Raw genomic sequence first — 71,081 nt, forward strand, 5'->3', positions numbered from 1 at the left:
GCTCCGATTCCGGGCTTTTTCGCAATCTCGCCGATCTTTTGGGCAATGCAGGCATAGTATATCAGACTCGGATTTGAAATCATTGATCGTTAGAGAAAAACCCAGAACTTGAGGATCGAATCGGAAATTCTAGGGGCTCGAAAAATTGGGGTCTTTTTTATCTAGAATCTAAGCATTTCGAATTGGGATATTAGGTAAGGAAATTGATGTTAGGAATTTAGGCATCTAATTCAGGGAAAACAAGGGTTGTAAACTGGGGTTGTTGTGTCAATATAATTTGGTTTATGGTAATCGGAGTTTGACTACTGGGAGAACGTGATCGAGTTCATCTTTTCTGGGAAAGAGTTTTCTGGGTTTGGGTTGGGGTTTATCTTTTCTAGCTAAAAACCCTATTCTACCCTTCATTTTATGGATAATGGCATAATCACTGACGGGGTTATTGACATCGTGTATAAAAAATTGGTAGGGTTTATAAGTTCGTGTACTAAAGTTTAGAATTTGTAATTTTATGTATAGAAATTCATAGTGGGCCTAATTTCATGTACTATTTCTAAAATTTTTCCTATTAGTTAATTAGTAGTTATCCCAATTACTTCTCATTTTGCATATACTAGTACTACTTATGCTTTGTATTTTTCTTACTTTTAGTTAGTACTGAGTGACTAATTATCTCGATCAAGACGGTGATGAGTTTTGTGGCGGGGGAAGAGAAAGAGGGCAAGGCGAAAATACCTTGGCAAAATAGAGGAGTTAAGGGTGTTATTTTCGGAGGGTACTAAAAATATGTCAGGGATTAATTTTGAGGTATCAATGTGATAGTTTTAAAATGTTGGGAACCAAAGTGTCGAATGACCCGAATTTTGGAAACTGTTTGTGACATTTGCTCACCACAAAACGGTGTCGGCAAATGATTTGTTTCTCTTCAGTGAAATGTTTTTTTTTTTGGATGAAAAATTGGGTGACAATCCATTAAACGTAAAAGTATGTAACCATACACAATGACTACCCCTAAGATGGCATGACATAATTTTATCATTGTCTACTCACTAATATAAGCTTGTATTTTCAATTGCGGGCAAATAATGTTTTGTGCCTAACTAACTGTCTTTCATTTAATCAAAAAAAAAAAAAAAAAGCACTTTCATTACATCGATCACACATTGGAAAAGTTCTCATGAAAGTAAAGATAAACAAAGATTAATAAAATATTTTTTAGATAGAGAAATAAGTGTGCAATTATTCAATAAACAAAAGAAAGATTTGACCACGTAAAAGTACCTAGCTGACACCTATGAAACTAGATGATCATTTGGATATCGAATTAGACAAAATCAATGATGAACCAAATATGTCATACCTGAACCGTTCATGCTTAGAATTGTAAATTACAGTTATGAACGCCTTAACGATTAGCTATTTGGCTAAAAATTTGTAGAATTGATTTATTCGTGGAGTCCTAAGAACTGAACAGTGGAGATGCCATTATGTGAAAAGTGAGTCCCATAAGAGATCCCTAAAAATGGGAAAAAAATGGATCCCTAAGTGGAAGGGCCATATATATATAGAGAGATTTTAAATACACACCCCTAATCACTTAATACACATCCCTATTATTTTATATTTCAAATTAGATTTTGTAGGTAGGTTAAATGACCAAAACAGACATCTATGCATTAGAAGAAGAAAAAAATAGTCATATTTTCCTTATATTATTCTATTTAAGTATTTATGTATAAATAGTTAGATAAACACAAAAATGGCCTCCCAATTTAATACAAGAATAAAGTTAGAAACTATCTAATTTAATTTTTCCTTAAATAAATTGTAATTAAATGAGGTTAGAAACCATAAAATTTAGAATTTCAAAATCAATGGCATTAAATATTTTAAAAACATATCACTTTACTCCCATTTTTTAGTTAACTTCCTTTTTTGTTCTAAGAGTTATGATTAATCAATTTATTTTCTAATAGAAAATATCACAGGTGAAAAAACTTTGTAATTGTTAATTTGTTTGGTCCCTCTAATGACAACTTTTTTGTTCCACTACTGTGGAGAAACTCAGGGGCGGATCTATTCACAGGCTAGGATGGGCTTGAGCCCGTCCGAGATTTTGAAGCCCAAAAAAAAAAATTAGATGTGAAGCCCTGAAGCCCAGTCACTCTCTCGGTCTCTCCCGAGTCCCGATTCCACGCAGTTGCTCTCTCCCACTTCCTCCTCCTCTCGCCAGTCGCCGCCTGCGGCTCAACCGGCTCTCCCGACTCCATCTCCGACTACACCAGGTAGTACATGACGACGTTTCTGGGCTACGTCAGGTCGAATTGGGTGAATGATTCCGCCATAGTCAACGGGTTACGCGCCAACCCGGACTTCCGACTCCATCTCCGACTACACCAGGTACTCTTTCTTTTTCGCTCGCTATCTGATTCTGAATCTAGTTCCTCTTAATCAAACCGATTCGTTGCTGATTTGATTCAGTAAAATTGGGGATTTTGTTGAAATTAGGGCTCTAATTGACTGATTTATAGAGGATTGCCTGCAGTAGTCAAATCAGGGTTAAGGATTGATGTGAAATTCATGTTCGTAGGTTGTATTGGATTGAAGATTTGGTGGATTGAAAAATGAAGGTTGCGGTCAAATTCTCTTGGTCTGGAAATCTGGTGCATTCTCTCCTTCTCCTTGTTTTGCAAATATGCAATTTAATGTTTAATTGATGTGGGTTTAAATGTTTAATTTGATGTGGGTAAGTGGGTTTGATACTGTGATTAATTGATTGTTTTCTTATCAAGGTCCATCAGTGGCCGGTGGAAGTGAAAGATCAAATCTTTACTAACCCAACATTGAATTATGAACTTTTGTACCAAAACCAAGATGACTCAGTTCAATAAATGTTATGAAAACACAAATCAATCTGCAAACCCAGAAAAATGAGAGAGAGAGATAAGTAACTGTTGGGGTCTTGGGTCCAGGTGAGCTGCATCTGGTATTCGCAAATGCAAAGGTAGCAAAACATATTAGAGTTTAGATAGTAATGTACACATATATCTACTCAAGTATTTATAGTCATAGGAACATTAACACACCAGTCTCTTGTTAACGATAAACAGAAACCTCAATGAATTAAACATAAAAGACTGAGTTATTTTTGCTGTGCAATTGTTGTGGGTTTAAATGTTTAATTGATTATTTGATTCAAGTGTTGTGCTAATCAAGTTTGTACTTCAAACAGGAGGTTTCTTTCTGTTTGTTTTTTTGTTTAATTGTGAATGGCACTATGATTCTATGAATTGGAACTACGAACTGGAACACAAGGGGATTAAGTGAATGGCAAAAGCTTGAGTCTACTGTCTTCCGAGGTGCTTTTTTTCTTTTCCTTTCATTGTGCATCAGTGCATATAAAATTGTGGCTTTTTTTTTTGTTTAAGAAATCCAAGCCCACCCAAGGTTTCAATCCTGGATCCGCCTCTGGAGAAACTACTGATGTAGTTTTGGTTGAATGTTCAACTCATAATTTTATACTTGATTAACATGGTGTTTGGTGGATGTGAGCTCAAATAACACAAAACCTATTTATATGCATCTATTGAAAGGGAACAACAATAAATTTTTATGGATTTCTCAATAACAAACACAAGTAATCAATATGGTCATTTACAAAACATCAATGTAACCCTAATATAGTAAAAAAGTAGGATATTTCATGATTTTTTAGATTAAGGATATTTTAGGTACTTTGGGTTGTGTATTTAGTAAAATATTAGAATAAGAAATTAAATGAGTAGTGTATTAAGTATGGAGTGTGTATTTAGTAATTAGGGGTGTGTATTTAAAACTTCTCATATATATATATATATATATATATATATATATATATATATTGCTTTGTATGGAAGACACCTTTTGATGAATGACTCGTCACCATTAATATATTCTGTTTTTGATTTTTTTTTTTAATGAGAAGGGTGTTAATCCATTAATAATAATAAATAGGTAACAATATATCATGACTCACCATCTGCGAGCTATGTCAATATAGAGCTATGTCAATATAGAACTAGATGAAATTACCCTAGCATTGAGCACTATTAACAAAGACAATGTTATGGTTTAATATCAAACTCCACCATTATTTATGGGTGGTGCTATTCGCACACCCATTTTCTCTAATTTATTCATAAAACCCTAGGACCACCCTATGCAGAAAGGGCTTCCCTAGGGTTATTGCTAGCAGTCAAAACACAAAAAAAAAAAAAAAAAAAAAAAATCCAAATAGCCTCAGGTTCTGAAATTAAAGGTGGTGGAGCCTAAGGGGAGAGGGCAAGGCCAAGTCTTTGCTATCTTGTCTTGAATTGCATTTGTCTCAGAATCTTGATTCATTCAGAAGTTTTTCAGTGTAAGGGAAGGAGCCTAAATCGAACCCCTTCTGTACAAAGAAATTCTTGGATGAGACAGCGGACGTCAGAAATTCTTGTGAATTATGCGGTTGATGGATAACAACAGAAAACTGTTTCAAAAGATGCTTTCGGTGACCTCCTACACCACGATCATAGCAACACACGCCATAATCTTTCTGAGGTGGACAAAAATGCTTTTTTTCCAAGAGTTTGCCTTCTTCTTTCTTAGTAGAATATGTCTTAATTGCCAAAGCTTAATACTAAATCCTAGGTCCAACAAAAGTAACAATATCCCTTATTTGGACCCAAAACGAGCATTTTGGCCAGACAATGCGTGTCTTGGAGAAATTGAGCCAATGTCAGTGGCTCAAGCTATATATTGTCGACAAGTTCGAAATATATTATTTAGAGGCTAAATAAAGCTTACCTGCATAATTATGGAAAGAAAAGGAAATGATGGAAGCATGGAAATGAAAAGTCAACTTTAGCACATTTTCCTACTTCGGCTAGGATAAATCGAGTTAAACAAGGAAGGAGGGGCGGCAGACTAACCAAATGAAATCCAAATAAGCTAAAACTTTCCAGATTAATTCTAGACATCCCAAGGATCATTTCTTATGAAGAGTTCCAGAGCTAATTATGAGTGGAAAGCCTTCAAACAATCAGTCCAATTTTCTGCATAAGCAAAACTAGAAAACTGGACCTGTAAGGAGGCCAGCAGCATTTCCGGCCAAACCACATGGAAGAAATCTCTAAAAATTTTCCACAATGATCTACACTCATTGTGGATCATTTGATATGAAGAAGTTGAAGGCCCATTTTGAGTTCTTAGTGGAGATATAGCTGCAGAAAAATTGGAGCAGTAAGTGCTTAAACCTAACATTCCATTAGTGTTTTAAGTGCTCAAACCTAACCCATCATGATTTGTTTAAGGCCAACCACTATGGCTTGGTAGCCTATATATAGAGGCTACAGCAAATAACAATGGACAACACAATTCAACAACAATCTCTAAGATTATCCAAGCCTCTCTAGAGCAACCCCTCTCTAAGAGCAACTCCTCTCATTCTCTTACCGGTGATCACACTCTAGTCCTAGTCTTCTCAAGAGCCGACTGTCAGTGCCGCCAAACACTCTGTCAAAGTGCTTCGGTCCTAGTCTCCTCAGGAGCCGACTGTAGTACCGCGACCACAACGGTTACGGAACCAGCTAAGCAAGGGTAACGCCCTCACAAACCAGCTAAGCTAAAGTCACGCTTTGGCAAGTTCTCTCTACTTCCCGGTGATTTCGCTCTGCTCGACCTACAACGTTGAGTATCGACTTGGTGACACAAGATAAAGTCCTCACCACGAGGCACAGAAGACCCCCACGACGAGGTTGGTGTTCTCCTCGTCTACAGTCGCTCAAAAGAAGTCAGGTCAAGGGACACCCCCGAGGACCGCACCCGAACGATGCTGGCACGGCTGCGCAGAAAAAAGACTGTTGACCAGCTGCAACAAAACTGGAGCCAAACATCCCTAACAGCAAGTTAGGCCCAATGCCCAATTCTAAAATAAGAGGACACAGACCTGATCCGTCTCCAACATCCTTGAACACCACAGCACCGCCCCTTACAATATTGCTGTCTCCTGCCAAGCTGCCATCCGAACCTTGGACATATCATCACCATGTAGCCTCTTGTACCACCCGACAAAGATCCTCCATAGCATCCTCTCCATCGAGTTAGCACCAAAGTAATGAGATTGGATCAGAGATAGTTACGTTCCGTACCTCGATTTACTAGTCATTTGAATGGTAAACGACAACTATTGTTACTTTTTACTCCTGTTTCGAACTTTTAGTGGACCAAAAAAGTTGACTTTTTATTTCATTTTTTATTTGAGACAATAGTCTTCATACAAGCTATAGAGGAGGTTGAACCGAGTCCGTAGACACGTGACACGTTCAAATCGGAGTTCATATGCTAAAGTTATGGTCAGAAAACTAAAGTTACTGTTTCAAAAAATTTACTATATATAGAATAGAAAATCTCACTTTGGAAAGTTCCTATTTTCGGAAACTTACCCAATTACACGATTCACTTTCTCTCTCTCTGACCCGTGAACTCGACCTGACCAAGTTTCATTTTCCGGCGATTTCCCCTTCGTCCAGCGACGGATTTGGACGCCACTGGTCCCATTCAAATTGCTTCTCCTTCCTCTACAACTCTATGGTGGTCTGATGGCTCGATTTGAGCTGCAGACGGCGTAGCAAGGCAGAGATCTTGGTGGCAGCGCTGTTTTGGGTTCACGGTTGGTTCTCTGTTTTTCGGCCACCTCTGGCTGAGCCATCGGTCGAATTTTGAAGCTTGTGAAACGTACATCAATCCCTCCAAGTGGCTTGAACCAAATCGAAATGTTGGAGTACGAATCGTGGATTTGAATTTTTAGGGTTTTCTTTGACGTTTCGAGGTAAATTCCAGCCAATTGGTTTTTATTCTGACTTTGTTGTAGTTTTAAGAATGGTTGGGGTTGTTGTAATGAAGATTTTGGCATATGTGATGCCACCCAATTTGGGGGGTTAGAGACGGCGACATGTGGGCTGTTGATGGCGCGTGGGGCCGATTCTGGCCTTCTAATTTGTTTGGTTGGGTTCCTTGTAACATGTAGAATTTGTAGGTATGAATTTGGTGAAAATAGGAGGAAGTTTGGTATTGATCAGACACTATGCGAATAATGTCTTCAGACGACACACTTCAGACGACAAAATTCTTGTTTTCTGTCGTCTGAATTTTTTAAACTTCTTTAGACAACATATAAATTAATTCTGTTGTCTAAATAGCATGAGAATCCATACTGTTTTAGTTTTTCTTGCTTTGAAAAATTCAGACGACAGATAACTGTCGTATGAATAAACCGAGAATTCTCACTTTCAATTGAAAAAAGGGAAAATTTCGCAAATAGTACACCAAGTAAAGGCCACTAATAATTCTTATACATAAAGTTCCAAACCAAACATTTCGGTACACGAAATCAGAAACTCGACCCACTATCAGTACACGACGTCAATTTTTGATACCAAAATATCAATTATGCCCTCAGTTCTTTTTTATTTTTTAATAATTTTTTTTTTCTGTTATTTTTTTTTCCTTCGTTTTTATCTCTTTCTTCTTCCTTCTTCCGGGCTCACTCCCTCGCTTCCAACAACGCCGCCCTTGCCCTCCAATTGAACACCCATTCCTCCACCCGAGAACAGGTTCTGCTCTAAATTTAGTAGCTGGGTTTTTGAATTTGATTGTGATTCTTGTGTACAACTCTGAATTGTTGCATATCTTGTTCAAAGTTTGGATCTTTCTTATCTGGGCGTGTTGCTTTTACTTCGAATTAGGAGGTTTCTCTATCTGGGTCTTTGATTTTGAAGCAGGAGTTAGATTTTCCCATTGTTTTTCTCTCTCTCTCTCACTTCTTCTCACTCTAAAAACTCTCTCTCTCTCTCTCTCTCTCTCTCTTTCTACGAGACAAATTGTGGTGCAGCTGTGGCTATTGCAAATTGTGTTAAAGTTCAGGGATTTTTCCTTGTTTTTGGTCCTGGTTGAGTTTCATGGTTGTAGGTGATCAGTGCCTTTTTATGTTTCCTTTGTTGATATAGTTCCTGTTTGTATTTGTGGACAGGCCCAGTTGAGAGAGGTGACATTGCAGGAGGAAAATGTTGCGTATGAAAAGGCTATATCAAATTGTGAAAGTAAAATACAAGAGAAGATTGAGGAAGTGGAGTTACTTAGGAGGAAGTTAGAGGTGAGATTTATGGTCCTACAACTTATATTTGTAACTCAGCCAATATTTAGTCATGTGAAAAGTTCCCATGATGCTTGGAACTGTGTATCTGATTGGTGTGCCTTCTACTAGTGATTGTAATTTGTAATTTAGAAGTTTAGACTTGAAAAGAAATATGTCTTATAATGTTGAGGATATGCGTTGTAGTTAAGTTTTAAGCCAATTTGTTGAAATTGATGAATATTGTTATCAGGAATTGGAGGACACTGAAAAGAATTTGAGAGATGAGCTGGAAAATGCACAAACAGCATTGGATACCGGTCGATCTCGCGGATCAGATGAAGCTGTTGGCAACTCCAAAACATCAGTTGAAACTGGAGATGACATGGAATCATCAAAGAAAGCTATACTAGACAAGTTAGAGGAGAGGAAAAGAGAATTGGTTCGTTGCTCTTTCTTTTGATCTTAAAATTTTCTCACATCTTGTTCTTTTTTCAGAGTGCGTGTGCACCTGTGTTATCTTATTTTGGTGGCTGAGAAGTTAACAGAGGTGGGTGAGCTCGGGCTTCTTCTCAAATGAAAACAGAGGTGGGTTTCGTGGAGCCGGAAGAAGGAAGAAGAAAGAGATAAAAACAAAGGAAACAAAAAAATAACAGGAAAAAAAAATTATTAAAAAAAAAAACTGAGGGCATAATAGACATTTTGGTGTCAAAAATTGACGTCGTGTACTGATAGTGGGTCGAGTTTCAGATTTCGTGTACCGAAATGTTTGGTTTGGAACTTTATGTATAAGAATTATTAGTGGCATTTACTTGGTGTACTGTTTGTGAAATTTTCCCTTGAAAAAATAAGACGACAAATTTATGTTGTCTGAATGAAACGGGGAAATTACTTCACCTTGTGTGTCCAAAACTTGTTTTTTGTTACCATGTAAACTTATCATCAATTTGCCTTGACATGTCCGTGTTTTTCCCACACTTGGTCAAAAAATCAAAAACACCTTCTCGCGCCTAGCTCTCTCTCGACCCAGCAGCAACCCTAGGCAACCCGCAACCAAGAGGAACAACCCAGCAACATCCCATCCATTACCAGCAACCCAACCTAGATTCCCTTGATTCCTCTCCATCAGAAAAGACAGAAGATTCCTTTGCACTCCCCGAACTAGGTTTTCCCAGAACTGGAGTTCTTCGATTTCAAGAGCTGGAGTCCAAAGTATTCAGTATTGTTAATTGCATGGTAAGCTCGTTCTTCCTCTTAGGGTTTTGACTTCGATTCATTTTGGATTTTAGGGTTTTGTTGGGATATTGATTTGGGGGTTTTGCTAATCTTCTTTGAAATTATATTGGGGCATTAAGGATTTTGTTGATTTACAGGTTGGAGGTGACTGAAATGGAATTGAATTTTACTCAGGTTTAGGGATTTGGTACTGGGTTTTTGGATTACCTTATTGGTTTATTCTTTAATTCGATTTGGGTGTTTATTAGCTATAACCTTTGAATAAAATTTGCTTAAACTTTATGGGTATTCTTCAAATCGTTTTGAGCTGGACTCCGATTCGTCGTCGTTGTACTGTCTCCAGCTCTGAAGCCGTCGCTGCTAAATGACGCCAACAATTAGGCTCAGGGTCAGGGTCTGCCGTCGATGGATCCTCAGGATTGCTACGCAGGGGAGAGGGCCGTGAACGAGGTTGAGTGTGGGTTCGTTGGCAGATTTGGGCTGGGATGAGAGGAAGTAGAAGGAGGGGGAGTGGTGTTCTGTGATTGTAATATGGATAGCTTCTCTGTTCAAAATTCTCCATGGTTCATACTCACCTTCCAAGGGCGCTATCTTGGATGATTCTAATAATGGTGGGTGTTCTGCACGAGCGTTTGTATTTTACAGAGTGTTTTTTTTTTTTTTTTTTTTTTTTTTTACTATTGGTTTAGTATAATGTGTTGTTGATATAAAGTGGTAGTGCCAAGAAGAGAACTGCATTGCTGGTTGTTGCCCACCCAGATGATGAGTCCATGTAAGCATAGCTTTACAAATTGCTTTATCATGTTTCAAGTCCAATTGGCATTAGTTGTGGCTGACTTCAGCTGAGTGTCTTTTTAATGTAATTTATGTTGCGGATCTTGAATGATGGGATGGTATGAAGGAGAATTTCTCTTCATCGTATAAACATCAGATTGCCTCTTATGATGCCCTTTGATTTTGATGTCTGCATATATTTTCAAAATTGATTGTTATCCTTGATGATTAACACCACTAGGTCATCTGAATGGAAAACAAGTTCTAACGACAAGTGTATCAATTACAAGCACACAATTCTGACCTATTTATAGAGATAGTTAAGGTCATATGACAAGGGAGTTGATGACAAATATACTGCAGTAAGGTCTTCATTGGTTTAGGACAGCTTTAATAGAACCTAAGTGCTATATGTTGGTTATCTGTAACAACTATGTACTCAAGTGCTGAATGGTTCTACTCAACTATGTAACTACTACCTTTTTGGATACTATCTTGAGTCTATAATAACTTATTCTTAAATGGATTAAATACTTGTTACTCCTCGTACTTTTCCCTGAAAAACAGTTTGGTCCCTCGCCTTTTAAATTAAACTGAATAGTCCTTATTCTATCAAATTCTCATATAACAAGTCCAAAATGATCCGAAATGACTATTATGCCCTTCATTTCCTATTTTTATTATTATTTTAATTTTTTTCTCTATTTTTTTAATTTTTCTCCCCTTTTTTTTATATTTTCTCTCTCCCTCCTTCTCTCTCTCCCCTGACCTCTCGCTCCCTTTCTCTCCCTCGACCTCCCTTCTTCTTCTCTTCCTCTGCAACCACCGGAGAACACCAGCGCCGCCCTCTCCTCGGGCTCCCCCGCCTCTACCACCGAGAAGCTCCAGAACGCCATCCGCCTCCTCGAGTCCCAGCTCCGCTCCGAGGTCCTCTCCCGCCACTCCGACCTCCTCTCCCAGCTCTCCTCCCTCCAGCACGCTCAACCACCGGAGAACACCTGCAACCTGATGGCCACCTCCCCCTGATTCAACCCCTCCATCCCTAGCTCCAACGCCTTCATCTCTCTGACCCAACCGCCTTCACCACTACGTTCGCCGCCGGACAATCTAAGCTCGGCTTCCGCTTTCCAATCGGAGCACTCGCGGCTGTCTCCGGCGGAATCTCGTATATCTATTACCCCTTGGCTGTGATGATATCTTTTGTGGACTAGAGTTTATGATCTGGGCTCTTCTCCCAGGACTTGATTACAACCCCTTGGCTGTCTGAGCACCCTTCATCTCTCTTCTCACTCAATCTAGTTTGAAAGTTCTTGTTTTTAAAACTACCCATCTTTGTTTTTGTGTTTTAGCACTTCAAATTCCAAAGCTTTTGATTGTGTTTTAGCACTTCATGGTGTTTCTGGTTACATGAATCTGAGTGGAGCTTATGATGAAAAGTTTAAATTATCTTAGCGGATTTCAGTGAGGTCTTAGGATCAATGATCTGATTGTTACACACACTGAGGCTCAAGTTTTATGTATTTTTTCTATCTTGTTGTGTTTAGAAGCGACAGCCGCGAGTGCTCCAATTGGAAAGCGAAAGCCGGGCTTAGATTGTCCGGCGGCGAACGCAGCGGTGAAGGCAGTTGGGTCAGAGAGATGAAGGCGTTGGAGCTAGGGATGGAGGGGTTGAATCAGGGGGAGGTGGCCATCAGGTTGCAGGTGTTCTCCGGTGGTTGAGCGTGCTGGAGGGAGGAGGCGGGGGAGCCCGAGGAGAGGGCGGCGCTGGTGTTCTCCGGTGGTTGTAGAGGAAGAGAAGAAGAAGAGAGGTCGAGGGAGAGAGAGGGAGCGAGAGGTCAGGGGAGAGAGAGAAGGAGGGAGAGAGAAAATATAAAAAAAAAAGGAGAAAAATTAAAAAAATAGAGAAAAAAAATTAAAATAATAATAAAAATAGGAAATGAGGGGCATAATAGTCATTTCGGATCATTTTGGACTTGTTATATGAGAATTTGATAGAATAAGGACTATTCAGTTTAATTTAAAAGGCGAGGGACCAAACTGTTTTTCAGGGAAAAGTACGAGGAGTAACAAATATTTAATCCTTCTTAAATCCTTTGGCAGAGATTACTGAAGAGGAAGTCGTAAGTCAGGGCATTGACCTGGTAAGATAATCTTTCTTAGCACTTCACCTTCCACTATCATTTATGGACTCATGCATTTCTAGTTCTCTTCTTTTTCTATGTGCAATGAAAATCTTTTAACGGACTCTCACTTATATGCACGCCTGATCTTGTTTTAATCACATTGTATCTCTAAGGCTATATTTGCTAAAGCCTATTTCATTAGCCTGTTGCATGACTAGAAACATTGTTTCCATTCTATTGTTGGTATTCTAGTTAGGAAATCATTTTTCGCTTGACTGTGTTTTTATGCGTTAGTTTGTTAAGGAGTATTGATGAAAGGAAATAATAGTATTATCTATTGCAGCACTGATAGCAATAGCTCCTGCATTTCATTTCTGTTAACAATCATGTATCATTTTCACGAGGCCTAAGACGCAGCAGTAGTGCAGTCAAGTAGTTGTTAGTTTCTAGATTGCTTCATATCTTCTCTGTTGTATTAGCATCCATTGATGAGCTTTTGGAATTGATAAGCTTTTGGTTGGGAGTTGGGACTTGTAGGTGATTAGGTTTCTTTTAATCTCCTAAGCAGTCATGGATAAGTGCTAACTTCTTTTGGAATACTGCAGAAACTGCCCTGCAGCACAGCTCTCTTTGGTATTTGTTTTACCCTACTTACTGATCTTCAAATATACTGAAATTTTGACGTGTTTCTGTTCTGTTAGTTAAAAAAGGATCTGGAAAGTTTCATCTTATTCCGAAGCAAAGTGAATTGTCGGTGATTCTTTCAAATTTGGTCTGCATTTGGGAAAGTTCCAGCATTTTTTATGTATCCTCTGATTTTCTGTTGAGATTTGAACTCCTATTGAATCATTTAACTTCTGGTTTTTATGTATATTGAATTATGCATTTCAAATGGTTGTTTCAAAACTGATTTCATGTCAATTGGACTTGCAATGAATTTTTGGTGAATTTTCTAAGTTAACCATGCTGCTGAGAATTTTTTATTTTTTTTTATATGACTCCTGCAGTTCAGTCAGATTGTGTTCATCTTTTTCCTTCCTTTCCTAAATCCAAATTTCATGAAAATTCAGTATGTTCTACCTTAACATGTTTACTATGGGTCTGCAAAAGTTCATGTTCATGGCTGTACAAATGAACTTTAATAAATTCCCAAAGCTAAGTTGTTCATGCCTTAACATTCCAGTTCACTTATGTCTCCCTTTTGATGTGTGATGCAGATTGCTTTGACTCTTTCGTGTCGATTTTACTGGGAGAGGAGAGCTTGCAGATCGCCATGTCAATTTCATATATATAGATTTCTTTGGAGTAATATTACTCTATAATTATTTGTTTTTGGGTTAGAAGTAGTCTAGTTTTGCTTGGTGTTCTCTTAAATTATGTTATGAATTGGCTTCAAGCCTTTTGACTTTGATGATATAACAAGCCTTGTGTATTGTTCCAAAATGAATGATGTCCATATGGTTAACAACCAACACAAGATTACAACATCTGTTGTCTCAACATGAAAATGAACAACTAAGTCATACCAAAATCTGTTGTTTCTTGTTATATCAAACAACAGAAGTAACAAGTTATCTATATTTCAAATGTGCTTCAAACAACAGAAGAGTGAGTTTCTGAACTCAATCAAACTACATAACTACATGATTACATATAGTTTTATTTTCTATCAGACAACATAAAAACTTAAAACTGTGGTTGGAATACAAGACAGAAGACATAAAAATAAAGTCTTACAACTATTTAGACGACAGATGAGCATAATTTACCCAATTATAAGTGATTTACAAACAACAATTAAATGTCGTTAAAAATGCATTCAGACAATAGATTGTCAAACAAATCTTTATTTTGGTAACTTCAGACAACATATAGATGTTTTCTTATTTGTTTTCAGATGACAGAGGTTTTATTAAAACTGTAGTTTGTACCTCATTTCAACAACATTAATGTGTCGTTGTATGTGATTAGTAACTACAGAAAGTTCCAAATCTTTCAAAGTTGGGTTGTTCAGATGACAGAGCCTTGCGAAACTTCTATAGTCTGAGTGAGGACAGACGACGGAGGATATTTGTCGTCTGATGCCATAAGAGATGACAGCTGGATACACTACAGATAATCTGCATATCAGACGACAGATATCATCTGTCGTCTGAAGCTATTATTGGCATAGTGAGAATTTCTGAAATTTCGGATTTTCGGGTTGTAATTCGAGGAGATCCTATCGTTGGATCGTCTTCATTTTTCATTGGAATGTGAAAATAATTAAGTTGGCGAAACCTTGGAGTTTGGGTTGATTTCTGATGTGATTTCGGATATCCAACAAATTACTTGTGCGAGGGGTTTTTGGTTTTCGTTTTAGAATTGTATTTAAAATTTGAATCGTCGTTTACGAATTATAATTTTGTACAGGACGAGATACTGACCCATTGCTCGACGAGGATCCTCATACTTAGCTACATAAGCTGTATACTGTGAGTAGACACTTTATTTTAAAATAATATGCATGCAAGAATCTTTTTAAATATCTTATTATTTATATGAGCATATGATTTGGTTTCAGATTATGAATTGAGTTTAGATTATTGACTTAATTTCCATTATGACTTTCGGAATTATTTTTACTTATTGGTTTTAAATGACATGGAGCTTTCTGATGAATTTTCAAAATATGTTTAGTGATTGAATTATGAATTTTCTTTAGTCTCGCATTTTACTATTTAACGATTTGAAAAATCGTGTTTTGTTTATTAATGGCATTATCCTTTTCTTTGTTCATGAGAATAGTCCTAGTTGGGATTCTTTGAGTACGGTTGGGAACCACATTCGTGGTTTGATTTACTATTGTCGTTAATGCGAGATTTGGGAGAAGCTTTTATGATTTTCAATTTTCATATGACTTGTCGTGATCATATTACCATGCTAGCATGTTGTTGCGCCTTTCGAGGCGATGTGACTAGTACCTCTGCGGCGGAGTCACGAAAGCCCAGTACCCTATCCACCTCTGTGGCGTAAGGTACAGGAATATGGGAGTACTTTTGGCCTGAGAGGCCCTTACTCGAGCCTGGGAGGCTCACTTGTATGGCTGATACATTTTTCCCCTCGTTTTAGTTTTTACTTGACTAGCGGGAATAGTTCGATTTTACTTGATTAGCGGAGTTGGTCCCTTTTTACGAGTTATCAGAGTTTTCAGTTTCCTTACTTCGTGGATTGTGACTAGTAGGGCTACTCGGTTTTCTTGAGCTAACCCTATTCGAATTATTCTTCTTAAAACTTGCATGCATTGGTTTTAAAAGTATTTTACGGGAAAGTGATAAGTTCTAGAATTTTCCCTTTTATTTTGATATTTATTTTCATCCACTACTCATACTAACGTTTTTCATTTACTTTCCCTTGGGCGCTTCGTTTTCAAATGCGCAGTTCGAAGAGTCATTGTTCGACATTAGTAGGAGTTGAGGCATATTATCCACATCTGCTGTCGTCATCTTGCTATAGGTTACCTATTTAACCTACTAGTTATCACAATTGTTCTTGTCTTAGTATGCTCTGATTACATTGGGATGTTGTTTTAAATTGAAAGTATTTTTTTTTAGGGTCTATGACCTGACTATGAGTGATTGTGGCAATTTTTGTAAAACAAATTGTGGACTTTGCATGTTTGATATCTTTTGTTTTGGGAATAGCTATTGAGATGTTTTACTTGGTTGTGGAGTTATTGTTATTTGGGAAGCAGGGTGGCTCCAGAAGAAGAAGGTTGGTTTGTTAGAAGTGTAAACGTGTTTTCTACAGGTTTTGGGTAGTATATTTTTAGGGGTAACTCTGCTGAATTTTTGGCAGAGTTCTTCCTAAGGTGAGCCTCGCAGGGCCTGCTCGGGTTTCAAGGTGAAATTTGGGGTAGGTCTTGTCAAAGATGGCATACTAGATTGTTGCCCAGTGATGGAAAACAACAACTTGCTTACCACCATGGTCAGAGGCCGACAACACCTGCCCCCTAAAGGAACCAAAGCATGTTGAACCTGGGAAACGAAACAATACCCCTCACCATGAAAGGCAAGACAAACTGGAAGCCACCTCGTGTTAGATGACAACCAGAGACGCATCTCAGGGATGTATCAAAGTCGATTCGACCATTGATCAAGCCAACGTCAAGGTTTCTACTCTAACGACATGAGGGAGAATACGAGAGCATTTTTTCTAATGTTGTTAGTATAAAGTTTAAAACTTAACTCTTTTTTTTTATGTTATCTTATTTATTACGTGATTTAATTTGGTGCCAAAATGCAACTTACACACAATAAGAGTACAATCATCAAAGAATTGGGAAATATTTAAGCTCAGAATTATCGTACCACGGGGATTGAAAAGATAACTTTAATCCTTGGTTGTACCGATTACAAGTCACTAAGAATTTTAAGACCTAAAAAATAGCACCAAGCTAGTTACATGCCCGACTCGGAACAACCACGCTTAAAATGGGTTAAGAGAACCACAAGTAAATGCAGAAGCTCACAACCAAGTGATATGGACAATGAAAGTGATTTTGTGAAAGTTTATTTTGATTTTGAAAATTAAATTGGCAATTGAAAACTAAAGTTGCAACTAAAAATTAAGATAAAAAAAACTAATCAACAAATGAAATTTAGGTCACTACGATATCTTCTTATCGAAATTTAATGCACAAATATGTTCTGACAATGGTCATTCAATTCATAATAGCATCAAGAACTGTACCCAAGACTTTTCAAGGCTCATGGGTCATTAGATTCCATAAATGATATTCCTACTCCGTATCAAGGGCCGTAGAAACTCAATTTGGATAATCTAGAGCCTTGTTGCTCTAATCGCACTAAAAGGCGAAGAGTTTTAGAATAAAGGTTCTCAAGCTAGCCAATGTAGCAATCGAAATTGGTATTGTAGCTAACCATTTTCTAAACTAGTGTCTTAGCTTTAATTAGAGAGGTGCTTAGACTCCCTAATTTGTTCTGAATATGCTCAACTACACATTTAAGAGTTAATCAAGCTCATAATCATGCATCTAAGTTAAATATTATAGATTAGAACACATGCCATATATAAAATTGATAACCATTACATTAAAACATATTTATTATATAAATTCATGTTATGGCTCAAACCCTCGTTTCCTAAATAGCTACTCACTACTCATCAACAAATCAACAACAATATACATCAAATTAAAGAGGGAAAAATGGAATCAAGTAAGAAGTCACAAGAATAAATTACAATTGCTATGGAGCAAATATGATAAGCCTTGATTTATAGCTTCTCACTTTTATCCAAACTCAAATTTTGATTGTAATGAAGCCTTTTAATGCTCTTTGAAATCTCTTGAAAAATTGATGAGGATTTGATGGTGGAAAAATGAGGAAAGAAAAATGGAAATAGAAATGGGACTGGTGACTGTTGTCGAGAGGAGAGAATGAATGATGGGATGTAGGCTCGTCTCAAGCTTGAGAGATAGAAAAAGGGTATTAATGATTGTGATTGGGACGGCGGGTGAGGGAAGGGAAGGAGGAGGGGAAGGGAATTGAATGGATAAGGGGCCATGTGTGAAAGCCTGAAAGGAAAAGCTGATGGGATTTTTGGTTAGTTGAAATGGGGAATACGTGCAGCACATATTGCCAAAACATTGGCTAACAATTATCTATACTATTATTAAGAGAAGATGTATTGTTAGTCAAAATAAAATTTTTTGACAGATTTAACCCGAAAGATTAGAAAACTTTTAAAATAAATTAAATCACAAAGGGTAAATATGACAATTACAAAATAGATTTTTATTAAAAAAATTATCCCACAACCTCCACTTTTCTCTCCCACTATTTTTTCTCTGAAATAACTGTTTTATTTCATTTATTTTTTTAATTTTCTTAGAAAAAAAAAAAACTATTACACATACAGAGTAGGCTAGTGTTTTACTAATCGATCCTTGAAATGGGGAACACGTGAAGCACATAAACATTGGCTAACAATTATGTTTAATTAATCAATCCTTGAAATGGGGAACACGTTTTTCGAGAGGTAAGCTTCTTGCTGACACTATTACGTAAGCTTCTTACTGATGTTATTACTTCAACTGGCCATCGCTTGCTGTCTCCTAAAATTTGGCTCCACCGGCTGTCTTCTTCTTCCCTCCCTACTATTCACTGTTTTTTATGTGTATTTTTACTCTCTGGGTCACGAGCACAATGTATTTCGTGCCCTGGGTCGCTATGTGTCACCCTGAGTCACTTTCTGGGTCACCCTGGTGACCTGTAAGCTGACTTGGTGACCCAGATCTTATTGGAAACTGTGCCTGTGACCCAGAGAGTGAAAATAAACACTAAAAAATAGTGAATAGTAGGTGACCTGGTAACCCAACGGGTGAACTTGCTTTAAAGTAACGGAGTCATGCTCTGTTAAGTAATAGGACAGATGTCAATATTTTAGAGACTTGACAAAATAGGGACAGATAACTGTTTATCACTCTAATTAAAAATAATAAATGCTTAGCAAATGCAGACAAAAAGAGTTAGACACGTTATAAGATCGAAAACAGTTGGTGGTTGAAGAAAGGAAAAAACTTCGCTAACCAGCCCTGGTCAGCAAGAGCTGCCCATAATCACTTTACACGTAGGATACACCCCTTTTTGTCTCTTCCTTTACCCTATATCTCATAATCTACTGCAGAATTACCTTACTTACAATTTTTAAGGAAATGTAGTGGGCCCATATTTGAGTTTGTTTATCATAATATGTTTCAGCTTTAAATCTATCCTCAATGCTCAAAGGTAAACAGTTGAGTTTTCACTATTCAAAATTTCTATCATCATTGACAGACTTGAATTAGTTGCTATCTGTAACAATACTGGCAAAGAATTAAAGAAAGAAAGAGAAAAGCTGAGAAAGTTGAAACATCTTAGAGAAAATCTTAAAAGAGAAACTCCAGACTACTGAAATATTATTTTTAGAATTCAAGAAAGAATCTATAAAGTTGAGCAAGAGATTGAAAGTCTCTTATATATGCTTAAAGAGGAACAAAAACCTCTGGATTATTTGAGCATTGGTTAGATCCGCAATTCACTGGTATCAGAGCTTGTAAAGAGCTCAGCAGGGGAATCCCCTATGGGGACAATGTCTGATTTAATAATAGAAAGACTGAATTCTCTATTAAAATCTTCTGATGAAAAATATCAGATCCTGCAGAAGGAAATATCTAGATATCAAGAACATCTAGAAAAAATTCCTATTATAATCCACCAATTAGAAAAATTGGAAAACAAACTGGATTATATCAAAGAACTTCCAAAAACGGAAGAAGAAAAGCTAACAAGTGTTAGTAGAAAAATCAATGAACAGCAAAAAACGCTGGATTCTATGAAGAATATACTGAAGGACAAGAAAATGCCTACAGTAAAAACAAAGAAAGCTAATGGATTCAAACCATTAGAAAGACCAGAAAAGAATCCTGTTCCAAACATGATCTTTCTGGATCCCTCAACTAGTTCCACTAGTATTCGGTATGAAAAGCTGAAAGAAACTCGAGATGTCAAGTTGATGAGCATCTTTGGAAAAAAAAAAGGAGTACAACTCCTAAATGCTGAAGAATTTGAATACAACGAAATCGAGCATGAGGTAAAAAACGCCTCAATTCCAAAGCTAGATTTCAAACAAATCTACAAAAAGGGAACATTTGACCTGATGGATAGCCATCATTTCAAATTACTGGAAATTACAACCCCCTCCACAACAGGAGAAACCGATCTACTACTGATCACTCCGGCTGGAGTTGCCAGAGCAAAAGCAAAAAATTATCAATTTATGCACATTGGAGCAGTCCAAGTAGGCATAAAACTTCTTGCTCGAGAAGGCATAAACTGTTCAGTTCTATGTGTCTTACAAGACAATAGACTAACAGATTTTTAAGCTAGTCTTTTGGGAACCCTTGAAGCATCTCTGTGCAACCAAGTGACATATTTCAACTGCTTCCCAAACTTCTCAACCAGCTTGAAAGATGCAGCTCACTGTCTAAGGCTGAGAGTCAAGACAGATGGCATATCTATGAAAAATGATATGCAAGAATTGGCAATAGTATATAGGATATACAATAAACTGATGAGTACCACAGTAGAGCCAAAGACAAGGATATCAAATATCCCTGGTCTTACTACTAGATTCCTCACCAGTCAAAAGAACCATTCACAACAGATCCATAAGGTTACTTGGAATGAAGTAACTTTCCCCATTTAATGGAAATTATCTGGTCCGAAACTACCAGCAGAAAGTGCAAAAGCAAAAATTTATGAAAGTAGAAAGACTGGAGAAATCAGTCTAAATTTTGAAAATCACAGAAAAAGTGATGCCTGTCTTGAGAATATCAGGATAAACAAAAATCTTCTCAGAAGAAGCTACAGCACTAGAGAAGCTAGTGTTAGTGGGACAAAAAACTCTGAAGAACCATCAGAGTCCATCACTGAAGAAGAATTAGAAGCTGATCTAAACAGACCAGTCAATATGCTTAGAGCACAAAAGCTCTATGATCTCTATGAAGAAGCAGAATTTTGCAAAAATCCTGAACGGTTAGAAAAACTAATCGAAGAAATGAAAAGTTTCAAACCAAGAAAGGAAAGAAAACTCCTTCCCTACCAAGATGTTGAAATGGAAGAAGGAGAAAGCTCCAAAACTTTCATCATTAGAGAAAAGGGAAAACTAAAACTCCCTATACAGAAAGCCCCTACGGGTAGAAATGGAGAAAGAAATTCTCAAAGATTTGTCCCAGAGGACAAGATACCCAGAGTACCAATTTCCAATTATGGTATCTGGTTAGATCTAGACAAAGCTCTAGACAAGATAAAAACTCTTGACCAATGGGTAGACAGCCTGATGATGGCATCTGCTCTTACCTTTGGAAAATTTGAAGCTCCTGATCTTCAGATGTACTTTGAAACTACTCTCACTGGAGTAGCTAAGAAGTATTATTTCTCTTTCAAAGAAACAGCCAGAGGAAAAGAATGGCTGGAAGAAATCAGAACTTCTAAATCTCCGTATGATTTTGCAGTACCCCTGTATGATCAGTTCTGTGGAGACCTTTCGAATCTGAGTGAAAAGGCTAAAGAAACGACCAAATCAAATATCTATGCACTCAAAATCTGTGACATGAGATATTTTGAAGAATACTTGAATGAATTTCAAGAATATTACTGTACAATTGGTGAACTAGAAAATATTGATCTAGTCAACCTGTTGCACAGGAAACTCCCTGAACCATGGAGAACAGCTGTACGAGAAAGCATAGCAGAAAAACCAATTGAAAGATTTTCAGTTGGAGGAATTGCCGACAGAATCCGGCAATTACTGAAAGAACAATGCAAAGCCAATCTTAGAGCAAAGATGGCCAAGAAACAACTCAAAGGAGTTGAAAATTTCTGTTACGGAATACTGGATATGCCAACCAACTGGGGATGTCATGAATCCAGGTTCTACAGAAAAAAGAAAGGAAAATATTACTCTAAAAAATTCAAAAAGAGTAATCAAATAAAAGATTGGAAATTCAAGAAAAGTTCCAATTACAAGAAACAACAGGAAGAAGATCCAAAAAAGAAATTCTTCAAGAAAAAGAAGAATACTCTTCAACATAAACAACCAAGCAAGAAAGCTTGCAGATGTTGGTTATGTAAAGCTGAAGGGCACTATGCCAATGAATGCCCGGAAAAGGGTAAAAGATCTACTAAATCTCTTTTTGAAGAATATGAGCAAATAGTAGAGACAACAAACATAAAAGGCTACGAAATAGCCTATTTTGATGATGAAGAAGATGACAGGTCAGTCTATTTTGCCTGGTCTGAAGAAGAAGAGTCATCTGAGTCTGAGACAGATTCTGAAGTAGAGTACTTCGAATCCAGACAAATGAATATATTGAAAATCAAAAACTGGGAAGAAAGCAAGACAGAATCCTTAATGTCTTCTTATCAGGTGAACCCTGGTACATTCGTTTGTGACTACTGCTTATGTCATGAAAAGAATGGTCTCCCTATGTTTTGTGAAGAGTCAAAAAAGACTTATCACAAAGAATGCTTCATAGCAGAAGCAAGAAGAAAAACCAAGAATGGCATTGTCAGCCAATTGGTTGAACAAGAATATGAAGAATATTTCTCTGAACAAAAAGAGAAAAAGGTAGAAGCCTTGTTCCAAGAAATCATGGAACCTTCTCCCTCAACAAAGAAGGAAGAAATCATTGATGAAGAAAAAACCGATGAAAATGTTGAACTGGTTGAACCACCAGAAATTGTTCCAGAAGAATGCAAGCCATTCATCCCCAAGGAACAAGCTCTAGAAAATGAGCTTCAACAATCGAAAGTCGTCTCTACTAGTAGATACAACAACTACATAGAGATTGGACTAAAATTCCCTGATCACAAAAAATATCATCTACATGCCTTTGTAGATAATGGATCAGGATTTACAGTTGCAAAAAGATTTGCAATTCCAGAAGAACTCTGGAAAGAAGATAAGAAAAGAACAGTTACTGGTGTCACATTTGATGGAAGCCATCTCACCATGAATAAAGTAGCAAAAAATGTTCATATCACCATTGGTGGAGGAACATTTATCATCCATAATGTCTGGCAATCTGAAGGCCAAGGCTCAGATTTCTTGTTGGGAAATGATTTTATTCTCCAACAGAGATTTATTCAGGATGAAGAAGCGATAGGCTTCAGAAAAGGAGAACGGGTGTTCTGGGCAGACAGGCTTACTCAAGCCAAAAGTGTAGTAGGTCCTCACTTTACTACCCAATATCAGAGATCGCAACAGAATAGTGGTGATATTCCCCCCTACAAACCCAAATTTGAACCCATACTCCAAATTAAACAACAAGAAGAATTACTTGTTGAAGAGTCTTCTGAAGAAGAAGAAGAAGAAGAAGAAGAAGAAGAAGAAACTAGTGAAGAAGAAGAAGCTAGTTTCATTCATGAGCATAAACTCAAGCATTTTCAGAATAAGCTTGAGTCTCAGAAAATTCCCACCCTTGAGAAAATCAAGAAACTACTCGAGCAGAACATCGATGTAGATCCTCAGAAGTTTTGGGAAAAAGACCCAGTGGTCTGTGAATTAAGATTGCATGACATGAATGCCATCTGTCATGTCAAATCCATTCCTCAATACAAAGAGGAAGACCAAAAAGAATTCAGAAAAGATATTGAAGATCTCCTGAACAAGAGATTAATTCAACCTTCCACTAGCCCTCATCATGCTCCAGCATTCTACGTGAGAAATCATGCAGAAAATCTAAGAGGAAAAGCTAGAATGGTAATTGACTATAGAGATGTCAACAAGAAGACTGTCAAAGACGGTTATCAAATTGCTCAAATAAGAGTACTGATTAACTAGCTCAGAGGAGCTAAAGTCTTTTCAAAATTCAATGCAAAGTCGGGTTTTTGGCAGGTCAAGATGCATCCTGAGAGTATTCCTCTCACTGCATTTGGAACACCACAAGGACATTACGAATGGATGGTAATGCCTTTTGGTCTAAAGCAAGCTCCCTCAATCTTCCAAAGAAACATGGACAACATCTTCAAACATGTTGCGGAGTTCTGCGTCATCTACATAGATGACATTCTAGTCTTCTCCAAAAACAGAGAAGAACACATGAAACACCTCCACGAGGTTGTAAAGCTGATAGTTCAGCATGAAATTATCCTAAGAGAAAAGAAAATATTCTTTATCCTTGATGAAGTTGATTTCCTAGGAATAAATATCAAAAATGGAGTGATAAAACTCCAACCTCATATCCTTGAGAAGATCTGGAAGTTCCCAGATAGAATTCCTGATGCTAAGAGTCTAGAGAGATTCCTTGGTGTCATTAATTATGGGAGAGATTTCATCCCTAAAATATCAGGGTTAAAGGCAATGTTATCTCCTAAAACAAGTTCCAAAAGAAAATGGAACTTCACAGAAGACGATGAGAAAATTGTAAAGCAGATAAAAAATCTCTGCAAAAACCTTCCTCCTCTTCAACAACCAGAAGAGAATGATGAAATTATCCTCCAAACAGATGCAAGCGATAATTATTGGTCTGGTGTTGTCCTGGCAAAAACGCCTGGAACTAACATTGAAAAAATCTGTAAATTTTGTAGCGGCAAGTTCAGCCCTGCAGAACTGAATTATCCCACAGGGGAAAAAGAAATTTTGGCTGTTAAGAAACCGATTGTGCCAGAGTAAAGAAGTTCAAAAATTTCAAACTTGATAAAGCTGCTGATAGAGGAAGATTAGCAAACTGGCAATTATTCCTTAACCAATATGATTATGTTGTTGAATTAATTGCAGGAAACAAAAACTATCTTCCAGACGCCTTAACAAGAGAATTAGCCATGTTCAGTAGAAGAGATGATGACAACGACGAATGTCGCAATCCCAGAAGCAGAAGAGCTGGGAAAGAACATGAAACCAATGAGGATCCCAAAGAAAAAATCCTCAAGAGATTCCTGCTAAGTCCAAAAGGCTTAGCCACAACTGATCAATCCCAGGGTAAAGGATTGGCTAGCCCGTCTCAAACGGCAGACGGTAAAGGCTCATCAAGACCGTTGACGGCTGTTGCTTTGCCGAAAAGCAAACCTACTCCAAATGGAGTAATAAATGTTTTCAATTATGAACTTCGAACTTTCGATACTCCTGTGTTCAGAACTGGCAGGAGATTAGCTTACCACCAGAAGGCAATTCTGGATAATCTTTTATTTGTCTTCCAGGAAAGAAGCAGTGGTCTAATGTTTCCAGCTCTCTTTGCATTAGCTGAAGAACTTTACGAGAATGCAAGACCACAGTTTGGAGAACTACAGCAGAGTGCTGTCCAGAAAGAAAAGATTCACTTCCTAGAAGATCCAGAAAGTGCTAAAATCCCTATCATAGCACTCAAAGAATCAGACTGGCATGAATTTCATTGTCTAATAGGAAGTCATAATTCTGAAGATCATATTCCTCCAACTCTCTTCATTATTGCAGGACCATATGTTGGAAGATACCTGGTAAATGTTCAGAGTGAACATCCGCAGGAACACAAGCTCTGGCTTGTTGAAAATGGTTTTGTCCATAATCTGTGGACTAAAACAAATGATGATCTTAAAGGTTTGCCCCCTATCATTGTCAACACAGTCAAAAACATAAGAAAGAATGACTGTACACTTCGTCTGAAGTTCAGATCCACACCTCCAGAATGGATCCAAAAGGCAAACGGTGAGGTTGAATATATTTCTCCATACCATTATGTGAGAATTATTCAAAGAAAATATCTTCAGCCAGCCTGTGTTGGGTACAATGGCCAGCCAAACTCAAGCATCCCATGGATGAAGGCCATGGCCCTAGAATACATCAAGAAGATCATCTCCGAGGACATCGGTAATACTTTCCTGGCAGCAGGGGAAAAAACTATTATCACTGCTTACAGTGGCGGAACTAGGAATTTTACTTTGAGGGGGTCCGAGTCTGGACTAGATTTATAATTTTAATTATTTATTTTAGTTAACTATACGTTAAATGTAGCATTTTTGTAGATTATTTTTCATCACGATACTCATAAACAAACAATTGAATAGTTTAGAGGGCTAAATCTACAAAATCTTATAAAACCATATCTGTTTAATCGAGAATGAATTTCTGAAAATTTAGTTCCACATCATTGTAGTCGCAGACTCGAAATAAAAAGTAGAGGCACAAAATTGACAGAAAACTTCTCATTCAAAACCATTAAAAACCCTAACATCTATTGCATATTATATATTTTGTTTTATTAATCTAACCAATTGTTAATTATTTTTAGTTAACCAATTTCAATTCAATAAATATTATATATACAATACTAATCAGGGAGACATTTATGATCTATCTATCTTTCTGTTATTGTTTTCTTTCTCTTACCTAGCAAGTGGCACGTGGCACTTGGTAGTGTGGGATTGGGTTTGGGGGAGGAAGGGAAAGGGATGGCGGGGGGGGGGGGGGGGTCCATGTATTGGATAAAACAAATTTTTAAAGCTTTATCACTGCAATGCTTGGTATTGAGCGTATCTGTCAAAAACTTAAGGCAGTGATAAACCTTTTTCAAAAAGATACTTTTGCTTTTCAGAAAAGAAGAAGGTGAAAAACATTTCACAAATACTTTTGCTTTTCCCTGGCCGACCTTCATTATCAGGAGCACTCAGAAAAGCAGAAGATCACGGAGTTATCCTGTACATTTTTATGTTTTGAATTGTAGTTTGAGTTTCGCTCCCTATATAAGGAGCTTTAGTTTCAGTTATAAGGCATTCGAAAATTTCTAGATCAGAAAAAATTCTCAAGAAGCCATAGTAGCAAGTGTGCTCTTTCCTTCCGAGTTTAAAGTCTTTCATTACAAGTAAGTATCTAAACACCAGTCTCATGGATAGATAAACAGCTTCCAGCTGTTTACCTGAGTGAGGCTCTAGATTGTTAAATCTGTATTCATGTTCATATAAATAAATTATGTGTGAGCCCAGTACTCTCTTTAAAGATTTGTATATTCATGTTTCTGCAAAATTATCTGTTTTTCTAAACCAGTTTTCAAACCAAAAGACTAGTTTCCTATAAGCCTAGAACAGCAGTGATTCCGCCCTGAAAGTAACCGCTTAGACCATCTCCAATGGATTGGTTAAATCCACGTGGAGTGCTTGAACGGTAATAAAAGACATGTAAACCTTCTCCAACCCTTAAGTCATATCTGATGTGTAATTGACATTTCGACCAAGGCTGTCAAATTTGACAGAGCCATAGTCATCTGTCTTTTATTTTTTTATTGTTTCTCTCTCCCTCTCTCTCTTTCCTTCTCTCTCTTTTCTTCTCCTCTCTAATTCTCTATCGTTCTTCCCAGACCAAACCCATCAGATTCCTACCCAGATCTCCTCACCATGAATAGCTCTTTCTCACCATGAATACACCAAAATCTCTATGTCCTCAACCTCACCACGAGTAGCTTTTCACCATGGATGAGTTCGATTTCAACTAGAGTTCTAATAAAATCATAAGAGAATAACATACTAAAACTCTCTCTCTTTCATCCTACCCAGACCAAATTAAGTCATGAAAAACCTTTCATGATAGATGTTTGTCTCGGTGGTGGCGGGATTTGAAGATGGTGGGTGGTATGTTGCAGGTAGGATTTGCTGTTTGGCACCAAAGATTTGAGCTTTTTTTTTTGTGATTATGGGAATTGGGTTTGTGAATAAGAATTAATTGGGATTTGAGTTTATGAGAAGTGTGGCATATCTGGAAATTGGGGTTCGAAACATGTGGAAGAAGAAGGAATTGGTGTTTTGTCAAAATTAGTATATTACCACTTACCAGAGAGATGCAGCGGAGTTGTGCGGCAGCAAGAAGAACAGAGAAGAAGAAGTGGGAGATGTTGGATAAAAATGGTTTATTTTTGTTATAAAATATTCTAAAAAAATAATATAATAATATTTAAATTTAACATATTCACTGGAGTAGAAATTTGTCAAAAATGACAATTGACACATCAGCTTTCAAATTTGAATTTGACACAAGCATTTTAACTACTCCATTGGAGATGCTCTTAGACAGGAAGTCGTTAGGTGAAAATGTGGCATGTTGAAGGCTAGATCTGTGCTTTAGGAATCTATTTTGCAGGATTGATAACTGAAAAAGAAAAAAAAAAGATAAAAGTAGAAAAGGAAGAAGGGACACGTGTAACATTACAAGAGGGACATCTCAAAACCTGGTCAGGAGGTGCTAGCCACACCTGGTCAGCCAAGAACCATCCTTGAAGAAATGATGAAGAAAAAGACGTCGCGCATTGCAAGGTCTTCGTCAACGCTATTATATTATTATTGTCATCGGGTGTTGTGTTACTGGACTATGTATGTGCATCTCTCGGTCCATATACTTTCTGGCTAGTTTTCGTTACGAAGTAGGATTTGCTGCAATGTAACTGAAATCATAGCCTCATAGCAGTTTCAGTTTCAGTCTCCATAGATCCTAGCTCCTTCTCTCTGACCTGTTAGAAAAGCACATATATTGGTATTTGAAGGGTAATTTTTTTTTTTTTACTAATCATCTACAGTTTCCATGTTTTCTATTTTTTCCTCTGGAGCGCATCGCTCGGAAATTTATACGTAGTATCCGACTCAATTTGGTCTGGCTGTTTTAATAGCTCGATCAAGGCATTCTATCCAACATAAAAGGGACATAAATTATGAATAACCAGGGTAGGGGGGAGCACCACGTTGAGCTAAGCAGGTTAGTTATAGTTTTTCAGATACATATTGTTTATAGGCATAATTGCTAAAATACAACCTAAATTTAGTAGTAATTGTCAATTTACACCGAGCACTTGCAATTGCGAAAATGAACCCCTTGAATTTGACAAAAACTGCTGATTTGCACCCATCCATCAAATTCAATGCTTTCCATCCAAATATGAGGGGTAATATGGTCATTTTATATTTATTTCTTTGAATAATAAAAATAAATGAAAAAAAATTCTTTAGAGGGAGATTCATGCCCTTCCATATACTTATTTATTTATTCATTTATTTATTTTGTACAATTCCATCTACTTATTTACTCATTCACTTCACAATTTTTTATTTTTTTTGCCAAATTATGCCTACAAAGAAAAATTAAGTGGAGAAATAAATTTTAGCTTGGTTTATCTTTACTTTGCCATCCTTAGCATATGGTAAGTCCTCAATTTCTCAAGGCTTAGTAAGATAGGCTTATCTCTTGCGTCCAATACTGTAGTATTGATATTTATTTCTCCAATTAATTTTTCTTATATTGAAATAATATAATGTAAGCATAATTTTGACACAAAAAAAAAGGCCTGGAGTGAATGAGTAAATAAGTAGATGAAAATTGTACACAAAAAAAAAAAAAAAAAAAATTTATTTTTATTATTCAAAGAAATAAATATAAAATAACCATATTACCCCTCATATTTGGATTAAAAACGTTGAATTTGACCTAGAGGGTGTAAATCAGCAATTTTCGCGAAGTTTAAGGGGTTAATTTTCGCAATTGCAATTTAGATGTGTAAATTGATAATTATAACCAAGTTTAGGTGTATTTTGGCAATTATGCCTTGCTTATAATCTTCAAAAAGTTTTTTATATTCCTTTGTTTCTGATTGCATATTTTTTTCCCTTTGTAATCAGCACTAACCCTGTTGAAGTGCAACACAAAAGTCATTCCAATCGGTCTCCACCTGGAGGATCTTCAGAAACAAAACCATTCATGGATGTACGGAATATGATAACAAAAATACTCGAGGAAGTACCGGACATGACATTTCTACTTTTATTTGTCATTGGACTGATGATAGATCCTCTGTTCTTGTACCTACCTTTCATCAATGACAAAAAGAAGTGCATTGGATTTGACGAAAAGATGGGGTTTGCAACTACTTTTTTGCGATCACTTGTTGATCTCACTTCCGTAGTATATTCAGTCTGGCGATTTCAGAAAAAGAATTTATCGAAATCACATCTTATAATTAACATTCTCGCAGTTCTTCCTATTCCACAAGTAAGTAATAAAAAATAAAAATTTTAGTTCTTAAAGAAAAAAACAGTTTTTTGTCACTGCGGTTATTATTTGACTAGGTTTAACTAGCATTTTAGCTTGGTGCAATCAATTAATGTCTGGACTTTAAACCAATTCTTTCCTATCAGGTGCTACTAGCTCTGCAATTCAGAATGGGAAGTTATGGACATCCGTATGATATATATTTTGTAAATTTCTTTCTTGCTGCCCCATATGTACCAAGGTTCTGTCGATTTATCAAACTCTACCGAAAGAGAGACATGTATGGAAGTCTTCTGGGTGTTTTGTCTCTCTACTTCCTTACTAGTCACGTAAGATTCATCTTTAAAGTTATTTTTTATTGTTTTTTATCAGCTTGGCTTCGCTAGAAACTAGAAAATATATGTTTACTTACAATTATTGGCGACGAGTAATGCTTTAACCCCGTTTGGTGCCTACCGAAGTGGATGGATATATATAAATAATAAATCAGAACTAATGTTAAGACTTTGAAATTTTGAATAGCAATTAGCTATAATAATAAATAAAAAATAAAAAAAAATAGAAAATATAAAACTCTTTTGAGAGGATGACTGTGTGAAGGTACCTCAGCGACGGCCCGGTAAATTTAGCTGGTGTGGGTGGGCTTTCCCCTTTCTCTGGTCACCCGGCGAACAATGGAGATGGAGATCCTTGGCGTGGTTCGCAACTTGTTGGACTCTTGTCCTTCTTCTTTATTTGGATTGGATTGATGGACACAGGGTTCGATCTGCGGGTTTTGGGAGGCCGTTGATGCGGCTCCGATTGGTGAAGTCGATTTCTCCAAGGATGTGTTGACCATAGATGAGATATGGTGGTTGGGGCGCTATTGTGGTGGCCCTCCTCTGGCGTGGGTCCGAATTAGTTTTCGGAAGGCGCGGCGGTTTGCTGGCGGAGGCTGTGGTTGTCCACAGGTTGTTCAGGTGGCCAAGCCTGTGGCTAGGATTCTCCCCAAATTCGTGGGCTGGTCCTTTCCCTCGTAGGCTTACTTTTTTTCTCTTGGGCTTGGGCTGCATTGGTTAGGGTTTCATTTTTATTTTTATTGTTATTTTGTAGATTTCTCCTCTTTTGAGGGAGAAGTTTGTAGAACGTAAGATTGTTGCCAAGAGATCTAAGCACATTTTAGTTATTCGCAGGTAGTGTGGGTATTTTTAGATGGGTTTCATTATTTGTTAAAGGGTTGAATTGCTTAAGTAACAGCTCTTTCTAACAACCCTATTTGGGTGGGTCGTTATGTATAATTTCGTTGATTTATAAAACAGCTGACAATTTTCAAAAAAAAAAGAAAAGAAGAAGGAGAAGAAGAATTAGCTAGATATTGGCAGGTCATCTTCATTTGGTGCTATTTAATTTTGGATTGAAATATACTTTTTTTTCGATCATTAATTAGTTTTTTCATTTCTATTCTTTCAGGTGCTAGGAGCATTTTGGTACTTTTTTTCTATTCAACGAGTAGCATCATGTTGGTACCAAGCATGTAGTACTCCACGATGTAAAGTTACGTATTATTGCAGTGGCACTACTCCTAATAACATCACAGTGCTTAATCAGTTATGCTCAATAAATCCATCAAATGCTTCAACATTTGATTTTGGAATATTTCATGATGCTTTTCAATCTGGTATCACTGGACCAATGACTCCTAAAAAGTTGTATTACTCTTTTTGGTGGGGCCTTCGAAATCTAAGGTTAGTATTATTATCACATTATACATTTATTAACATATATATTCACATTCAACATAAAATATCTAACCTCTTGTTTTTTTTTTTTAATAAACTTCTCTCACTCTGTCTTAATTTATGTTTTTTTTTAGCTGTATTGAAAATAAACAAAGAGTATGCTCATTATACTAATAAATAAATCCATCTTGATAGCTGATGTGAAAACATAGATTTGGTAAAAATTTGAAAATTTAAGAAAATAATCCTTCTAAATTGGTAAGTGAACCTCTGACAATTTTAAAAATTTTAGAGAAAAAGTCACAAATAATACTTGAACTTTAGGTTATTCAACACTTGTACCTCAACTTCATAAACTATCACTTGAGTACCTCATTTTCTTATTACTGACTACAATTCATACTTGCCGTCTCTAACGTTGTTAAATCAAATCACGTGCACTCTATTTCAAGGGTATTTTGGTCTTACACGCTCTCTCCCTCCCTCATACTCTTTCACTCTCTTTGCTTGTTCTCGAATTATGCAAACTCTATAAACTAAGGTAATGAGTTCCATCACTTCCATGAGTGTCCACCTATTGTAAATCCGATAAGAGAAAATCGTCCATACAATATCTCGCATTCTAAACTTTGGTATCTCAAGTTTAAAGAATATCAGAATGATACCTGAGATTTTGACCCCGACCCAACGATAGTACCTAGCTCCATTACGGCGTCCGCTAATTAGCATATATTGAAGGGTATTTTTGTCCTTTCATATTTTGATCCTTTATTTTTTTTCTTTCTCTAAACATATTATTCCTCTCTGTGCAATGAAATAAAATTTTGACAAAAAAAAAAAAACCCCCGCAAAAGCTTCATAGCAAAATTGCATTAAAAATTTTCTAGTTTGAGTGACGATAGTGACAAAGAAAATGGAATTTCTCATTGTTACCTGAAGAATAGATTGGGCTGGCCGGTAACAGATTGAGTGTTAGAAGACTTGGAGATTTTAAAGCTTTCATGGAAAAAGCTAACAGAAGCAGTACAGGTAGAACAAATTAGTGTTTCATGTTGCTATTCATCTCCCACCATTCATTGCTCCCTTCTCACAATAACTTTAGCACTGGCTAACCAAATGCAACAAAACTCCAGAGTATTTCAAATTTATGTGGGTCTCTATCAAATTTTATTTTCATAAAAAACATCAATCTGGATGGGGATTCACGATAGGGGGATGGGCTTAATGCGTACAGTGAATCAAGGGAAAAGAAGGCTAGTTGAGACAATGATTGCGAATGGGTGGTTCCAACTGTCTGGTCAATCGGCTTTAGAGCAAGTGCACCGCATCAGGCAAATGGCAGAGGCAAAAGGAGAGGTTTTGCCTCCTAATTATGCACTATTCATTGATTTTGCCTTTGCCTTTCATTTTTTTGGTGCACCCCTATAAGGCAAGACTTTCATCTGCTGCAGAGTACATTTTGTTCTTCTCAGTTTTGCCCTTGCTTCTGCTTCTCTTTCTTCTTCCCCTTCTTTTCTGTTTCTGTCTTCTTCTCTGTAGCAAGGTCAAAAGTGTTCTCGGCAGATAAAATAAATTGTTTCATCTGCTTTAATTATGTAGGCCCCATGGGATTGGTCGACCAAATGAAGAAGCAAAAGTTGTCAGTGTGCTTGGTCGATCAGGCTTTTAATCGGGCAATAACACATGCGGTGTATGGATTTTTTATTATTATTTTGGGCTGATTAAGAGGCAAGACCATGGTCTTGCCAGCTGCGGTGCATTTGCTCTTACCACCGGGATCTGAGAATAAGGTGAAAGTGGTGGCATGGGGTTTGGGCGTGAGGGTGGTATCCCCAATCTTTTGCTGCTATCCCTAGTAAAGCTCTGTACAAAATGGCGTGAATGAATTTGTGAATGGTTGAATTGGAGTATGTTCAATTGGTCCATAGACAAAGGTTGTCTCAGAATTGATGAAGATGTTCCGATGAAAGATTGAAGCCTTTGCATCATATCACAATTAGCTTCTTCAGTGTCACCAATTTTATATATATCCAAAACAACTACCACCCCAACAACAATCAAATTTTCTTTCAAAAAAAGGCTTCAATCTTTATCACACACACAGGTACGGTCGGGGTCAGAACCTTAGGTACCATTATGATATTTTTAAAACTTACGGCATCGAAGTTTAGAATGGGCGAAAGATTAGGTATTGTACGGATGTTTTCTCATTTGATAAACTACCTTCATTGGTGTGTCATCCTTAACAGCAGAGATGTGAAAAAAAAAAAAAAAATCTAGCGATTGAAAAAAACAATTAACATGAATATTATATATAGGGTGCGACTATTGTCACCCTATCAAATTTGCTTCATTTATTAAAAGACTAATATACTCTAATACAAAATGACAATCATGGACAATAATTTACTAATAACTATGTTGTTTATTACTTATTACATCCTACTAAACAATTATACCTATACCAAGCTTACATTATCAATCTCATCATTCATGTTTAAACCCTAGAACACATTTCTCAGCATTTCATCATCAAATTTTATTGTCTATGGTTCTTGAATCCTAACATATTGTAGCTTGCGTTTTGTTCACTAGAAGTCTACCAACGCTTTTGTATTATTCGGTGGATATTGTTAAAGAATTTGGATGGCTTTGTCCTTGTAGATTAGTTCAGTAAATGTTTGCCGAACTTAGGGACTATCCAGTATACTACCGAACATTGCATTAATTTTTTGTAGAATCCTACCGAACACATGAGATGATAAATTTATTTATTTATTTATAATTTTTTTTTTAATTATAAGGAAGTTTGTCCTAATGGCAATTTGAAAAGTATGGGTAACTATTTTTTTTTTCCAACAAAATGAACTAAAAAAGGAAAAAGAAGAAAAAAAAAAAATCCCACATGTAGCCGTTAGTACTACTTTTAATTACATTTTTTTTTTTGGGATTTTGTTCATTTACCCCATTTTTAGAGATTTTTTTCCCATTTACCCCATTAAGTTTTTTAAATTCCTCCTTACCCAAAACACTCTAAGGATGTCTTCCTTAATACCCAATTAAGTTTTTTTTGGAGACTATTTTACCCTCACCCCTTTGTTACTTAGAGAGAGAAAATGGAAGAGAGAGAAACCATAGGCGTCGGAGATCTTATAGGTCATCGGAAATATTTATTACCCCCAAATAGACGTCTATTGCCCCCCAATAGACGTCTATTGGGGGGCAATAGAGGTTTATGAAATCTCGCCGGAAGTCTCCAAAAGAGGTTGTTGTAGATCTCATATGGGGCCGTAGAGGTTTATTGCCCCCCAATAGAAGTCTATTGCCCCCTAATAGAACTTTCAGTCGCCGGAATGGAAACTAATCTCCGTAAAATTAGATAAATAAAACTTTGATTAAGGAAAAAAATGAGGACATTACATCAATTCAAAATATCTATTGCCCCCAATAGAACTTTTTTTTTCTTTCTTTCTTTCTAAGCCTTCTGCCCAAATTTTATCCAAAAAAAAAATAAATTGATTTGGGCACCTAAAAAATGATCCGGGCACCCACATCTTCTTCTCCTCCCATCTTTGACTTCACGAGTTATTTCTCTCACATGTTCTCCAGCAGACTAGACCAGCTATGCCCCTCCTCGGCATGCATCTCACTCGAGTCTGCTGGTGGGCAGAAGGATAAAGCAGCACTTGAAGCACTTGCGAATCTCTGGAATCAATTTCACCGCCTTCCTGTAGTTCGAAACCCTCCACCGATTCCTCCTCCGAAGTCACTAGATCCGCATCCCTCCCCAAATCCACAGCGTCGTTGCCTTCCTCACTGCAACCACCAACGGCCACAATGACGCCTCTCCCATCTCCTATATTTCCAACTCCCTCGTAATCACGATCGTCGACGTCGTTGTCATCGCCTATTTGATCAAGATCGATCAAGGGAGTCTTCTCCTAGGAGGTTCCGACGAGGGCGGACTCCGGCAGCGTCTCGAAACGTCCTGGACGGCGCTGCTCTTGTCCTCGACTCCATCCTCATCGAAACTGTCCGGAGAGAGCATGACCTTGGCCCTAGGAAGCAGTGGAGAGAGAGAGAGAGAGAGAGAGAGAGAGAGAGAGAGAGAGAGAGAGAGAGAGAGAGAGAGAGAGAGAGAGAGAGAGAGAGAGAGAGAGAGAGAGAGAGAGAGAGAGAGAGAGACAGAGAGAGAGAGAGAGAGAGAGAGAGACAGAGAGACAGAGAGACAGAGAGACAGAGAGAGACAGAGAGATCTGGCATTGTCTGGAGAGAGAGAGGAGAGAGGAAAGAGAGTGGCAATGTTGCAATTTATTAATTAGGCTTAGGGAAAAATGGTCATTTAATGTTAAATTGTGTAGGTGGGAATAAAAATCTGTTGCTGGGGTAAATTAGATAAATTTTGCTCATTTTGATGCTTTTGGTCAAGGACCCTTTTTTTTCTTTTCTAAATGTTCAAAGAAAAAGATTCAATCATCCTTGTAGGATCTTGTACCTTATCTCATTGTAATTGAGTTCATTATGAATGAAGTCCTCTTTCGATAAAAAAAAAAAAAAAAATATTAGCAAACGCATAAATGTGTGCCAAAACGGTAAGGTGGCTCATAGAGTCCTAGCCAACATTGGCGTCAAATCGAACTGTAAAGAGACCTGGGTTTGTCAGGTTCCTAGCTGCATTTCTGATTTGCTTCAACATGATTGTACGCTTAATTTTAATGAAATATAAGTTTTTTTTTCAAAAAAAGTGTGCCAAAAGAGGAGTTTTAAATACACACCCCCTATTTTCTTAATACACACCCCACACTCAATACACCACCTATTTAATTTTTCATTCTAATATTAGACTAGATACACCACCCAAATGACCTAAAATACCCTTAATCTCTAAAACCATGAAATATCATATTATTTGACTTTATTAAGATTATTATTTAATATGATTATTATATATTAGTATATTGAGATTTCATAATTTTCTTTTACATATTTTCTTCTATTTTTTGCTGGAAATTTTGGCCTATCCCAACTCCATTACGACATCAATCAATTGGAATTTGAAAATATAAAATTTCGAACATTTGCAAGTCCTTCAAAATTTAAACTTTCAATATAGTCTGCAAAATTTACACTTTCATGCACTACATGTTCAATATGTTACACAAGATGAAAACTAAAAACTGATAGGAAAAAAAAAACCCAAATGCTTTGCTTTCTTACTCTACTCACTCTCACAACTTACTGGCTACCACCTCCAAAACGACGGTGGATCTCAATGAAATAGCTCTCGAGATTACGTTGAATTGTATTCAATACAAGATGAAGAATACATATCTCAACTGAAGATTGTTGAACGAGGTCTTCAAATTCATGTCCATAGTCGAAATTCAGGTGATGAAGTGCGGAGAAGAAAGATGTATTGCAACGTATAAGGTTTAGAAAAATTGACATAGAAATGCGCGATTCAATTTTTTTCTTCTTCTAATACATAGATGTCTATTTTGGTCATTTAACCTACTTATAAAATCTAATTTGAAATATAAAATAAAAGGGATGTGTATTAAGTAGTTAGGGGTGTGTATTTAAAATTTCTCGTGCCAAAATGATAGTTGTTATAATTTGTGGTACATATTGCTCAGTGTTCTAAAAATAGGCCCAAGTGGCCGCCTAGGAGCTAGGCGTCACCTCTCCGAGTCGATTTTATGCTAGGAGATACTTCTAGGCGGCCGCTTAGCAGTATTAGGAGGCTTCGGCTTGGTTTTTTTTTTTTTTTTTTTTTTTTTTTTTGGGTTTTCCTTTTCGTTATCGTTGTATTTCAAATCCATCGACGCCGACACATTGGCCATTGTTCTTCGAAAATCGAGGACGGGCGTCGTTTTGAATGAGTCTGGCGACGCGGGGTTGTTAGGGTTGTCCTGATCTGCGAACTATTGCGGTGCTGGATCGATCTTCATAGGTTGGGTCATGGGTCCTAGGGGTGGGTCTCATGATCGATGGTTCATCTACATCTGCGTTCTGAAGTGGGATTGGGGGGGGGGGGGGGGTTCAGGTCTTGGGAAGAAGGAGATGGATGAGTGCCATTCTGGTGTATTAAATTGGGTATTGATTGATTCGGTGTACTGATTTAAATTACTGTAGCTATTAATCTAGTGCATTGATTTGGTATTTATTGATTTGAAATTATATAGTTATTATTCTGGTGTATTGATCTGGTAGTGATTGATTTGGTGTATTGTTTGAAACTGCTGTAGCTACTATTCTAGTGTATTGATTATTTATTGATTGATTTGGTAATTAATATACGAGTGGATTGATTTGGCATGATCAGAAATTCAATAAGCATCACGCATTATATTTTCTTTATTAGTTAAACAATAATTAGTTAATTACTTATATAATTATATACTATAAAAATAAAATTAAAAAAATAAAAACCGCACTCCTGGGATTTAGTCTCCTGGCACCGCCCGACTAGCGCCTAACAATTTTTAGAATCTTGATATTGCTTATGTCTTTAAATAAGCTTTTTTTTTTTTTTTTGCAGTAATTTTGGCACGAATCTACAAACAAGTCCTTACCTGTGGGAAATTTACTTTGCAGTCGTCATTTCCATTAGTGGCCTGTTTCTACTAACAATAGTTATTGGAACGATGCAGGTGAGTAATAAATTTCCTGTTATGTGTTTTCATTGATATAGAATAAGAAAAGTACCTGACTACACGAGGTTCCATAATATCAATACTGCTTTCAACTCGATCAATTTCCTTGTATAACCGGAACAAAAAATAGTCCATAGCTGATCAGCCAGCTGGATATGAAACTGGAAAGGAGTTGGGGGATTATATGGAGAGTGTGTTGAATTTGATATAATTTGAAGATTAATTGAATACTATTAGAGGTGGCAAACGGGCCGGCCCGGCCCATTTTAAGCGGGCCTAGTCGTGCTTCGTGCCGTGCTTGGGCCGGCCCATTTATTATCGTGTCGGGCTCGTGCCGGCCCATTTACTTAAACATTAAGCCTGGCCCAGCCCATGGCCCGAGCCCATATCGTGCCGGGCCGTGCTCGTGCCGGGTCAATAACGGGCCGTGCTCGTGCCTACCCACTATAAAGCACGATTTAAAAATCTTAATTTGAACAAATAAAAATTAATTTTATTTAACTATTTAGAAAATTAAAATAAATTAAGTTCTACAACGTTTTTCTTAATCTTAGTTTTTTAAGATTAGATTTCAAATAATTTTTTATATTCCACTATAAGAAAGAAAGAAAAAAAAAACTCAAAATATATTGTTTTTAGTATATTATTGTGAGATTAATCTTTATTAATATAATGAAGATTTAGTATCTAGTATTCTTTCCTTCATTCTATAGTTGTATTATTATGAGATTAGTCTTTATTAATAAACATATATTTAATATTTAGAAAAAATACTTATGTCAAAACAAGGATATAATGTTTTGTTTCATTATTTTGACAATATAAAAGAAAGCATTGGTGGAATTGTCATGATTTTTTTTTTTTTTTTTTTTTTGAATCAACGAACGAACTTTCAATTGAAATAGGCCTCAAGTGAGGTGATTACAATCATAGGTTACAACATCCTGAATACACTCAGGGGTTTGGTCTATCCATACCCAGTGATGGGTGGTTTCAAAACCTATTCCCGCTAGGCGATGCGCAACCAAGTTGCATGAACGAGGTGCATGCTGCACTTGAACTCGAGGAATAAGAGATATAGCTCTCTTAATATCATCAACCAAGCCACCATTAGCTAGCAGACTATGATCCACACAAGAGATTTCTGCAAGTGCTTCAGTACAGTCACTTTCAACAGTGACGTTCTGTATCTGTAAGGAAATCAGGAGGTCGAGACCGGCTCGTAGAGCATATAGTTCACTCTGTTTAGGAGAGGCAGCGTGCAGAATGGGGCCAGCAAAAGCAGCGACTACCTGTCCAGCTGCATTACGCAGTACTCCTCCTACCCCACCTCGGGTTTGGTTAGGCAAGTACGATGCATCTACGTTCAACTTGAGTCCCCCAGAAGCAGCCGGTTTCCAAAAGCGGCGAGGTTGCTTTATGGTTTGAGAGGTGGTAGCCCGAGCTTTCTGAAATTCCTCCAACCAAGCAAAACTGCCAAGGGTAATATCTTGAGCTGTTTGTTGTGTACCGTTCCAAAGAACATTGTTTCTGTTTTTCCAGAGAGCCCAGAGAATAATCATTAGTTTGGCAAATACCTCCCCACTCAACGTAAGGGCTCTGTCCAACATCCACTCTTTGAAAGTGCCACCAGAGATTAAGTCAGTTTGTAGGTTGAAAGGAGGTGCAGCTAGAATTGTTGTAGCCGTGGGGCATTGGCAGAATAAGTGACGTGCATCCTCTATGCCATGCGGGCATAATAAACAGTGTACTTCCCCAGTGTAGCCCTTAAGAAGTAATCTGTCTCGTGTGGCAAGCAAGTTGTTGCAGGCCCTCCATACACAAATACTGACCTTGCCAGGGACCTTCGCCTTCCAAATGCTTTTCCACAGTGCAGTATAAGGGTCTCCTGATGAAGGAGTTGCTAAAACATGTTGCATTACTTCGAGCAATCCAATAAGCACTTTTCACAGAGTAGTATCCTTTCTTTTCGGGGCTCCATATAAGTCTATCAGGGCTAGGGTTTCTCCCAAGTGGAATGCATAGAATGCGTTCTGCAACATGGTTAGGAAAGAGTCGATAAATGAGGGGAGCCTTCCATTGCCTACTTGAAGCATCAATTAGATCAGCCACCATACTGCACTCCGTATTGGGTGGCCTAATCAATGAGTTTGGTATTGTTAACGAGAGCCACTTATCATTCCATATATCTACTTGAGTTCCATCCCCAATCTTCCATTGAACTCCTGCTTGCAGCACTTGTCTGCCCTGTAAAATGCTCCTCCAAGAGAAGGATGGGGAGTCCCCAATGTCTGCATTCCAAAAGGAGCAGTTTGGAAAATACTTTGCTTTATATAGCCTGGCAATGAGAGACTGAGGGTTGGAGATAAGTCTCCACCCTTGCTTGGCAAGCATAGCAATATTATAAGCATACAGATTCTTAAAACCCATACCTCCCTCCTGTTTAGTTAAGCACAGCCTCTCCCAACTCCGCCAATGAATTTTCTTTTTTCCATCATTATCACCCCAAAAAAACGAGGCACATAGTTGATGAATGTCATCACAAAGGCTTTTAGGAAGTAAGTAGCAGTTCATTGCATACAGTGGCATTGTTTGAGCAATGGCCTTGATGAGAATTTCTTTCCCGGCACAGCTAAGAATTTTGCCTTTCCAGCTTATTAGCCTTTTGGACAATTTTTCTTTGATGTAGGCGAACTTTGCAGTTTTAGACTTGCCAACTCTCAATGGTAGTCCGAGGTACTTATCATATGCTCTTCCACTCTGCGGACTGCAAGGATGGATGCCAAATGATGTTGAAGCTCCAGGTTGACATTCCTGCTAAAAACCATACTACTTTTTTGGAAATTAACTTTTTGACCAGAAGCCTTCTCATAAGTCAACAGAATTTGTTTGAAGGCAACACACTCTTCCATTGTGGCAGTACCAAAGAGTAGGCTGTCATCAGCAAAGAAAATGTGATGTAGTGTGGGCGCTAGAGGACACATTTTGAGGCCAGTGATGCAGTGGGATTGAACCGCATGGGTAATAAGTGCAGAGAGGCCCTCAGCACAGAGAATAAAAATGTATGGTGACAACGGATCACCTTGCCTGATTCCTCGGGAAGGTGTGATGGAAGGAGTAGGCTCACCCTGTTTTAGAATAGAGTAGGTCACAGATTTAACATTAGCCATTATCATATTGATCCAGATAGGATGGAAACCAAGCTTTGTCAGGATTGCCTGGATGTAAGCCCACTCAAGGCGGTCATATGCCTTACTGATATCTAACTTTAAAGAGAAGAAACCAGTGTCTTGATGCCTTAATTTGTGCAGGAAGTGTGCTACTTCATTTGCAACCAAGGTATTGTCAGAGATGATTCGGCCTGGAACATACGCACTCTGAAGAGGAGAGATTATATGAGGAAGCCATCGTTTAAGTCTGTTTGCTACAACTTTTGATGCAATCCGACAAATAACATTGCTGAGAGCTATTGGTCGGAAATGTGCTGCCTCCTTAGGATCATTAATCTTTGGTATGAGGCATAGATAAGTATAGTTGATGTTGGTACCAAGTTCTCCAGATTCCAGAAAGCTACATACTGCCAAGTAAACATCATTGCAAACAATGCTCCAATATTTTTGATAGAAAAAAGGGGACATACCATCTGGTCCAGGGCTTTTGGAGGGGTGCATCTGGAAGAGAGCTAACTTGATCTCCTCTTCGGTATAAGGCTGCATGAGTGCGCGATTCATTTCAGGTGTGACTTTTTGTGGTGTTGCCGCTATTATTGAAGAAAGTGCATCTGTCTCACAACCATTAGTTGAGAAGACTTGGGAGAAGTATGAGAGTAAGAGTCTGTCAATTTCTTGCGGTTCAGACTGCCATTGATTGCTTTCATCATTTAGACCACGAATTAAATTTTTGCTTCGCCGATTGGTGGCTTTCCTGTGAAAGTAAGCAGAATTGCGATCTCCATCCTTAAGCCAAATAGCCCTAGACCTTTGTCTCCAATATTTTTCCTGTTGAGTTAACAGTTGACTATGTTTGATATGTAATACTCTCTGTTCCTCATATTGCTCGGAGGAGTATGGTAAGCGCATAAGATCATTTAACTTCTCTTGAATGATTCGAAGTTCAGCCTTTTGATGATCAAACTCAGTCTTGTGCCACTGCATTAACTCATTGCCTGTTTTCTTGATCTTCAGTAGTACTTGCTGTAGGGCATTACCAGTAGTAGGAGTGGCCCAAAATTGCTTGATAATGTTTCCACATGAAGGGCTGTCGTGCCAACACTCCTCAAACCGAAAAAGTTTAGCAGTTTTCCTTCCTGTTAGTTTGGATGCACTGACCACGATAAGAAGAGGGTTATGATCCGACTCACTAGGGTTGAGGGTGATGACTCTGCTGTATGGGAATAGAGCTCGCCATTGTGGCGTGTGAAAACCTCGATCAAGACGCTCTTTTGTATACCGATTACTCCAAGTGAAGCGACTACTAACAAATCCCATGTCAAGAAGATCACAATCAGCCATTGTTCTTCGAAAAGTAGCCATGGGTGCAGCTGCTCTCAGATGGCCTCCAGATTTGTCTCGGTTAGACATGATTTCATTGAAATCCCCTGCCACGAGCCAAGGAAGAGGGTAGTGTTCAGATGCCAATGATCTGATAAGTGACCATGTTCTGTGTCTCCCTCCTCTCGCAGCAATACCATATATTCCAGTAAAACGCCATTTTTGGGCATCTTCCACTTTGCCTATTATGACATCAATATGGTTGGCCGATCGAGATCATAAATCAACATGTGTATCTTGATTCCAGATCAAAGCAACTCCTTGTGATTCCCGTTCTTGTGGGTAACAAATGTTGTCTTGGAAGCCAAGCTTTCTCGTGAGAGCGTTGATATGGTCTTTTTGGGCTAGGGTTTCAGCGAGAAAGATGATGCTGGGTCTTCGTGCTTGGACAATATCAATTAGGGCTCTCTGTGATTCAAAGTTTACAATCCCACGACAGTTCCATACAAGGATATTTCCTTGAAGCATGGCCGGACGGAGGAATGGTTGCACTAGGCTTGGTGGCGACGTAGCTATCTAGGCGGCGCTTAGGGTTTCACGTTAGGAGTGATCTTGTTCTTAGTTACCCTGAGCGATAACACATTTGTGGAATTGTCATGATATTTTAAATAAAAGGTCTCATATTCAAATCTCATCATTGTAGTTTTTTAATATTTTTAAAAACAAAATGAAATTTTGTGTTTGTAACGGGCCGGCCCACAATATGTCGTGCTCGGGCCAGGCCGGGCCGGGCCGGGCCAATGGGCCAATATTCTTAGGCCCAGCCCGACCTGTTATTCTAACGTGCTCGGGTCGTGTCGGGCCACTAACGGGCTTGGGCCGTGCCGGGCCAGTGCCGTGCTCGTGCTTAGTGGCCCATTTGCCACCTCTAAATACTATTTAGTCTCTCGAAAGAAAATACTTACGTCCAAAGTATTCGGTGTTTAAATTTTCTCTTATTTTTCATATGTTCGACAGTGTAGTTCCATGATCTTGTATTTGAATGATTTCTTTGTATAGATGGTTTTAAATATTCATTTAAAAAACGAAGGGGTTTAGGTTTTGACCATGGAACAATAATGTTTTTTTTTTTTTTTTTTTTTTGAGAGAAGGACGTCAAGCTTTTATTATGAACTTAAATCATACAATGGGTAGCAACATAGTTGCTAAGACTAGAGGGAATCTGACCACTCCAAGAAACATCAAAACTAGAATTAAGAGCCAATTTAGCCAACATATGAGGCGCAAAATTAGACTCTCTATACACATGAGTAAATGAGTCCTTAGGTAAGGAATCATGAAGAAAAATAATATCCTCCACAATACCTCCATATCCTGAAACATCCTCCTCCTGAGACATAATATCCCTCACTAATTTCTGATAATCAGACTCAAACAGAATAGGAGAAAGGCTATCACTCACAGCAAGTTGACAAGCCCTTCTAGCAGCTAGAGCCTCCACCAATGCTGGAGACAAATAATGTTTAGGGTTTAGGCCTTAATGGACACTCGGTATGCGACATACGCTGAATATGAGGTCTTAATGGAATTATCCATAAGGATGTTTTTTCATTAATATTTGAACACGTTTTTGTTTCCCTTTGGTTCTTTAATGTGTTTTAATTTATTGTGGGTTGTTTATTGTGAGTCTGATATTGAAATTGTTGGAAATTTAAAATTTGTTGGTGGTCCATTCTTTTAATTGTTGTTAATAAAAATGCTAGGCTGCTTAGTTGCTTGAACAAGTAACAAACAATCTGTCTCAAAGATAACCAGAGAAAGCCCATGCTCGAGAGTATGAGAGACAACTGCCCTCTCCGCCAAAACCTCAACCTATTATGCAGAAGAGACATTAGGAACTCTCCTATAGAAACCACCAACCCAAGCACCCAAGGAGTCCCTAATAATTACTCCAATCCATCCTTGTTTAGTAGCATTATCAAAAGAACCATCCATATTAATCTTCAACCACCCCACCAGATGAGCTTTCCAACCACTAGATCGTACCCCCAAAGAGTTCTTTTGGGTAGCCAAAGAATGAAAACAATAGTCACTAAGCCGTGCATTTAGCCTAAAAACCAAGTCACCCACACTAGAGCTTTTACCTTCCCAAACTCGCAAATTGCGCTCTCTCCAAACCCCCCAAATACAAATCAGTAACAAGGCCCAAGATGCTTCAGAAAGATTAGTAAGACAGAATAGAAACTAGTCAACCAAGGGAAGTGCCAGTCTTACTGCATCTAAGCACACTCCAAAACCCTGATGAGTCCTAAGCACAGCTTGTGTAAAAAGGCAACTCTACACAGGTGCTCAACATTCTCCAACCCCCCCCCCCCCCCCCCCCCCCCCCAAAAAAAAAAATACATAAAACAGGCAGTATTATCCAACTTAACAAATTTCTCCACCAACTGGGGTTTGACATGTAAAATATTATGTAAGAATCTTCCAAATGCATACCTTGGCCAAGGCAGGCATTTTGTTCATCCAAAGCTTCTTCCATCTATGAGCAGGGACATTCTCGTACTGATCCAGTGGCTCATAAAAACCCGAAGCCATCATTCTGTAAGCACTCTTGATTGTGAAAGTCCCTTTAGAATCATAGAACCAGAACCTCTCATCTAACACTTCTCTCATACTCAAAGGGATCGATAAAATCAACGACCTATCTTCAGGTTGAAAAAGCTAGTTAATCAAAGATCCATTCCACTGCTTGTCAATAATCAGATCACTCACTCTAGAAACTTTAAGATTGATGGTGCTGCAGAAGGAAAAAAAAGACGGTGCCTTTGGTATCAAAGGATCAGACCGTATTGATATCTCTTCTGCATTCCCCACCTACCAACAAACACTCTCCCTTACTACACTCATGGCCTCAAAAATGATTCTCCAAGTAAAGGAAGGAGAAGAATGAGGTTGAGCATCCGATAAAGAAGATGAAGAAAAATATTTGGCCTTGTAAATCTTTGCAATTAGAGACTCCCGGGCATGCAAAATTCTCCAACGTTGCTTTGCCAGCATAGCCAAATTGAAAGCATGTAAATAATGAAAATCAAGACCCCCTCTTCCTTTGGCTTGCATAAGGAATCCCATGCTTTCCAATGTATCTTTTTTTTTTTTTTTTTCATATTACTGCCCCACTAAAACAGAGCACAGATCTTTTGTAAGTCATCACAAAATTTCTGTATAAGCAGGAAGTGATTGGGCCACCCCCCTGATCAAAATATCCTTATCAGCCTCACTTAAAAGATGCCCTTCCCAGTTTTGCACTTTCTTCTCCAACCTCTCTTTCAGATATTGAAAGGTTGTTGTCTTCTCTCTTCCTACATAGGTAGGAAGCCCAAAGTACTTCTCATGACATTCCACCATATTGACCCCAAACATTTCAGCTAATTCCTCATGTTCAAATAATCCATCATTCTTACTAATAGCCACAGAACTTTTATGAAAATTTACCTGTTGACCAGAAGCCTTTCCATAAACTGTTAGAATACATTGAATCTTCTAACAGGCCATCCAAGAAGCTTCAGCAAAGAGAAGGCTACCATCAGCAAAAAACAAATGATTCAAAGCAGGTGCATCATCATAAACAGAGATATAAGGTAACCGGCATGCATTAGCACTTTGACAAAGTTAGCACTTTGACAAAGAAGTGCATATCACCCTTCCGCACTCGACATGAACAATATGGAGACAAGGGATCCCCTTGTCACAAACCCCATGTGGTAACAACATACCCCTGAGGCTTGCCTCTGACCAGAAAAGCATACAGGACTGCGGAAATACAGTGTACATCATATCAATCCAACTAGCCGCAAAACTCATTCTCTCCATAACTTTCCTCAAAAACACCCACTCCATTCGATCATAAGCCTTACTCGAATCTAGTTTGAGTGCTATACAATTATCACATGCTCTTTTATTATAAATAAAATGTGCCACTTCATTTGCAGCCAGAGTGTTATCCGTAATAAGTCTCCCAGGGATAAAAGCACTCTGGCAGGGTGATATGATCTTGGGTAAAATCAGCTTCAACCTATTAGCAATAACCTTGGAGCAAAGTTTATACAATACATTACATAGTGTAATGGGACATAAATCAGACATTTGCTCAGGATTATCCACCATAGGAATCAGACAAATATAAGTAAAATTTATCTATTTTAACAACTGACTTAAATGGAGAAAGCTATGCACTGCTTCAGTAATGTCTGGTCCAATAGACTCCTAGTAGTGCTGGAAAAACAGAGGCATATCGTCAGGGCCATGGGATTTAGTAGGGTACATCTAATACAAAGTTGCTTTCACTTCCTCCTCACTATGCGGCCAGCCTAGCATAAGGTTCATTTCCGCCATACATTACACATGGATGAATGGCCTACGTACAAAGTCTCATCCAAAACCTCCGAGTCTACTTCAGAAGTTGTGAACATCTCATCAAAGTAATCTGTTACAATTTTCTCAACCCCAACATCATCTTCCAACCAATTACTATTCTTTTCAAAAAGCCCGACCAACGAATTTTTCTTTTTTCTATTAGTTGCTCTTCGATGGAAAAAACCAGTATTTCAATCACCTTGTTTCAACCAGGTCACCTTAGCTCACTGCTTCTAATATGCCTCTTCTTGGGACAAGAAGAGCTTTTAACCGGCGCACCAACCACTGCTTTTCATCACGCAACTCCTGACTGCCCGGTAAACCCAGAATCTCTTCCAACCTACTCCTTATTGCAGTCATTTCATGATTCCTACCACCAAAAGTATGTCTCTGGCAATGATCAAGTCCCATGCTTGTATGCTGAATTTTTTTTTTTGTCACACAAAACATCGGTTATCCCTGCACTGCCTTCTCCCAGCTCTCTTTCACTACGGCATCACAAGTCTCATTCTGAAACCAAAAGCTTTCAAAATGAAACCGACGAATACGCTGATGTGGTGAAATTTTTTTAGCACTCACCTAAAGTAGTAATGGAATATGGTCAGATGTACTTGGAGGGAGATGTTGAACCCTGGAATGTGGGAATAAATCCAACCAAGTCTGCGTTGCAGTAGCTCTGTCCAATCTCACCTTCATCACCGAATTGCTCCATGTAAATGGAACACCAAAGGACCCCAAATCAATTAGATCAGTGTAGTTCAAGGCGTCCCTAAAGCCCTGCATTTGGCCTTTTGATCTTGGCCAACCTCCCAAATTCTCAGGAGTTTAGGTCTTCACTAAAATAACCAATGATGATCCACGGCAGCGCGTCTTCATCACCCAATACCTTAAGCAAATTCCATGACTGAATGCGTTCAACCGCTGCGGGATTACTGTAAAATCTAGTCAATCTCCACCACGGCCCTTCATTGCCATTGCGGACCTCGATGTCAATAAATCGGTCCGACTTTGATCGAACCCGGACCTAGACATCATCGTTCCAAAACAAAGCCAGGCCGCCAGACTGGCCGACCGTCCTCGTACTAAGCTCAAACTCCGACCCCGAAAAACCCAGATTGCGATGCAGGCCGGCAAACCCTTCCTCAGACCTTATCTTCGTTTCGCGCAAAAACACCATCGACCGACGTTTCTGAGTGAGTGATCACACCCTTCCAAGCTAACCTTGTATTGTCATTGTATATTCCCCTACAGTTCCAACTGATCAAATTCATCATTGATCAGAAGAAATTTTCTAGAAAGTAGACCCTAGATTCCTTCCCCAACCCTAGCAGACGATGCCGTCTAGGTTTTTTTTTTTTTTTTTAATAGAAGTTGATTGTTATTCAATAAATCAACAGCAAATTGGCCATAGCTTACAAAGCTTACATAAGCAGTCCGGCAAGAAAATCCGGTAAAACCTATCCAATCTAAAGCAAACTAATTAAAATCAATGGGAAGCTCACATTTAAGCAAGCCTCACTACTACAGAAATGGGCTTTGTAGACACCCAACTAAAAGATACAAAGACAGTTTTTTATTTAACTGTCCTTATAACTTAATAAGGACGTCGCGTTTTAATTTTTTACAATCTTCCGTGTTTTTCCCTTAAGCGCAGTGTAGTAGCGGAAGTCTAGGTCGTCATTTCTGAAACCACAACAAAAAAGATAAAACACTATTCACTCCCTAGAAAATCACTCTCGCGTTCTGCTCTCTCTCTCTCCCCTCAAATCTCTTCTGTCTCTCCTCCCAAATCTTTCCTTTGCCTGGCCTCCTCCATCTTCGATATCACCATGACCTTGGACACCACCATCGGCCTATTCGATGTCCTCCAACACGCCAAGTATCCCGATAACACTGTGTTCAACCTCATCACTACGCACCATCGCCGGGACGACCTCCACCACTTCGACTGTAACCTCGTGAAGGGCAAGATCTCATACTCCGGCGTTGACCAGCCTCTCAGCTATGCGCGAATCCAGCTGCCTAATCTATGGTATCCATCTGATTTAGGGTTTCTAATCCATGTTATAGAATTTGTTTTTTAATTCATGATTGTATGATAATTTCAGCTGTTTGGATTGCAAATTTGAGTTATGGGTTTCGTCATTCTTGTTTCTTATTCTTAAATTGAGGTCTGATTCATTCAATTTTGACTTGAGATGGCTTGTTTTCAAGATTTTGTCAGTTTGTCAGTTTTGCTTCAAATCTGGGTTCTTCTATAATATATTCTACTATAAATGGATTCTAAGGGAGCTAATATTGAATTTGAATTTTAATATTTTTAAAAGATTGTGGGGCTTTCTATTTCTGAAAATTTGTATTTCTTTCGAATTCGGCAGTTGCTTTGCCATAGGCACAAAGGATGGCTTCAAAGTATTCAATTCTAATACAGGGAGACTCTGCTATGAACGAGGCAAGTTATCCAATTTATTTACTCCTTGTAATTTTTGGAATTAACAACTGTGGTTTACAATTTAATTAATTTATTTTTGGTTAGCTATTGGCGCTTTCGCTATTGTTGAAATGCTATTTAGCTCTAGTCTTCTTGCCATTGTTGGAGCTGGTGAAGAGGTATGTTATTTTTGCATCAATTTTTTTATCAGTAGAATCTGTTTCTTTTGAAAATAAGTATGTATGTTGTTTCACTTCTAGCACCAAATATTTACTTATGGTTTACTCTTTTATTAATCATATGACATTCTCACTGCCACAGCCATCTTTATCTCCGCGTCGTCTCTGTTTGTTCAATACAACAATTGGAACTGCTCTTCGAGAATTGAACTTTTTGACTTCAATACTTTCCGTTCGTATGAATAGGAAAAGGTAAACCATTTGACTGGTAATGATCTTTTGCTACCAGTTTTTCTTGGTTATCAAAATATCCTTTGCATTGATGTTTAATGCTTATCCATTCTTTTACTTGTTAACAAAATATGCGTTTCTAGTCTAGATAGTTGCCATATTTTGCATTTTGGCTCTTGTTGACAACTGTTAGGACTTTTGCTATTTAGTAATTAACCTTTCCCAGGAGTATCATGGTTATCCTGCTCCATCTTTTTATGAAATAATGGATTATTTCCAATTACTTGTTTTATACGTTTTTCTTCCCTTTATGGTTCTTCGACATGCATCAATGAGAACGTATAGATTATGTGTCTCTGCAGAGTACTTGCACTTCTAGAGTTCCCTCTTTTACAGGAATTTGATGTTCACCACTTTGTACTAAAATGTGTCTACTTTGGTTTCTGTATCTTGCAGCTCCCTGCTATAATTTCTCTAGGCTTAACTTGAGTAATCCCTCCCCTTGTCTCTTACTCAAGATCAAATAATGCATTTGTTTCAGGTAATGTTTCTTTCCAGACTTATTTTCAATTTTTCATATACCTTGTCTTCTATTTAACAATAAACAATTATGTTCCTTCCTACAGTATTTGTATATTAGCAAACATAGTCATTTCTGTGCCCTTTGTTACGTCAACAGCAGCACTTAATTGGTAGTGTATTACTGTATAACAGATAATATGTTTCTTTTTTCAGATTTTAAACTATATAATTATGGATGGGAACTTGGTTTGCCCTGCAAAGATGGGAAGATCTGTAGCTGTAGGTAATCCAGAGCTCTTGTTTTTCTTAATAGGTCTATGCTTGTCTTATACTTGTTTTTGTGGATTGTGGATTCATGCTATGTTAGTTATATGTATATGGCCTATACGATGCGTTTATGAAAGTTGCATTTTGGGAATTTATTACTTATGTGACTTATCTTTGTTCAGTGGAAATAACTATTTGAATGCTTAGTGGCAACACATAGGAGCTTATAGGTGCCATGCAAAACTCATTATTACAATTTAGCCTTTTTACAAGATATATATGAAGAAACTTCTGCTTTTGCTTGCAGACATTTATAATCTAAGTGAGAAATCGTCTTTGGAGTTGAGACCATTCATTAAGGCTGTTTGAAAGTTGCAATGTTTTCACTAGGTATGTAACTATCTAAAGGCATGACTAATACTATTAGTTTTCTTGCTCGTTTGCTTTCTTATACTGAAGAAGTTAATCTGATTGCTTACTGCTTCTATCTTGTCCAGAAGTGCAATCTCCAGAAAACCTATTACAACTCATTTTTTATTTTACAGACTCTAAAACAACTTAAATTTACACTTGTTGGTACTTCAAAATGTGACATATTATCATCAACACTTATTTTTCTTTACTATTTTATTGATTTTTACAGTTCAAGAGTCGAGACGAATTCATGGACATCCACAATGAATACGCTGTGGGTTGAACTTGTATAGTTAGATTATTGTTAGTAGTTATTTATTGAATCGTTAGTTATTGCTTAATAACTTTGTGCTCATTGTATTGTATTTTAGTTATAATAGATACATTGGTCACTAGTCTTGTACTAAATTATGTATATTTTAATTTTTTTTTTGTGTCATGTAAAAGATACAAGGACGTCTTTTCTACGTCCTAATAGACATTAGATGACGTTTGTATGAGATACGAGGACGTTTTTCTTGTGTCCTTTTAGATATTAAATGACGTTTTTTTGAGTTATAATGACGTTTTTTTAGTGTCATTGTAGACATTAGAAGACGTTTGAAAATAGAAACAAGGACACTTTTTCAACGTCCTTGTAGACATTTAAGGACGTTTTTTGAACGTCCTAAAAGATGACTTACTATGACTCCTTGATAGATGACGTTTTTTTCGAGCGTCCTTAAAAGTTTTTAAGGACGTTTTTTGAATGTCCTTAAATCCATTTTTTGTAGTAGTGCCTGCCCAAGCATAAGAAAGTTTCGCCTCCTACGGAAAGAAATCATTCAACTAGCCCTCACTTTCCAATCACGTAATTGTGATACAAGCAAGAAACTAGAAACGTCATAGAAAACTCATAGAAACCTAATCACACTCAAACAGGCTTAAGACCCCAATCAGAGCAATTAAACAATAGCCAGCTCCTTCCCTGGCGAGTTGGAGCTGATATTTGCACCATCATTGTTACCTTCATCTTTCTCATTCCGCAAAGTACACTTATTCCTTCGTCCAACAGGACGGCCTTTTTTCTTTGGAGATGTCCCTAGCGAAATCGGAACCTCCACCAACTCACCAAGGTGAAATTCCGGAGGTATGAAAGCCAACCTAGGCTTAAAACTCTTCTTTTTCGCACCCAAGGTAAGATGTTTTTCTGAATTTAGCCCAACAGCAAGGCCATTTATATTGGCCCCATCAACAAAGTAGTCCGGCCCAGTCCTATGCAGCCCCGGCCCAATCCCATGCAGCCCCGGCCCAAGGCCATGCTGAGCAGTCCCAGTCAACCCACCGGTCAACCCTAATTCAAACTTAGGGTTTGCCGCCGAATTTTCCGGAACGCGTACAGAGCTCCTCGCGGCCTGCGAACCCGATCCTAGCACCAGCGTTCCAGCCACTTCAGCCACCCCAGAAACCTCTGGCGCACCTAGTCCCACTGTCACCAGCATCTCTGACCCAGCAACCAACCCAGAAACCGCCGCTTCCGACGCTGCCAACCCACCTGGATTTGCTTCCACCGCGCGGTCCGACACAGCTAGAGCCAGCGCAGCGCGCGCCTCCGCCTCCAATCTGCCATCACATATACCCCCACCATGACAGAAAAATCCACAAGCCGCACACAGCCCATGACATTTTTCATACTGGAGTTCCACCAACACCGAGACCGTCGGAGAGAATTGAAAGGTCCGCCGCGCCCAAATCCTCCGCCGAACGTCCTATACCACACGGATCCTCTGAATCGGATCCTTCCGCTGCACCGCCCCCTGATCAACCCCAACGAAGGAACCCAACGCTCGTCCAATTAGGGTTAAGGCCTTCTCGTTGCGCATAGCAATGCGCAACCCCTTCACCGCCACCCAAACCTGCAGGAGATGCAGCGGAGCCGCCCCGAGATCTGAAACGCCGTCATAGTCTGCTAGCAGCAACATAGAGTTGTTGTAGAACCATGGACCGCTTGAGAGAATCTGATTCTTCACCTCACTATCCTTGAATTGGAAGACAAAGATATCCTCCTCCTCCTGCCGGATCAGAACTCTCTCCTTCAACCCCCAAACGTTGGACATCGCCGCCGAGAATGACGGGATCACCACTGTCTTCTTGGATAAAAGCCAACCACAAAGGTAGAAGAATGAATCATGGATTGCATCCTCTCCTGCAACAAGGCTCACAATGGCCTCCTTAGAAAGTGCAGAAGGAGCCATCGTGTTCTCCTCCACCATCGCGCTGCAACTCGATCAAAGGTACGGCTAGGGCAGAGAAACCCTAGCAAAGCAAAGTCGACGTCAAAAAACTTTAAATTTGGCCCTCCATATATTTTTTTTTCCAAGATCTATATTGTTCACCAACCAATATTAATGTGTAAGAGATGCAAGAATCAAGCATAATCCCACAAATCCTGATGCCGTCTAGGTTTCGTTAAATATTAATTGTTACAATTTGTTCGGATTTTACATTTAACAGATTTTATTAGATTTTATTAGATAGTATGCCTTGAAAAAATGACGAGAGCTCTCCTCTCTCTCGCTTGGCGGCGGCAGACCCTAGTTCTAGGGTTTTGCTCGTTGAATTTTAATGCCTCCGATGAGTTTCCTACTCCTCGTGAAGCATGTATGTCGCCCTCCTCGAGGTCGTTCTTCCTCTCTGTTCAACCTATGGGTAGTGGCATTCGTTCCATGTTGAATTGCCTTTCGAATTGCGGCGGTGTTCGAGGGGAGTCTGGTCTGGGCTTGAAAATCTCTCGTCGGAGGAGGCTTTTCTCAGATCTGGGTTTGAGTGAGGCGATTCACATTTGGGACCCTGGACCTGTCTCTTCTCTTTTTCGGGGCAGAAAGAGTTGCCCTGATGGTTCCGGAGACGGAGGAGGACGACGACTGAAGGCTTTCGTCGTTGGCGGGAGGTTGGATCCGATCCGACTTGGTAGGTTTGTCTGGGCTCGTGGATTTCGGCGAATGGCCTCGGAGTGGTGTGCTCTGTCATTCCGGCGGGCCGCTCGTTCTTCTGGCAGTGGACGTCTCTCTTCCTCCGGAGATTCAGCAGCGCGGGTCGGGTGGCGCTGGCGAAAGAATGGGATCATGGGCTTGGGAGGCTTGGGAGGCTTGGGTGCCCAAAGTAAGTTCAATTGGGCCTGGGCCTGGGTCTGGGCTTGTTGGTGGGGCTCTACAAGTGAGTGGGCTTTCTCTAGGCCTACGCACTCGTGGGCTCGTGTTTGGGACCCAGGGGGTTGGTGCTGCTTAATCTGGGCTCTAGTTCAATTTTGGATTGGAGCCTCGGTTTCATGGTTCTTGTTCTTGAGAGTTCGATTGCTAACGTCCGAGTTTTTGACACCCTTGGTCGCCTTCGTTCTCTCGGGAGCCTCACCTTGCTCTCTTGAGGTGTATCTCCCAAGCTATGGTTACGATCCTGGTTACGGTTACTACTACAGTTTCGCTGCTGAATTGATATATGCAGTGCAGTTCTTGGCTTTTCGGCTTCTAGTCATGTTCGAAACACATTTAGTCATACCCTGGTTACTTTTCAACATTAGATGCGCTTGTGCATCCTGTTTTGGTTCATTGCTTTTTTTTCGATGCTTTTACATCGCTCCATGTACTTTTAGTTTCACTTAATAAAGTTTGTCGTCTTCCTCTCAAAAAAAAAAAAAATATGTCTTGTTAATGTAAGGGGTATGGTACGTTTTTTCACTTACTCTGATCAAGCAGCAGGGTTTTTAACGAGACTACATTTGCTATTAAGCTGTATCTAACCAGTTATTAATGAAATTTTCAATTTGATAAAATAAATGAAAATATAATTGAGATTAAAATCTCCAAAATTGTCTTTCTGGGTCATGCGTTAAGAACCCAACTAGCTTGGAGAATGAACTTGCTTTGCTCGTTGTGAAACAGATAATGTTGCAGTACGACGAAGAGAGACGGACGACGCTATTGAGATCCAAGAAAGCTTTGAAAGTGTGGATGCACAGAAATGGTGTCCCTAAAAATTTGCGGGAGGAAATTATGAGAAGTATGGTGAAAAAAGTGGAAGGCAAAGACGGTAATACAGATCTAACAGAAATGGCGTCCCTGGAAGTGTGGTTGAACAGGAATGGTGTCCCTGAGAATTTGAGGGAGGAAATTATGAGAAGTATGGTAGAAAAAGTGGAAGGCAAAGACGGTAATACGGAGAATCTAACTGATCTGGGAAATCTATTCTCCATTCTTCCTTCTGAAACCCAAAAAACTCTGAAGCGTGATCTCTGCATGAGTACGCTAACCAAAGTATGTACCTCAATCAAGTAGAACATTAATTTTTCAATGTAAGCTGGCTAATTGAGAGATGCATGCACGTTCTTGTGTAGGTACCACGCCTTAAAGGCCTTAAAGATATGGATGTGAAGGTGTTAGAAATGATGTGCGACTATCTGAAGCCAGTGGTGTTCACTGAAAATAGCTGGGTTGTTAAGATCGACGAACAGCTTGATCGCATGCTACTCATCACAAAAGGCACTATGTTGATCTACCCACCTAATACTAGTACTGATGCTACTCTTCGAGCTGCAAGAGTAACAGATACCGGTTCTTCATCGATGATCCGCAAACCCTCCCTTAAGAAAGGTGATATTTATGGAGATGAAGAACTTTTGAGTTGGGCATCATCGCCCGACATGCATGTAACTTTTGCGAATCTTCCTATCTCGAAAGAAAATGTCAAATGCCATTCGAAAGTGGAAGGCTTTGCTCTCACAGCCAATGACTTGAAGAAAGTAATCTCGAAATTACACTATAATCCCTTTAGTTATGATGCGGGGGTGCCACAATTGGGTACGGTGGGTGGTGATCATAAGGAGTCTGATCAAGACTCGGAACAATCAGATGGCTAATGAAACCATAAATATAATGCTGTGAATCCACCAACTAGTATTTGCATAGTGCAGCAGTGGCGCCTTTTGTTTTTTTTTTTCCCCTTCTTTATGGTCAGTACTGCGGAGCTTTTGTGTATGCTTGTGTAGTTGTGTGCATGGTTTGTAACTCAGGAGTGACGACATATTAAGAGAGCACTCGATCTTCTTCTTTCTTCCGAATAAAATAAAATGCATTGATAGAAAGTCATACTGTCATAGTACGACCGGATGACCAAAATAGTCTATCCTTGATCTAAACACACTTGGGGCATGTTTGTTTCACGGGACTACAATGCCTCACCTTAATTTCTATGAGAGTCCTAGACTTCTCTAGCCTGGCTTATGCTAAACTAATACTTGATCCATGTTTGGTGCTCCGTAGGACTAAGGACTACAACAGAAGAACGAACAGTTAATAAGGAAGAACACCAGGAGAATGATTGGTGGAGTAGAAAAAGAACAAAGAACCAACTGATCGATTAAGGAGTAACCAAGCCTTGATGAACTATCCAAAAAACATAGAGATAGATCCCAACTTATATGAAATTTTTGAAAACAAAACATATGGTTTGGCTTGGCAACCAATCCCCCAATCTTTCTCTGCTCTCCCATACTTTATCACGTAACACTACAACCAGTTTGAACAATTTGCCAAATATCAGACCAAACTCAAATACCAAAAGCAAAAATCAAAATCAAACTTAAATTCATAAATATGTCTTCTTTGTCCAGCTCTTGCTTTAATGGTTCTGTACTCCGACTCTCTTTTCTTGTTTCTTCTCATAATCTAAATCAGAGGTCTTTATTGCGACTGACTAGGAACCCAAATCGAATTTGCAGTAATCGGATTGCATGCAAGAACTCAAATTTCTGGTGAGTAATTAGCCTTTGAACAAAAAAAACATTTCTTAAACCCAGAAGAAAAAAAAGATAGAAGAGAAAAGCAAAAACGTGAAATTGATCACAATTCTTACCAGGTCAAGCTACTCAGACACCAAAATGATCAAAATCTTAGCAGATCAAGCTACCCAGACACCAAAAAGATAGAGAGAGAAATAGCATAACCAATGAACCAGAAACCCAAATGATGAGAAGTAACTTATGAGAAATAACAAATTGATGACAAGAAATTGAAAACCCAAACGATGTAGACGGAGCTAAATTGCAGGTAAGGAGGTGAGAATAATGAGGCGAGGCTGAAGCGAAGAATGGAGCTTCCACAGTCCGATGATTTTTGGGCTCACTATGGAAGAAGGTGTTGAGTCTATTTTTGGGACTCCATAGTTTCATTTAACGGAGTCCTAGGTGATGCCAAACACGGAATAGGTCTGTTAATATGAGATAAGCCAGTCCAATCCCATATAACAAACGTCCCCTTAAGGTAAGAAACAGAATTGCATTTTAATACTGTCCGATTATATATATATATAGGGAAATTACTGGTCTCCCCTTTAACTTTTGGTGCGTCGACAGTTCAGTCCTTGTTATTCCAATTTTAACAGATAACTCCCCAAACATTCAAATTTCACACAATTTGATCCAAAATTACCATTTTACCCCTCACTTACTTTTTTCACACACACACACACACACACACACATATATATATATATATATATATATATATATATATATATATATATATATATACATATATATATATACACACACACACACATATACATTATATATATACACACACATATGTATAAAATTATACATATATTTATATATCTACATATACATATACATATACATATACATATACATATACATATACATACATATATATATATATATAGATACACACACACACATTAGATATATAAAAGTTGTGAATTTTTTTTATAATATGAAACATAAACATAGTATATAGACTTACCAAATACATAAACACATTAGATATATATGTATACATACATATACATACATATATATATATACATATACATACATATATATATATATAGATACACACACACACATTAGATATATAAAAGTTGTGAATTTTTTTTATAATATGAAACATAAACATAGTATATAGACTTACCAAATACATAAACACATTATATATATATATATATATATATATATATATGCATATGTGTATGTATATATCTGCATATGTATATGTACACACACACATATATACATATAAATATATATAAAAAGAGAGAGAGAAGAATAAAAATATACACACACATATACATACATATATACATACATACATACATATATACTCACACACACACACACACACACACACACATATATATATAAAGAGAGAGAGAGAAGAATAAAAAATATATATACATACACACACACACATATATATACATATGTATAAAAGAGAGAGAGAGAAGAATAAAAAAACAAAAAAAAATAAGTGAGGGGTAAAATGGTAATTTTGGATCAAATTGTGTGAAATTTGAATGTTTGGGGAGTTATCTGTTAAAATTGGAATAACAGGGACTGAACTGTCGACGCACCAAAAGTTAAAGGGGGGACCAGTAATTTTCCCTATATATATATATATATATATATATGGGAGAATTCCACAAATGGTCACTCAACTATGACTCATTCGACACTTTGGTCACTGAAGTTTCAAATATATCACTTTGGTCACTCAACTATTACACTGTCAATCACTTAAGTCACCCAAAGAGTATTTTTTATAATTTTTTTTAATGAAAAAAATTAACAAAGTGACTTAAGTGATTGACAATGTAATAGTTGAGTGACCAAAGTGATATATTTGAAACTTCAGTGACCAAAGTGTCGAATGAGTCATAGTTGAGTGACCATTTGTGAAATTTTCCCTATATATATATATATATATATATATATATATATATTTTATTTTTTTTTGAGAATATACTGTCCGATTATTTTCACCATGTACAAATGTATAAATAATCAAAGTTGTCACAAAAGTTGTCACAAGTTTTGTTTTTCTATTATTTGTTGTATGACTATTTTGCCCTCTAGCGTAAGTTTATATATAAAGGACATGTATGTAAAAATTATGATTTTAAAGTCTCTTCTCTTAAACAAAAGTGTAGAAAATTAAAGAAGACGCTTTATTCATGGGCAAAGACCTCTCATGAAAAAGGATATTTTTTTTCTGGCAAATGAGAAATCGGCAAGCCTGTCATAGAAAAATAAAAATAAAGGAAGATTTGTTTATCAGCATAAGCCCCGCAACAAATCACCAAAAAGGAACACAGCTGGCAGATGAACAATTCGTCAATAAAAACCTCCCTAAAATTCTCTAGTAACACTACCTAAAATTCTCTTATTTTCTTCAAAGATATATCTGAAAGTTTTTAATTAGCTAATAATTTTTGAAGCTCAAGAAATGTTACATTAATAGGAAATGACATTTGTGACATAATGTGGTTCCAAAAAAAAAAAATGGTTCCATAATGTGAGTTATTCCATATAGCTAACCACTTTTTTTTTTTTTGTTGGTCGTAATTACGTCCATTCCATGCCAGTTAGCTATATGGAATAACTCACATTATGGAGATCACATGTTTAAGTCCTACTGGTATCATAAGATGGGTGGGAGGATGGTGAAAAAAAATTATCACTTCTACCAATATATATATATATATATAGATTTCATATGGAACTGAACTAGAAATCCCTAGTAAAAAGGTCTAAACTACTTCAATGTTACAAATGTTATCTATCGTATTGATGTTCTACTGTTCTAGTGATGGTTAATATGAAATTTGTATGGCTTCCGTTTTATTGTTTTGATTATGGGTATGTTGATGACAGTGTTTAGGTTTGTGGAACAACCTCACAGCAATGAGAAAAATCTGGATCAAAAGACCAAAGTTAAGTTCCAAATTATGAGTCTGAAGGTCAAAGCTGAAACGGACTATGCTCCTGAGCTGGTAAATATACTGCTCCTGCCTCTTTATGCTCTCTGTGGCTTGTTAAGTGTTCTGTGGATACACTTTTGGGAAATTTGAGCGCCAATTTACAATTGGTTGTTTGTTGCCTACTCTATGTTCATTTAACTGACCCTTTGTTGATACAGTTTGATGAGCAAAAGGATCAAAGTAGCAGTTGAGCGAATTTTGCAGGTTGTATATTTAGATGCAGAGCACCCTACTCTTGTAAGTTGAAATCTGACTTGTTTAATAGTGCTTGAGTTTTCTTTTTATTGAGAATATTCTAATGATGATAGTGTTGTTTCAGGCTCATGTTGGAGAAGGCCTTGTAATTGATGAATGGGTATAACTATCACCTCTGATCTGTATATTTTAATAGAATGAGCTAAACTTTTCATGTTCTTCTAATTGAGAACTTCTCCTAATAAAGTGCATGGTTTCTGCACATTGATTTCTTTAGTTACCAGACCAGATCACCTTCTAATTTTGTCAGTCATGTTCTTGCACAGGATATGATGAAACACAAGGGATGCCTATAGGGGGCCACAAGAAATCTCTTTCCTTAATTACGAGTCAGGAATTTGTCTTCCTTTCACAACTTGATTTTAGCCATTCCATGGTATGTTGATTACTGCTTTTATATTTTGTGGTTGTTGAATGAAGATTAAAATCTTAATCATTTGATGGCTACTAATTCAGGCTCATGTTGCATTCCACTGTGCTGAACCATAGCTTACTTGCTGCTTATGGGTCGGGCCACAAGTTATGGTAAGTGCTTCAAAGTTAATTTATTTAATCCCTGTTTGCAACTCGTATTTGTTTGCTTTTGTTTTGTTTGCAACTCGTATTTGATTTGTAGGTGTTGAAAACTGTAGGGTTTGTGGATGTGAAGCAAGCTGATCCTTAAGGCGACATTCTGATATGGGGACTTTCCAAATGGGAGCAAATGTGGGCAGATTCCAATGACCTTGATTTTTTAATGTTAATGATTTGCTCTTTTAATTTTTTTATTGATAAGGCTCCAACGGCCTTGATTCTCAGTTTCCAGAGTGATTTGTTTTAAGAAGATGGACAATTGGACATTATTCAGGACTCAAAATAGACTAAATATATTAAAATATATGTAAATGGTTATATTTGCGGATCAAATAGACTAAATATATTTAAATATATATAAATGATTAAAAAAATAAAATAAACCGAGCTTCAACATAACCGAACCGGTCGGTTCGGTTGTCGGTTCTGAACTCTCAAAAATAAAAAATCAAACCGAACTGAACCAAAGTTCAAGTTCAGTTTGGTTCTCGGTTTCGGCTCAAAACCGAACCGAATGAAACCGAACCCACCCCTAAACTCTGTGTTTCGGGCTCAGGTTAGGCCTCCTACAGCCAAGCCCATTTTGCTTTCCCGGATTTCTATGCCAGGAAAGAGTTTTTAGCACAACCATTTCCTAAAATTTGGATCATTCGACATTTTGGTTATGCATATTCTAAAATTATCACATTGGTACCTCAAAATTAATCTCTGACATACTTTTGGTACTCTATGTTAATAACACCGTTAACTCCTCCTTTTTGACAAGAGCAATTTTGCCTTTCCATGTCCCATATTAGTTAGGGAAAATTTTGAGAAGAGTACATCAACTTTAAGGCGACTATGCATTTATGTACATCAACTCTAAGGCGACTATGCATTTATGTACACAAAGTTACAAATTATAAACTTTAGTACATGAATTTCTAACCCTGACCAACTATTTGTACATGCCATGACTAACACCGTTACTCAATGTGCCACCTAGCATAATTTGAGGGGTAATTTGGCTCTTTTCATTTGTACTCTGGGCACCTAGCTCTCTTTCTCTCCCTTACTCTGGGCACCCATCTCTCTCTCTCTCTCTCTCTCACTTGCACCTGAAGAACGAGTTTTGTCAAATCCAAAACCAATCTCTTCCCTTTACTGCTACTCGAATCCATGCTCAGATTCCGACTTGCCAGCGGCAAAGTGGGCAAATCCAAATCCGACGCCATTACTTCCCTCATAATCGAATCAAACTCAGCTTGGAAGCAATGGGAGGGGAAATCTCCACCATCCGAGACCTACCCAGTTCCATTAATCCTCTCGACGTCGCATCTCAATCTATTCAAGAACAAAAGCGCCTTAGATTGATTGAGATCTTGATCAAAAATGCCAAAGATCACAAAAGGGTCAGCCATTGAGAAGATATAGGTTCGCTTTCTAACAGTGTGGGTGTACAAGGAATGGTGCGGTGGGGATTTCTCGATGCATTTCTGAGCAAGGGCTCCGATTTCGGGCTTTTTCGCAATCTTGCCGATCTTCTGGGCAAGGCAGGCGTAGTAGATCAGACTTGGATTAGAAATCATTGATCCTTAGAGAAAAAACCAAAACTTGAGGATCGAATCGAAAATTCTAGGGGCTCGAAAAATTGGGGGTTTTTTTTTTTTATCTAGAATCTAAGCATTTCGAATTGGGATATTAGGTAAGGAGATTGATGTTGGGAATTTAGGCATCTGATTCAGGGAAAACAAGGGTTGTAAATCAGGGTTGTTGTGTCAATATAATTTGGTTTATGGTGATCGGAGTTTGACTGCTGAGAGCACGTGATCGAGTTCATCTTTTCTGGGCCAGAGTTTTTTGGGTCTGGGTTGGGGTTTATCTTTTCTATGTAAAAACTCTATTCTACCCTTCTTTTTTTGGATAATGGCATATAAAAAGTTGGTCGGGTTTATAAGTTCGTGTACTAAAGTTTAGAATTTGTAACTTTATGTATAGAAATTCATAATTGGCCTAATTTCATGTACTGTTTCTAAAATTTTCCCTATTAGTTAATTAGTAGTTATCCCAATTACTTTTCATTTTGCATATACAAGTACTACTTATGCTTTGTTTTTTTCTTACTTTTAGTTAGTACTGAGTGACTAATTATCTCGATCAAGATGGTGATGAGTTTTGTGACGGGGGGAGAGAAAGAGGGCAAGGCGAAAATATCTTGGCAAAAAAGAGGAGTTAACGGTGTTATTTTCGGAGGGTACTAAAAATATGTCAGGGATTAATTTTGAGGTATCAATGTGATTGTAATACCCCGAAAATTCGTAATTAATTCCTAAATGCTTCGGGAATTATTTAAGAGTTCGTTGATACGATTTCGTGGTTCGTGGATGGAGCGGAAGTATTTCAGACGATTATTTATTCGAAAAGTATGGTTTTAGGGGGGGTGCGAAGGTTGACTTTTCATACGTTAGGATTCTGTGAAAACTTCCTTCACAAAAGTCGTAGATCACGTCGATACGAGTTCGTGCATATGTGGAATGTGAAAATAAGAGTTTGTATGAATAAGTTATGAAGATTTGAAGTTTGTGGATTTTTCTATAAATATAGAAAAAATCCGGATTTATTCAGAAATCCAGAAATTTTCCCATTTTCCGTTTCAGCCCCCGATTCTCTCCGTTCTCTCTCCTCTCCCACGCAGCCAACCCAGTCGACCCGGCCCGACGCCAGCGGCGCCGTCCCGCGTTCTGCGGCCACGACCCGGCTCTTCCCGCGTTCGCCGCGAGCCGCCCAGACGCCCCGTGGCGTCGCTTTGTTCCGTCGCAGCCTCGAGGGCTAGATCGAAGCCCTCCACCGAGCCCCAAACCCGACCCGGCCGGTTCTTCTCCACGCCGGCGTTGCACGGGCCGATCCTCCCCGGTTTTGGGTTGTCTTCCTCCTCCTGATAATCCACATATAAGCCTTGCATCACGATTTTGAGTGTGGAGCGAAAGATCAAGGTTTGAAGTTTTCAACGTCCCTGATTCGATCTAGGATCTGATTAGACGCATGAGATTGATCCACCTTCCAGGCTTGATCTAGGACGATCTAGACCGAATCTCACTTAGCTCCAGGTATAAAAGTGGCTCATCCCTTCATTTTGAACAAGTTTGTAGTTGATGACTTTGGCATCGGAGGTGGTTGATCCGGCGTTGACCGCCGTGGTTTACCACAATCTGAACCACCGCTTGTGGCGGCGCGTGGTGGCGTGTCTGGCCTTATTTTTGTGTTCTGTTTTCAGTTTATCCATCTACACATCGATACGGTCGTTTTGATATATTATAAGGTTATTTTAGAGAAAGTTGATGTATGTTAGGGTTTTAGGGTTTTCGGTTCGATCGATGTTCGATCCGTGAGGATTTGGCCTTCCTGTTGACTTGAAATTTTGATAGATTGATCGTATAAGTATTCCGGAGACCTCGGGTGGTCTCGGATGAAGTTTCGCCTCGATTGGTGTCACTTTTGGATTTTTAGTGTGTTTCGGGAGTTTCGGAATTTAATGGTTTTTGTTAATTCGTGTACTGAATCGGGGTTGTACTTGCTTTAGGTGATTGGCAGTACGTCCGGTATTTTATCTTGACTGTTAGAGAAGACGCAGCGGGACTTTAAGGTGAGTAAATCTCACAAGGTTTATTTACGAACCGAAGTATTTAATTGTTGGAATTGTTGTGATAATTGTAAATCGTTTTCAAATTTAATGCTTTGTTTGAAATAATATGAACTCGATCGACTACAGTTCATAGGGCTACGGCTCCCAGGTAAAAAAATGAATTTAAGTATAAAATGAATTTCTTGGTTTTAAAATGTGTAAACTATAGTTGGTATTAGTGGTCTTTCCTGCGTGAATGACTACGTATATATATATTTACGTGGAATATATATATGTTGATGGCATGACGTGGTGATATGCGTATGATTTGTGAATTATTTGGATTATTATTCGGAGCATTTACTCTTTTCGGAAATGCAATATATCATGTGATTGATTGATATGATTGTGTTAAAGAGTATCTTGGGTTGAGTGTAACATTTTGGGTCATGTGGACTTTTAAATGTTCGGTCTGAGGACATTTTGTCACATTGGTGATCGAAGCATGTTGTATACTTGAACCTCGGCCGAGGTGTCAGGTTATAATTCAGTTAGAGCTCTAGTCTGTCTGCCAAATGTACGGCTTGGGGGATAACTTCGCGTTATCGTGCTCTTGGGTACATTGCACTGCTTGGGGGATAACTTTGTGTTACCGTGCCCTTGAGTACACATTTTTAAAAGAGAGTTTCAAGTGGTTTCTTTCTTTTGTTGTCCAAGAGGGACTTGATTTTCATATTATGGGTGAGTTGAGATAATATGAATTATATTGTTTGATTTAATTGATTGGTTTGATTGTAATCTCCTGAACTAAACTTTCGACGCAGGGATTACTATATTTTGAATTGGGTGACTTTAGTGATCTCCTGAACTAAACTTTCGATGCAGGGATTACTAATTGTTACCTAGTGTGATTATATGTTTGGTTGTGTTTGTGGAGTTAAATGTTGTTGCTTTAATTTATCTCACGAATTGAGAAATTATAAGCATAAGTGACGTGAGTCATTTTAATTTCGTTTACTCATACGGGCTGAAAAGCTTACCGAGTTTGTTGTTTACATTCCCGGTGCACTATTCTATGGTGTAGGGGTTATTGTGTAGGTTAGAATATCGGGTGATCGTTATCAAAGCTGAGGTGGACTTTCCGTCACGTGGTGTAGAAGGGCGCTTTTACTTGTAGTCTTCCGCTGTGTAGTGAGTTGGTGAGAGTGGTTACACGTTGAATTGATATTCAGTTTAATTTGTAAACTATTGTAATGTAATATGTGACTCTAAAGAACGAGTCGGTATTGACATTGTGAGTTCAGTTTGTTTGTTGCTTAGTTTATTTGAAAAATTTTCTAAGAGTCTTCTTGTGATTGTTTGTTCTCGCATTTCGGATTTGAATTCCTTTATTCAAAATTTGGGGCTTGACAGTGATATTTTAAAATGTTGGGACCCAAAGTTTCGAATGACCCGAATTTTGGAAACTGTTTGTGACATTTGCTCGCCACTAAACAGTGTCGGCAAATGATTTGTTTCTCTTCAGTGAAATTTTTTTTTTTGATGAAAAATTGGGTGACAATCCATTAAACGGAAAAGTATGTAACCATACACAATGACTACCCCTAAGATGGCATGACAGAATTTTATCATTGTCTAGATAACTCTAAAGCTACCTAAATAAAGCTACCCTAAATAGAAAGCTCTGAAATTAGTAACCTGACACTACTAAGGTTGGCTCCGGGCAATTCAAACCCTAATCCCAATCTATTCATGCTTCCCAAGACCTCCCTATGCAGAGGGGCATCCCGGGTCAATCAAGGAAAAAAAAAATACAGGGCCAAAGCCTAGCACAAAGCCCTAAACCCAAAAGAAAACCCTACCAGCCCAAAAACACAAGCATCGTGTTAAAAACCCCACATGAGCTACAACTCCTACAACCGTGACGCCACCGCCGTCTCTGTTGGTCGTACCTCTAGCTACTTTGCCGCGAAAACTGTCATTAGCCACCATGTTGATTCTCCGCACCATCACCATCCCGAAGTCGAGAACCGTACCAGACTATATACCACGGTCAACACCCGACAATTCGCTACCACAATTTACACCACCAACCCTAACAAAGCCGTCTCAGATGCAGCATCATGTCACCAGACCCGCAGGCCCTGATCCATGCCGCCTTCGCCAAAGACAACGACCCCATCAACATACCACTATCCAAACTGCCCCTTGCCGCCAAGAAAGGAAGATGACAAACATGATCTGAACCCACACAATCCACCACCATCAGAGATGGTAAGAGGCTGACCTGAAAGTCCCAATCTTACTGCCCTGCAACCAAACGCCCAGAAACCACCGGAAGAGATTGAGGAAGAAAGGGTAACCAAGGCCACCCAAATGATTGAGACTAGTCGAAGCCGCCATCACAGAGTCCACCGCAGGCATCAGGAGAAGATGGAAGGGTTAGGGCAAGAAGACCCACTGCCAAAGAGAGGAGGCGAGAAGATCTTCTGCTAGGCCTAATGGTAGGCTAATTGATTAGTTTGTTTTGCTTTGCTCTTTTGCCGGGCCTTTTTAGGCTCCCTTGTAACCAAAAAAAAAGAAAAAAAAAAAAGAGAGGAGGCAAGAAGACATGTTCAAAATTTTGGGATACAATATTATTCTTTTGGGGATCCATTATAGACTTGACCGCAAGCTTATTCCAAGCAACTAAAAATTTAAAATTTTGTGCCAAAAGCTTCACCAAATTATGAAATAACTATAAAAACTCACGATGGCGGATCTGTAGAAGGTTCCAGATCCTGATGGTTTTGGCACACGGGTATGGATCTGGGATCCGGGTGGAGATTGGGCTTGGTATATGGCCCACTATCTTTGGTGGGCTGCATATCAGTTGCTAGATTGGTTTGGGACTCTTGTTTACTGGTATTGGATTCGAGACCCAAGCTTATGGTACATGTTCATGAAAGATCGTTTGCCAACATGGCCATGTTCTGACACCCTTAGCCGGCTTCGATCTTTAGGTGGGAGAGTGCATTCATTCCGGCGCTAAGTTGATTTTTGTCAAATTGTGCGTTGGAGTTCAATGGGTAGTCAAACCACCGACTATTCAATTCACTACACGGCTGCAATCCGTAGTGTAAAATCAGCGCTGCGTTTCGACGCTGCTGCTCTTACATTTTTAATTCTTTGTATTTCAGATGCAATTTTTGGATATTTTCCTTTCACATTGTTTATTTTCTTTTTTATGCCTATTGGCATGGTATCGTTGTAACCTTTCAATTTCAATAAAGGGCTGACCTCATTTTACTAAAAAAATAAAATAAATAAATAACTATAAAAACTCATGAAAGAATCATTTGAAAATATTATTATGGTAAAACAAAAAACAATAAATAAGAAGAAACTTCACATTATTTCTCTTTTCAGTCTTTCACCAATAACATGTGCATTGCACAAGTATGAGGTTAGTTTTAGTTTTTTTTTTTAATTTTTTAATTTTTGTTTTTTTTATAGTAAACTTTTATTGATGATTTATTTATAGATAAATGTGTGTTTCTTTTCATTTTAATTTTTTACGGAAAATTTTTACCGATGAATCTTTCTCTATTTATTTAATTTTATTGAATGGTTTTGCTAACAAATTGTTCATGAGAAAGAAATAAGGACAAAATGAAGAAACGAAACTATGTAGGCAACCACACGTTCTGTGATCAAACAACAGAACTATATAATTGTTTGGGGAAAAGGAAAAGAATGTACGAGACCCATCAATCCAGAAACCTTGAGCAGGCTCTAGACTGATGATAGACACGAGTACATTTATACTGTTATACATGTGTAGCCTTGAGGACTGATGATAGGCTCGGCCGGGTACTATGTAGGCAACCATGTGTTAGCTTTTCATCAGGTGATCAAACAACAGAAGTACAGAACTATATAATTGTTTGGGGAAAAGGAAAAGAATGTACGAGACCCAAAGAATGTACGAGACCCATCAATCCAGAAACCTTGAGCGGGCTCTAGACTCTGTTATACATGTGTAGCCTTGAGGCCCTACAGTCTAGACTCTAGACTGATGAGTACTCAATCCAGAAACCTCCTAGAAATTAAAGTCTTGTACTCTTTGTATGTTCCTTTAGCAACCTATACACTCCACCGATAGCGCAATTGTCAATGTTTCTGGAATCCTTGAGACATTGTAATTCCAGAAATTGCTACAAGTTCTCTCGATCCAACTTACTTCATAGACTACTTTCATATATAATTCTTTCAACTCCTCCATCTTTTTTCACAACCATTTTCAAAACTTGCCACAATGGAAAACAACCACAAAGCATCATCACCCCACATAGTTATGATACCTAGTCCAGGCATGGGTCACCTTATCCCACTTGTAGAGCTTGCCAAGCGTCTAGTCCACCACCATAACTTCACCATCACTTTCATTATTCCCACCATTGGACCTCCCCCAAAACCGGAGAAAACCCTCCTCCAAACCCTCCCAAATTCCATAAACTACTTCTTTCTCCCTCCTATTGATTTCCATGACCTCCCCCCAGAAGCCAAAACCCAAACTAAAATAACCCTTTCTGTCACTCGCTCCCTTTCCGAAATACGCAACGTTTTCAAATCCTTCGCTGCAAGTTCCAGTCTAGTTGGGTTAGTGGTTGATATGTTTGGTACTGATGCATTTTATGTTGCCAAGGATTTCAATGTCCCATCATATTTGTTCTGGTCCACCATGGCTATTGGTTTGATTTTGTTGCTTCATTTGCCTAAGCTTGACAAAATGGTTGCTTGTGAATACAAAGACTTAGCTGAGCCTGTGAAATTACCAGGGTGCATTCCAATTTCCGGAGCTGAATTTCCAGAGCCATTTCAAGACAGAAAGAGTGAAGCATACAAATGGTTTCTTCAATACGGCAAAAGGTTTGATTTAGCTGAGGGTGTTATAGTGAATAGCTTCATGGAACTGGAGCCAGATGCTATAAAAGCCTCGCAAGATGAAATTGGGCTTCGTGGGCCACCAGTTTATCCAATTGGGCCGATTGTCCAGACCGGTCCATCTTATGGGCCTGGTGGGCATGAGTGTTTGAAATGGTTGGATGAACAACCAAGGGGGTCTGTTCTGTTTGTGTCATTTGGGAGTGGTGGAACTCTCTCATTTGAACAGCTTAATGAACTAGCATTAGGGCTTGACATGAGTGGAACAAAGTTTTTGTGGGTTGTGAGAAGTCCAGATAACAAAGCTTCTGATGCATCGTTTTTCAGTGTCCAAAGCCAAACAGATCCTCTAGGGTTTTTACCAAAGGGGTTTAAGGAGAGGACCAAATTAGGTCGAGGTCTTTTGGTGCCATCATGGGCGCCACAAAGTGAGGTACTTAGTCATGGTTCGATAGGTGGGTTCTTGAGTCACTGTGGATGGAATTCAATCCTCGAGAGCATTGTCAACGGTGTCCCTCTCATTGCTTGGCCTTTATATGCAGAGCAAAAGATGAATGCAAATGTATTGTGTGAAGGTTGGAAGGTGGCTCTGAGACCTAAAGCAAATGAAAATGGCATAGTGGGATGTGATGAGATCACTAGAGTTGTGAAGGAACTAATGGAAGGGGAAGAAGGATTTAGGGTTCGACAGAGGATGAATGGATGGAAGGAAGCTGCTAGTAAGGCATTGAGTGAAGAGGGTTCTTCCAGAAAGGCATTGTCTGAGTTGGCAATGAAGTTGAAGAAGCATAAATAGAATTAGGGTTATGGTCAGTTTCCTGTTGTTTCTCTCTGTGAGATGTTGAATATATTCTATACTCTGTGCTGGCCAAGCAGGGTTAAGCCAATTAGCCAATATCTGTAGTTCCTAAGCTGTTAGTTTGTATCTTCAGTTTGCTGATCCAGTGAAGCTGTTTGCTTATAAATCATTTTAGAATCACATAAAACAGAGAAGCATGATGTCTAATTATATGACTTATGATCACAAGATGCAAAAAGATTTAGCATGGTGTTTGTCTACTCTTGCATCAAATAATAACTTCAAACAAAATTCTTCAAAATGTGATCAAGTAATATTATTTAAAAAAAAAATCAACAATTCTTATGCAAATAATATTAGATAAAAATTAATTTTTTTAATAACATCTGCATCTCACCTTATGTGGTAACTGATGTGGCTATTCATCTAATGTGGCTATTCATCTAGCGCATTTGATGATTAAAAGTTCAACATCAAAACATAAATTACTACTCACTCAACTAAACAGATAGTATATCGCGAACTTTCTTACACTTTGATTATGCGTGCAACAACAATATAAAACATATACTTTGAAATGGTTTCTCGGATAGATCAGAATTCAATATGAGCATACCTAAACTATTGTCATAACCATAAGTTAAATATGGAATTTGTCACTACTCACTAATATAAGCTTGTAGTTTCAATTGCGGGCAGCCAATGTTTTGCGCCTAACTTACTGTCTTTCATTTAATCCAAAAAAAAAAAAAAAAACTGACTTTCATTACATTGATCACACCCTCGAGGAGGTTCTCATGAAAGTAGAGATAGACAAAGAGTAATAAAATATTGTTTAGATAGCGAAATAAGTGTGTAATTATTCAATAAACAAAAGAGAAATTTGACCACGTAAAAAGTACCTAGCTAACACCTATGAAACTAGACGATCGTTTGGATATTGAACTTAGATGAAATCAATGACGAACCAATTCT

General features: G+C 38.2%; 4 protein-coding genes, 1 long non-coding RNA gene and 2 other non-coding genes across 19 annotated transcripts; 6 read left to right on the top strand and 1 right to left on the bottom strand.

Annotated features, from left to right (window-relative positions):
- The first annotated feature begins 2,289 nt into the window (after positions 1–2,289).
- LOC133716760 (uncharacterized) lies at positions 2,290–8,686 on the top strand. The gene is made up of 3 exons (XM_062143422.1): positions 2,290–2,397; positions 8,045–8,167; positions 8,400–8,686. Exons 1-3 carry the CDS (start codon positions 2,290–2,292, stop codon positions 8,607–8,609), a joined length of 441 nt encoding a protein of 146 aa, XP_061999406.1. The 3' UTR covers positions 8,610–8,686.
- A 2,651-nt stretch (positions 8,687–11,337) lies between these two features.
- On the top strand, positions 11,338–11,431 carry LOC133719112 (small nucleolar RNA Z157/R69/R10). Its single transcript, XR_009850840.1, has one exon. It is a non-coding gene; the product is annotated as a small nucleolar RNA Z157/R69/R10 (small nucleolar RNA).
- Positions 11,432–11,576: 145 nt separating this feature from the next.
- On the top strand, positions 11,577–11,664 carry LOC133719120 (small nucleolar RNA R11/Z151). Its single transcript, XR_009850848.1, has one exon. It is a non-coding gene; the product is annotated as a small nucleolar RNA R11/Z151 (small nucleolar RNA).
- Positions 11,665–26,581: 14,917 nt separating this feature from the next.
- Positions 26,582–56,217, top strand: LOC133713816 (cyclic nucleotide-gated ion channel 1-like). 4 transcript variants are annotated; one of them, XM_062139843.1, is made up of 8 exons: positions 26,582–26,659; positions 28,451–28,536; positions 29,454–29,823; positions 29,970–30,152; positions 31,273–31,547; positions 38,083–38,194; positions 55,062–55,433; positions 55,514–56,217. In XM_062139843.1, the coding sequence occupies exons 2-8, from the start codon at positions 28,493–28,495 to the stop codon at positions 56,033–56,035; spliced, it is 1,878 nt and encodes a 625-aa protein (XP_061995827.1). In that variant the 5' UTR covers positions 26,582–26,659; positions 28,451–28,492; the 3' UTR covers positions 56,036–56,217. The 4 variants fall into 4 exon arrangements, with proteins under 4 accessions (XP_061995827.1, XP_061995826.1, XP_061995828.1 ...); XM_062139842.1 differs by having other exon boundaries at positions 26,589–26,659; positions 28,361–28,536; XM_062139844.1 differs by lacking the exon at positions 26,582–26,659 and adding an exon at positions 28,194–28,328.
- On the bottom strand, positions 27,096–31,165 carry LOC133713818 (uncharacterized). Its single transcript, XR_009848259.1, has 2 exons — positions 30,428–31,165; positions 27,096–28,294 (listed from the first exon to the last, which is right to left on the bottom strand). It is a non-coding gene; the product is annotated as an uncharacterized LOC133713818 (long non-coding RNA).
- LOC133717405 (autophagy-related protein 18b-like) lies at positions 48,622–51,648 on the top strand. 10 transcript variants are annotated; one of them, XR_009849605.1, is made up of 8 exons: positions 48,622–49,132; positions 49,479–49,552; positions 49,637–49,710; positions 49,853–49,962; positions 50,398–50,482; positions 50,677–50,960; positions 51,038–51,120; positions 51,374–51,648. XR_009849605.1 is itself a non-coding variant. In XM_062144112.1 (5 exons), exons 1-5 carry the CDS (start codon positions 48,930–48,932, stop codon positions 50,408–50,410), a joined length of 474 nt encoding a protein of 157 aa, XP_062000096.1. In that variant the 5' UTR covers positions 48,622–48,929; the 3' UTR covers positions 50,411–51,648. The 10 variants fall into 10 exon arrangements, 1 of the variants encoding a protein (XP_062000096.1); XR_009849604.1 differs by having other exon boundaries at positions 50,677–50,746; positions 50,913–50,960; positions 51,038–51,648; XR_009849600.1 differs by having other exon boundaries at positions 50,677–50,746.
- Positions 56,218–68,450: 12,233 nt separating the features above from the next.
- LOC133717371 (hydroquinone glucosyltransferase-like) lies at positions 68,451–70,283 on the top strand. The gene has a single exon (XM_062144074.1). The coding sequence runs from the start codon at positions 68,679–68,681 to the stop codon at positions 70,101–70,103; it is 1,425 nt and encodes a 474-aa protein (XP_062000058.1). The 5' UTR covers positions 68,451–68,678; the 3' UTR covers positions 70,104–70,283.
- The last annotated feature ends 798 nt before the right edge of the window (positions 70,284–71,081 follow it).

This window comes from Rosa rugosa, chromosome 6 (assembly GCF_958449725.1).
Source record: "Rosa rugosa chromosome 6, drRosRugo1.1, whole genome shotgun sequence".
Classification (NCBI taxonomy): domain Eukaryota; kingdom Viridiplantae; phylum Streptophyta; class Magnoliopsida; order Rosales; family Rosaceae; genus Rosa; species Rosa rugosa.

Bases quoted from the DNA above. Each gene is read 5' to 3' on its own strand.
- LOC133716760 (XM_062143422.1), top strand. From the start codon at position 2,290: ATGACGACGTTTCTGGGCTACGTCAGGTCGAATTGGGTGAATGATTCC. The intron at 2,398-8,044 runs GTACTCTTTCTT...ATTTGTGGACAG, and splicing joins TCCATCTCCGACTACACCAG to GCCCAGTTGAGAGAGGTGAC. The intron at 8,168-8,399 runs GTGAGATTTATG...TATTGTTATCAG, and splicing joins TACTTAGGAGGAAGTTAGAG to GAATTGGAGGACACTGAAAA.
- LOC133713816 (XM_062139843.1), top strand. From the start codon at position 28,493: ATGAATAACCAGGGTAGGGGGGAGCACCACGTTGAGCTAAGCAG. The intron at 28,537-29,453 runs GTTAGTTATAGT...CTTTGTAATCAG, and splicing joins CACCACGTTGAGCTAAGCAG to CACTAACCCTGTTGAAGTGC. The intron at 31,548-38,082 runs GTTAGTATTATT...TTTTTTTTGCAG, and splicing joins TGGGGCCTTCGAAATCTAAG to TAATTTTGGCACGAATCTAC.
- LOC133717405 (XM_062144112.1), top strand. From the start codon at position 48,930: ATGACCTTGGACACCACCATCGGCCTATTCGATGTCCTCCAACACGCC. The intron at 49,133-49,478 runs GTATCCATCTGA...CGAATTCGGCAG, and splicing joins ATCCAGCTGCCTAATCTATG to TTGCTTTGCCATAGGCACAA. The intron at 49,711-49,852 runs GTATGTTATTTT...TCACTGCCACAG, and splicing joins TTGTTGGAGCTGGTGAAGAG to CCATCTTTATCTCCGCGTCG.
- LOC133717371 (XM_062144074.1), top strand. From the start codon at position 68,679: ATGGAAAACAACCACAAAGCATCATCACCCCACATAGTTATGATACCT.